This window comes from Diabrotica virgifera, chromosome 7, assembly GCF_917563875.1.
Source record: "Diabrotica virgifera virgifera chromosome 7, PGI_DIABVI_V3a".
In the NCBI taxonomy this organism is placed as follows: domain Eukaryota; kingdom Metazoa; phylum Arthropoda; class Insecta; order Coleoptera; family Chrysomelidae; genus Diabrotica; species Diabrotica virgifera.
This window is the reverse complement of record NC_065449.1, coordinates 75,059,961-75,132,049: the sequence shown is the minus strand read 5'-3', so window position 1 is coordinate 75,132,049 and position 72,089 is coordinate 75,059,961. Positions and strand designations below refer to the sequence as shown.

At 36.0% G+C, this 72,089-nt stretch overlaps 1 protein-coding gene across 1 annotated transcript; it reads left to right on the top strand.

Moving 5' to 3' along the window:
• Positions 1-24,022: 24,022 nt before the first annotated feature.
• LOC114338785 (uncharacterized) lies at positions 24,023-62,713 on the top strand. Its single transcript, XM_050656387.1, has 2 exons — positions 24,023-24,238; positions 62,387-62,713. Exons 1-2 carry the CDS (start codon positions 24,062-24,064, stop codon positions 62,597-62,599), a joined length of 390 nt encoding a protein of 129 aa, XP_050512344.1. The 5' UTR covers positions 24,023-24,061; the 3' UTR covers positions 62,600-62,713.
• The last annotated feature ends 9,376 nt before the right edge of the window (positions 62,714-72,089 follow it).

Genomic DNA, 72,089 nt, shown 5'->3' with positions numbered 1-72,089 from the left:
AAAATCGTTAAAAGTATAAAACTTTGAAAACCCATAATCTCTTTAAATAAAGTCGTACAACGTTATACAGTAGACCATTTTAAAGGTAATTGATTTCTATTCCTATTACGTGTACCATCGCATATACCTAAAGTTACGTAGAAAAAAGTTACAGAACAATATTTGCGAAATAACAAGGAAAATTGCCCAAAATTGCTGTGAGTGGCGAACTTTGAAAAATCATATTTCGAAAACTCTAAATCCTAATGACCTATACCAAACATCATTTTAAAGATAAAATATGTGAGTTTTTTTTCTGTGAAGCAATGTCTATACCTATATCTCCGTGGACAAAAGTTATGGGGCAAAAATCAAAATTTCTTTCTTTTGGGTTTCTTTGTGCTTTTTCTTTTGAATATATTTTTTAAAGAAAAAGTATCTTTGACTTTAAAAAGCTATATTTAGATAGGAAATTTAACCAGGAACAATTTTTATGTAGACGTATTTGTACCAAAAGTGCATAGAACTCACCCTAATGTAACCTGTGCCCAGGGACTAATTCACCTATTTCTAAAAAACGCACCCCTTTAAATGGTAGCACTCCACGGTTTTTTCATATATAGATGTCCATTGACCATATCAAATAATAAAACCCCGTTAACGTTGTAGTTCCTTTTAGCTATCTTATTTTGAATATAATCAATAGCCTATTAGACTTCGGTGGTAGATTCATTAGAACAACCATTTAAAAAATTTAGTAAACAATATTTTTTTGTTTTAAATAAGGCTTTGTATCAAAATATTAAAAGTCATAAAATATGAAATTATTATTGCCTCAAATAAAAAACTACAATAACTTCAAATCACAACAGGGGCCAAATTGGCCCTTCCGACTTTCTAGTGTTAATCCACCTCGTTCTAGGTCTATCTCTTTTTTGGGACCAATTAATGTTCTGGTCATTACTAGTTTAGGCATTCTGTTCACTGCCATTCTTTCCACATGTCCCAATCATCTGATTCTTTTGACATGACGAAGCTGGTGATGGTAGGTTCTTTGTACAAAGCCATTAATTCGTTGTTGATTCTTCTCTCCCAAGCGTCCTCTGTCCTTCATCCTCCGAATACGCGTCTCAATATTTTACTTTCCCATATTTTCAAAGTATCCTCTTCCTTCTTATTTATTGTCCATGTATCGCAGGCATATTTCTCAATATGCTTACCAAGAGTTTGTATACAGTATCTATTAAGGCTATACCTCTATAGTTGTTACACTTTAGTTTGTCTCCTTTTTTATATAGAGGGCATATGCGGGTCTCATACCAATCCGACGCAGTATATCATATTTTCATTATTAGTTGATATATCTTTCTTTGTAGTTGATCTCCACCAAATTTGATCATTTTTTAAAAATGAATAACCATTTTCAATTTCGTTGCAAAACGAAAATACAACTGCACCATATTCTAGTCCAATCAGTGAGTGCAGCAAGCACCTCTACCGGTTTCGAAACTTATTAGTCTCTCATCAGGAGGCACATATGCTGCTCTCTCTTATCCAACCAAAACAAACCCCGGCGTGCAGTTCCGGATTGCAACGAACGAAATATCATAGATGCCTTAGCGGCAACTGCTAGCAAAAACTAAGTTTTCACTTTATTGGCACATAAAACAACATAATGTTACTCTACATCCACCAGACTAAAAACAATGGGGACCTTCTCTGGTTACACCTCCGAGGCTTCTACAATTTGCAAGCAATACAGATGCTGAGACTAAGGAAGATGAGAGAATTTTACAATTTATAATTCACGTCCCATCTGCTCAGCGCGGTAAAGTTTTAACGAGAATGGTTCCCATCGTACTCCAATCAGAGTAAACATGTAAATCAAAAACGAAATTGAAAATGGTTATTCGTTTTTGATTTACATGTTTACTCTGATTGGAGTACGAAGGGAACCATTCCCGTTGGAACTTTACCGCGCTGAGCAGATGGGACGTGAATTATAAATTGTAAAATTCCCTCATCTTCCTTAGTCTCAACATCCGTTATAGCTTGCAAATTTTAGAAGCCTCGGAGTTGTAACCAGAGAAGGTTCCCATTGTTTTCAGTCCGGTGGGATGTAGAGTAGCATTATGCTGTTTTATGTGCCATTAGAGTGAAAACTTAGTCCTTTGATCATTTTTTTGCATATGTCATTTTTCCCTGGGCTTCTGTTATTTTTCATTTCCTGTATTTCTGTCACCACCTATTCCTCTGTAGGCTGCCTTTAGAGTAATTCATCTTCTTCAACCGCCTATTTGTCTACTGCTTCGTGCTACAGCTTACCATTTAATATTTTCTACCCGATCATTAATTCAATTTCCGTCTTTGCTCTTCATATAACTACAGTGGCTTTAGTAACCTTTTCTCATCTTCTAAACTTCTTGATAGAACGACCTCACCTTTTTGTTTTTGAATTTCTCTTATACCTCTTTTAATTTCAACTCAATTATGTTATCTCTTTTTCTCTACCACACAGCATTCAATTTTCCTTGAATTATTCTACATTCTTGTTTTTTGCACTCTCTATTATCTCCTAATATTTGTTGTCTGGTCTTCTTCTTTTCATTTGCTATCGCCTGTAGGATTTTTGTCATATTGCCCCAATCGAATTCCTGGTCAAGCTCCAAACTTTTCTCCCGCTTTTCCCCAAACTCAAACTAACTTCATTTTCTTAAGCTCGGGTCTAATTGGATCAAAGGAAATGCCATCAGTACCACAAATTCCAGCTTCCTTATCTCCAACTCTTCTTTCCCCGAACAGCTGCTTCCCCAGCCACTCTAACATCTTTTGAACAAAATGACTTAAACGTCGGTAATGAAGTTCCATCGTTTATACCTTCTTCTACTGATGATAATGAAGTTCCAGGTAGCTTATCACTAGCAGACGCTTAAGAAATGCCTCCAGTAATAAATATTTTAACTGTATGTAATAGTTATGTTCCTTTCTGGAACAAATAAAAGATATTAAAATATTTTTGATTTTGACTGTATAATAAATCTTTTAGTTTTTATTTATACGCACAACAGACTTAGGACATTTTTACAAAACATAAACATAAAATTAACTACCTACAATAATTATTTAAAAAAAAACTCAAACTTAAGTACAGTAGAACCTCGATATAACGGACTAATTTAGGGGACGGAATGTTTGTTAAAGCCGAAAGTGCGTTGTACAAAAATAAGTTTAAAATCAATCAAATTTTTTTTAAGTTATGTAGGTATTGTATTTAGATACAGTGTACAAATGTGTAAGTTAAAAAAGGAATAAAGTTTTGTTCGCTACTTTTTTACTTTTCTACTTCATCTAAAAGCTTACTGCAATATACTTACTTGGTTGACAAAATTATTCACTGATTCATGGGTTTCATAAGCGATGTATTTTTTGGCAAAACATAGAACAATTATTATAGAACTAAAGGTGCCATTTTCTGAATTTAGAATACTTTCAGGGAGATTATCAGGAGCTTTGTCTAAAATCAATAAATACTTCACCTTTTTTGGGCGGTATTAGGTATCAGTTCCTTTTATTATATACATAGTATACAGAGAGTCTGTAATTTGGAATAAATTCAATATCTCAAATACTAATTGTTTTTTTGAAAAATGCTCAGACCCGTCGATTAGTATTTCAAATTGTCCTTTTTAACATACAATAATAATGTATACAGGGTGTCCCAATTTAGAGATATGACGTCATCGGTGATTTTCTTAAATGGCAACACTGCCATTTTGATAGCTATTTTGATAGAGTGTGTAAAGTTATAGATAACTGCTAAATATAAAATTTTTATTTTCTACCATTTACAGAATAATAAAAAATAACAAAGTTATGTCTGTAATTTGGAATAAATTTAATAATTCAAATATTAGATGTTTTTTTGAAAAATGCTCAGACCCGTCGATTATTATTTCAAATTGTCATTTTTGACATAAAATAATAATGTATACAGGGTGTCCCAATTTAGAGATATGACGTCATCATTGATTTTCTTAAATGTCAACACTCCCTTTTTGATAGTTATTTTGATAGGATGTGTAAAGTTATACATATCTGCAAAATTTCAAATTTTTATTCCCTACCATTTACAAGATAATAAAAAATAACCAAGTTATGAAAAACAAGTAATCAAATAATAATTGAATTACTTAATTATTTCAATTAAGCAAATGCTCATAATGTTGCCCTTAATTATTGTCAAATAGTCAATGGGCAACATTATGTGCATTTGCTTAATTGAAATAAGAAATAATTAAATTCAATTATTATTCGATTACTTGTTTTTCATAACTTTGTTATTTTTTATTATCTTGTAAATGGTAGGGAATAAAAATTTGAAATTTTGCAGTTATGTATAACTTTACACACTCTATTAAAATAGCGATCAAAATGACAGTGTTGCCATTTAAGAAAATCAATGATGACGTCATATCTCTAAATTGGGACTCCCTGTATACATTATTATTGTATTTCAAAAATGACAAATTGAAATACTAATCGACGGGTCTGAGTATTTTTCAAAAATACAATTAGTATTTGAATTATTGAATTTATTCCAAATTACAGACATAACTTTGTTATTTTTTATTATCTTGTAAATGGTAGAGAAAAAAAATATGATATTTTGCAGTTATGTATAACTTTACACACCCTATCAAAATAGCTATCAAAATGACAGTGTTGCCATTTAAGAAAATCAACGATGACGTCATATCTCTAAATTGGGACACCCTGTATACATTATTATTGTATGCCAAAAAGGACAATTTGAAATACTAATCGATGGGTCTGAGCATTTTTCAAAAAAACAATTAGTATTTCAGATATTGAATTTATTCCAAATTACAGACTCTCTCTGTATATATTATTCCTGCTAAGAGTTTGTATACAGTATCTAGTAAGGCTATACCTCTATTATACCACACTTTAGTTCGTCTTGACTTTTATACAAGGGGTCTCTTATCAATCCGTCGGCATTATCTCATTTTCCCATACTTGCACGATTAGTGTTGATAATAGTTGATCTCCACCAAACTTGATCATTTCTATGCATGTAATTTTTCTCACTACTTCTGTTATTTGTCATTTCTTGTATTGCTGTCACCACCTCCTCCTCTGCAGGCTGCCTTTCAACTATGTCATCTTCTCCAACCACCCTGCTGTCTACTGATTCGTGCTCCACTTTACTATTTAATAATAATTCTTTGAAATGTTTTTTCTACTCAGTCATTATTTCTACTGGATTGATAATTAAATTTCCGTCTTTGCCTTTTATATAACTACAGTGACTTTGTTAACCTTTTTCCATCTATTTAACTTCTTGATAGGACGACTTCACCTCTATGTTTTTAAACTTCTCTTCTATCTCTTTTAATTTCAACTCATTATGGTATCTATTTTTCTTTCTATACAGAACTCTCAGTTTTAGTCGAATTATTCTATATTCTTGTTTTTTACACCATCTATTATCTGTTAATATTTATTGTCTGATCTTCTTCTTTTCCTTTGGTATCGCCTGTAGGATTTCCATCCTACTGTCCTCCATTATATTACCCAAATTGATTTCCTGGTCAACCTCCAAATTCCTCTCCCGCTTTTTCCCAAGCTACAACCAACTTCATTCCTCTTTCAAGCTCGGGTGGAATTAAACCAAACGAAAGGCTACCAGTACCACAAATCGCAGCTACCTTACCTACAACTCTTCTTCCCTCAACAGTGGCTCCTAAAGACACTCCAACATCTTTTGAACAAAATTACTTACATGCCGGTAATATCTGTAATGAAGTTCCAGCATTTATTCCAGACGCCTAAGAAATGCTTTCATTAATAAATAAACTGGAGAAGTTAAATTTTGTTTAATATGTTAGCAAAATATGTAAACAGGCGAAAAATTTCGGCTTCAGTGGTTTGTAATTGCATACATTTTTTCGAATACTGAGAAAACTAATAAATATTTTTGTAAATTTTAAAAACAGAGTGAAAGCATACATTATTACCGAAGGCAGAAAGGCCCTTAGAATAAACAAAATTTTTCTTTTGAATGAGATATTTGAAATTAAAAATCACACTAAATTTTCTCTTTTTTTTCACCCCTGTAACTTAACTAAATTAAACATTATGGAAGTTTTTAGCGATTTTCTGCCTTCGGTAATAATGCAACCTTTGACTCGGCGTTTAAATTTTTCAAAAATACTTATTAGTTTTCTCACGATTCGAAAAAAATGAATGCATTTAAAAGCATTGGTGCCGAAATTTTGCGCCTACCACCTTAAGTTTAAGGTCATTTTATGGAGTCGAGTGAACTATTTTCCAATAAAGTCGTCACAGGAACGCAATAATTTTGGCAATATCATTTTAAAGTCATCTAATTTAAAATGTATAATATCTCTCTGAATTGTCAATATGAATGAGTCAGATAAAATTAAATTAAATATTGGAAGAATTTTTTAACAAGCAACAAAAAAAAATGTTTAATTTATCGATGGTTTGTATTTTGATAACGATTTCCGACGTAGAAATCGAAATGTTTGAGAGAGCACGGAATGGATAAGACTTACCGACAGAATGGACTCAAACCGAGGGTCGTTTTTTTTTCAACCTGCTTTTGTCCATAAAAAATTCCCGTGAAGCGTTTCGCCATTCCGGTGCGCAGTAGGCGACAGCACATCTCCCCCGCTACACTCTACATTAATCCCGACTTCCAGGCATCAGTCTGTACTGTGCTACACACGAAACAACATGGCCGCGACAATTAGTTCTCCCGCCAAGTGTGAATTACGCGCTGTCATTCGCTTTTTGCAGGCAGAAGTCAATAGTGCAGCTGCAATTCATCGAAGGATGTGTCAAATGTACGGAGAAGGGTTTATGAGTGATGGACTTGTGCGTGAATGTTGCCGAAAATTCAAAGAAGGACGAAATGATGTGCATGACGAAGGGGGCCTAGGTCGCAATTCTGTCGTTACAGATGAGCTTGTTCAACGTGTTGATGAAGCGGTGAGAAACAACCGTCGCTTCAGTTTAACATCGTTGGCAATGGAATTTCCACAAGTTTCATTTGACACACACAATTGACACATCCTTGATGTGTTAAGTGAAAGCGAATGACAGCGCGTAATTCACACTTGGCGGGAGAACTAATTGTCGCGGCCATGTTGTTTCGTGTGTAGCACAGTACTGACTGATGCCTGGAAGTCGGGATTAATGTAAAGTGTAGCAAGGGAGATGCGCTGTCACCCACTGCGCACCGCAATGGCGAAACGCTTCACGGGAATTTTTTTATGGACAAACGGAGGTTGAAAAAAAAAACGACTATTGGCACTGGTTTTCACAACCAACTGGCCAGTCAATTTCATAATGTTTTTTTTATAACTTATCACTAACTCAGGGGAGTAATGTGTAGTGTGTGTGTTGAGTAAGTGTCTTCTTCTTTCTTCCTCTTTTAGCCCATTTCTCTCCAACTTTGAACATAGGCCTTCCCCAAATTTTTACATTTCCTTCTGTCCTTGGCTGCGTTTTTCCAGTTAGTTCCTGCAGCTTTTACAATATCGTCCTTTCATTGGGTCTGAGGTCTTCCTCTTATTCCTGTCCACGGTCTCCAGTTTTGTATTTCAGCATTCCATCTTTTATCTTCCTGTCTCGCATTGTGGCCCGCAAATCTCCATTTTAACCCTGTTATATGTTCAGTTACATTTTCTACTTTTGTTTTGTTTCTTATCCATTTGTTTGATTTTCTGTCTTGTAGTTTTATTCCCAACATGGATCTTTTCATTTTTCTCTGAGTTATTTCAATTTTGTTTATGTTGGCCTTTGTTAATGTCCATGTTTCTGAGCCATACGTCAGAAGAGGAAGGTTGCACTGGTCAAATACACGGGTTTTTACTTACACAGTAAGTGTCCTGTTACTTTGCAAAGTCGACGTCATTGTCTTTGCAAAGACACGCTAATTGTACACGAACGTCTGCGGTCCCTCCGGTGAGTACGGATCTGACTCAAGCATATACAGGGTGAGTCATGAGGAACTGTACATACTCCTACCTCGTATAGAGGCCCCTATGGGGAATAACAAATGACCATTAAAAAGTGTCTGCTCCCATTGTTTAATAATATACAGGGCGAGTTTCGCATTTTGACAGAAATTTATATTCGTCATAATTTTTGAACGGTCATATCGATGTGTCTCTTATTTTGGTCAATCGTTACACTATTACCACCTAATCAACTGATTTATTCAAGCTAGAAAAAAATCAGGTCCGGATTTAAAAAATTAGTTCGTTTTTGTCTTAGAAAAAATTTCACCCTGTGTATGCTTTTGAAAACTCTAATATTAATTTTACAAATTAGACAAATGGGCAATTAAAATGAAATATTTATTTTTTCCCCACACGATTACTTAATTTAAAAAAATCAAATTTGACTATGAATTAAAAATTTGGTAAAGTGAACCATAGATTTAAAAAAATTAACTTTTATCACAAAAATAAATTTTTTTAAACAAATATTTGATTTATGTTACCACCCAATCAACTGATTTATTCAAACTAGAAAAAAATCAGGTCCGGCTTTAAAAAATTAGTTCATTTGGGTCTTAGAAAAAATTTCACCCTGTATACGCTTTCTGAAAACTCTCATATGAATTTTACAAATTAGACAAATAGGCAATGAAAATGGTTTATTTATTTTCTTCCTCACACGATTATTTAATTTTTTATTAAAAAACCAAATTTGTCAAAATCGCAATTTTACCATAAAATAAAAAAAAAATAAACAACGTCTTTCTTAAAATTAAAAGTTTCACCATTTTTTTCTATAACACGTCTAGGTCTAAATAGATAAATTTTAAATTTTTTCACTTAATTTTTGCGATCTAACTTTGCAATTCATGAAGCTGCACCTTTTATTTTTAAAAATTCATAACTTTTACGAGAAGAAGACTGAAAGTCTACAACAATTGTCATACAGTGGTAAGAGATATGTGCTGTAAAAATTTCAGAATTTTGTTTTTAAATGGTACGTTGTAGCGAGTTAAACCGTGATTTCATCTTTTTTTTTTCATTTTTAGGTTAAAATTCCGATTTTGACAAATTTGATTTTTTAATAAAAAATTAAGTAATCGTGTGGGGAAAAAAATAAATATGCCATTTTAATTGCCTATTTGTCTAATTTGTAAAATTTATAATAGAGTTTTCAAAAAGCGTATACAGGGTGAAATTTTTTCTAAGACCCAAACGAACTAATTTTTTAAAGCCGGACATGATTTTTCTCTAGTTTGAATAAATCAGTTGATTGGGTGGTAACATAAATCAAATATTTGTTAAAAAAATTAATTTTTGTAATAAAAGTTAATTTTTTTAAATCTATGGTTTACTTTACCAAACTTTTAATTCATAGTAAAATTTGATTTTTTTATAAAAAATTAAGTAGTCGTGTGGGGAAAAATAAATATGCCATTTTAATTGCCTATTTGTCTAATCTGTAAAATTCATATTAGAGTTTTCAAAAAGCGTATACAGGGTGAAATTTTTTCTAAGACAAAAACGAACTAATTTTTTAAAGCCGGACCTGATTTTTTTTATGTTTGAATAAATCAGTTGATTAGGTGGTAATAGTGTAACGATTGACCAAAATAAGAGACATCTCGATCTGACCGTTCAAAAATTATGACGAATAAAAGTTTCTGTCAAAATGCGAAACTCGCCCTGTATATTATTAAACAAGGGGAGCAGACACTTTTTAATGGTCATTTGTTATTCCCCATAGGAGCTTCTATGCGAGGTAGGAGTATGTACAATGTACAGTTCCTCATGACTCACCCTGTATGACATCGATGGAGAGCGGAATATATGCAAAGCGCATATAGATGCATATATTGCATATTTTCAGACAACAAACACAACATTGCATATTTAAGCTAAACACGACTTATTTCGCATATTTTAAAAATAAATTATATAAAAGTTTAAAATTTTCCTCTCTTAGTTGGAATTTTATAACTTCGATATGAACGAGCTCGTTATTTATCTATCTATCGCTCACTATTATCTATCTGGACTTTCCCATTACTACCTGAATTTAACAATTATGGGTGTTCCCAGAAAAATATTATTTTATTAGCCTAGCAAGTCGTAGGTACCTACCTGCTTTTAAGGGTCTAATATTTATTTTGTCAGTTTCCGGCCAACATTTGTTTAAAGTAAACGTTGTATCGTATTTAGTGTTTTTGAAATGATTGCTATATATTAAATTTAAATATGTCTACCATTCAAAAAAGTGCTTGGATAAAGTGTTTTTCCGAGTTAAAGCTAAGTGGAGACAAAGTATTTTGCAAGGCCTGTTCCAAAATCGTAAGTTACATTCATTTTCGCATTTCATTTTTTAAATGAGGAACTGACAAACAAAAGCATCATGTCCCATAAAAGAAATTTTTCTGGAAAGAGTGTTTTTATTCGACAAATTCGCTTTTACTTCTATAAAGACGGACATAGAGAGAAGCATCAAAATACAAAAATCCATCAAATTGTAGACAATTCCGCTTTTGTTCTTCAGCTTCTCGTATGAAAATTGATTTCTTTTTGGTGCTTGAACACTTTTTTTCTTTTACAGATTTTCTGTGAGAAGAAGTTTCAAGTCGACCAACATTTAAAAACTGCTACTCATAAGTTGAAGCTAAAAAAAATGCATTAGGACCCGTTCAGCAGTCCATTCATACATCTCTTCAAAATGTTCAAGATCAAGATGAATCAAAAAAAGTAAAACGTTTGTTTAATCAAGACCTGTGTAAAGCTTTGTTGGCAGCAAACATTGCGTTAAAAAAATTACAAAATATACATTTTAGGCAATTTTTGCAAAAATATAGTAACTTCAATATTCCTAACGAGGCAACGCTAAGAAAGGGCAATGTGAATGCATTGTATGATGGAGTAATTGAGGAAATTAAAGTTTCTTTAAGAGATAACACCTTTTACGTAATTGTCGATGAAAGTACAGATGCATGTGGTCAATATATGGTGCATCTTATAATCGGCGCCTTAATAGAGGATGAACCAGGGAAACCTTATTTAATAGCTGCAAAACAACTGGAGAAAACCAATAATGTGACTGTAAGCCGTTTCATTCAGCAAACACTCTCTGCTTTCTTTTTGCCAACAGACGGCAACAGAAATAAAAAGTGAACATTTTTTAATATTATTATCAGATGCCGCTCCGTATATGGTAAAGGGAGGACAAAATTTAAAAATATTTTACCCAAATATAACTGTAAGTAACTGTGTGTAACTGAAAGTCAAGAACTTTTAAGTAACGTACAAATTGCTAAAGAACTTATGTTATAAAATTTAATTTTAGTTTTTTACCAGATCTAATAAAGTCATCAGAACAAAGGAATTTACAATTAAGTGATTCGGTTAATCTTGTTAACACTTTTTCTGCTCATTGTCAAAAAATTCCCGGAAATACAGGGATTACAATTAGAAATAAATTAAAAAATGTTTTAGAAAAAAATGAGGGCTTCGATTGTTTGAGGAAAGTTGTACGTATTTTTGAAGGCAACTTTTCTGAAGATCTTACGACTTGGCAAATTAGTTTACTGCCTAAATTAAAATATTGTCCTATAACATCAGTAGATGTAGAACGAACTTTTTCTGTGTCCAAACACGTTTTTAGTGATAGAAGGCAAAAGTTGCTAGTTGAAAATTTTGAAAAATATTTGATTATAAATTCATACTATAATTTAGATTCTTAATTTAATTATAATATCAGTTTTTGTGTGTCATTTCATTTGTTTTTATGTGAAAAATAAATATGTATTAAACATAAATGTAGGTTGAATTTTTTAAACATAAATGTGTATATTTAATATATTGTTTTATTTTTGAGTATTTTTAATATGCATCAGTGGCGTAGCTAGCCTCACGGGGGCCCCGTATCAAAGTTTGTCGCGGGGCCCTTTTCCCCCGCGACAAAAGAAGAAAAACGCTTGTATGGAATCGAATAGAAATATGCTTTATTGTCACTGAAAATTTTACAATTTTATGGACAAAGCTTACAAAAAGTCGGAAAAAAAACAAAAACAAATACAGTTTACCGAAATTACATAAATCGTCAATATTAGTACAAAGTAAAAGATAATGAAATAAAACAAAACACCCAAATATAGATAATAATAATTAACCTAATAAATTTTAATTAACCAAAGTCGAAAAATAGATTTGAATTGTCGAGACTCATTGTTTGAAAACAGATTCAGCTTTTTCAATCCAAGGATGAATGAGCATTGCAAATGAGCTTGAACAAAGAAGCTCTGTTGTTATGGTATAACGGCGAGCGACAATTTCCTGAACCTGTTGTATGATTTAAGTGATTTTTTAATATGTTTTAGCCTTATTCTTTAACAATGTCATTGTAATAATATTGTTGCTAGACAGATAAAATTGTCATTATATACCGGGTGTGCCAATCAAACTGTGATTTTTTCTCTAAAAGTTCGCGTTACCCTGTGGAATATTTTAGCATTTGTAAAATGCTGAAATTAAAACCCTACTAGATAATTATAGTCTAGTACTAGTAAAATAAAAATACACTACATGTAAATCAAAATGTAAATTCGTACAGGTTGGAACAAATTTTTTATCAAAGTTTAGGTGAGTACAAAAAATATTTTCAAGAAAGTATCCAAATCATATAAGGTGATCATTGTTTAAATAATTAAAAAGGGGTCATTTTTGCACCATATTTACTTTTTTAACTGCTGAGTTAATTCACGTTTTAATGAAGGTGTTTAGAATATTTTTCTTCTGCAAAGCTGAAGGGTACGTCTTTCACCTAAGACGTACTAAATTCAATTAGACTCCCTATTTATTTAAAGAATTGAATATAAAACTTTAAAAACAAATTTGCAAAAAATAGTATTTACGATTTAAATAAGCACTATAAAATATTTTGTTTTATAGGAGAAGTTGCGCTATTTTCCAGTATTAAGCAAAAAAATTGGTCGAAAATTATTTAATAATTTATGAGATATTGAATTTGTTTATTAAATGTCACTATATTTTCAATTGCAAAAACGCGGTTGTTGCCAAAAGAATTTAAACCTGCAAAAGATCTCATTATTTTTATTTTTATGTATGTTTTTAATAAATGTATTGATAAATTCAAATTTTAATTAAACTCTCCTCTAAAATGGCATTTAAAAATTGTTCTAATTTGTTTATTACTTCTTTTTTAAATAACGTCGCTGGGGTTAAAAAATTCAATATCTCATAAATTGTTAATATTTTTCGACCATTTTTTTTTTGCTTTATACTGGTAACATGAACTTCTCGTATAATAAATAAAATATTTTATTTGTTTTAAATTTTGAATATTAGTCCATTCTTTCACGGTTTTTGCTCTGAATTTTAAAGAACCGCTTGGATTGACATGAAATTTGGCACACATATAGCTTACATGTCAAAGAAAAAAAGTGATATTGTGCCGATGTGTGCTTTTGCCCTGGGGGTGACTTTCACCCCCTCTTGGGGGTGAAAAAATATATGTCCAAAATAAGTCCGGAAATGGGTAAACTGACTAATTTTAAGTAACTTTTGTTCTATAGAGCTTTTTCGCCAAGTCAACCCTTTTCGAGTTATTTGCGAGTGAATATGTTCATTTTTCAACAAAATAACCACATTTTTAGACGGTTTTTCGCAAATATCTCAAAAAGTAAGTATTTTGTAGAAAAACGTTCTCGAAAACGTTCTCAGCAAAAATACAGCCTATAAAAAAGTAAAAAAATGGTGTACGCGTTAGGTCTCTGGATCTCGCAGAACCAGAGTTATAGCCAATGAAAAATAGATTTATATTCACCAAATTTCAAATAGAATATTTCGACGTGAAATATCCAAAAAATTAAGCACTTTTTGGGGAAAACCCATTTTAACTTTTTTAAAGTGTTTAAAAAAAGCTTTATTTCTGTTTTTACAAAAAGATTCTAGCATTAACTTTAAGCAAGTTACGCTCAAAATAAAGTTGGTCCCTTTTGTTATTGCAAAAAAAATGAGGAAGACCACCCCCTAATTAGCAACTTAAATGAAATTAATCGTTACCGCTCCACAAATTATTTTACTTATGTTGTATTTATATGATCTGTAAGTTTCATCGATTCAAAGTGCTTATTTTTGAAAAAATTTGGTTTCAAAGTAAATTTTTTAAAAATTTAAATTTTGAAAAATATGCTTTTTTTCAAAATAACTTAAAAATTGTTAGAGATACCAAAAATCTCGAAAAACAAAAAAGTCAGATTTGCTTTTCTGAATATCACGTATTTTTTTTGTTTTTCTGTTAGACCAAAATTGATTAAGATTTGGTGTTTCTAAATTTGCATACATTCGTGATCAGTGACTCGTTCAACCCCTTTTAACTACAGCCCTTTCAATAATAAGGACTTTAAACGGATGAAACTTACAGATCATATAAACAATATATACACGAGTCAAGAAACTTGTGAAGTCGTAACGATTAAGTTCATTTAAGATACTAATTAGGGGTTGATTTTCTCGATTTTTTTACCAAAACCAAAAGGGACTAACTTTATTTTGAGCGTAACTTGTTTAATTTTGAGGCTAGAATTTTTTTTTATAAAACAAAAATGAAGCTTTTTTTAAACACTTTAAATAAGTTGTAATGAGTTTTCCCCGAAATGTGCTTCATTTTTGGTTATTTCACGTTAAAGTATTCCATTTGGAATTTGACGAATATGAACCTATTTTTCATTAGCTATAATTCTGCTTCTACTAGGTACAGAGACGTGATATATACACAATTTTTTTAAATTTTTTACAGGCTATATTTTTGCTAGGAATATTTTTTCGACAAAATACTTACTATTTGAGTTATTTGCGAAAAACCGTCTAAAAGCGTGGTTATTTTGTTGAAAAAATGAACATATTCCCTGCCAAATAACTCGAAAAGTATTGACTTAGCGAAAAAACTCTATAGACCAAAAGTTACTTAAAATTAGCTAGTTTATTCATTTCCTGACTTTCTTTGGACGAACATTTTTTCACCCGCAAGAGGGGGTGAAAACCGCCCCCAGGGCAAAAGCACATATCGGCACAATATCACTTTTTTTGTTTGACTTGTTGGCTATGTGTATGCCAAATTTTATGTCAATCCAAGCGGTTCTTTAAAATTTAGAGGTTTTGCAATATTTTACCGTTAAAGAACGGACTATATAGTTATTTAAATAAATAGGGGTCAAATTTAATTTAGTAAATCTTAAGTGAAAGCTTTATTCTTCAACTTTGTAGAAAAAAAAATCGTATAGACCTTCATAAAAGCGTGAATTACTGCAGAGAAGTGAACAAATTAATATTGTGCAAAAATGACCCCTTTTTAATTATTTAAACAGTGATCCCCTCGAAGAATACAAAAGATATTTTCAAGAAAGTATCCAAATCATATTATAATTTGGATACTTTCTTGAAAATATCTTTTGTATTCACCTAAACTTTGATAAAAGGCTGTCCACAATATGTCTGCAACGAATTCTGCAATTCTTTGGTCACGTGGTTCGCAGAGGTGACGACAGTTTGGAGAAATTAATTGTTTCTGGAAACGTTCCGGGAGAAGATCAAGAGAACGATCACCAACAAGATTGTCCGACCAAATAAAGAATTCAGCTGGAAACTTATTCTGCGAAGCTCTTAGAGCGGCTGAAGATAGAGACCAATGGAGAAACATTGTTAGGAATATTGGGGAAATCACGATCCCTCAGTAATGGGGAAACGACAAGATAGAGAGAGAGAGAGAGAGAGAGAGAAACTTTGATACAAATTTAGTTCCAACCTGTATTTAGTACGGAATTACATTTTGATTTTTTTATTTTATTAAGCTATTACAGCCAACATTCTGTTGTTTTATTCATTCGCTTTTGGTTCATTCATTCTTATGTTGGATAATAAAAAAGTTAGGTACTTTAACAACTAGCCTTGTTTTTCGTCAATATAGAGTGTTTTTAAATAAGTATGGCAAACTCTAAGGGGTAATTCTGCATGAAAAAATAATGACAGTTTGCGTTTGTTTTATAAACCTGCTAGTGTGCAAATGCTTCGTCTCCGAGATAGGGTTATTAAAATTTTTCTTACAATCTGACGATTTGTTTATTGTCCTAAAACCGGTTAAAATATGCAAGTAAAATTTGGTGTGTTTTAAGAGGTAGGTATTGTGCGTTTTTGATATATAGTTAGGAATTTAATATTCATCATTGGCGCGCATACGGTTAATATGACCCATGTGTGCGCCAATGGTAAACATGAAATTCTGTTAAAATCCACCAAATTTCATTTGCATATATCAACCGGTTTTAGAGTAATAAATAAATCGTTAGTTTGTAAGAAAAATGTCAACACCCCCTATCTCCGACATACGTTTATAAAGCAAACTGTCATTATTTTTTCATGCAGAATTAGCCATTAAAGTTTGCCATACTTATTTAAAAACACCCTGTATCGATGAAAAATAAGGCTAGTTGTTAAAGTATTACCTAACTTTTTTACTATCCAACATAAGCGAATGAATCGAAAAACAGAATGTTAAGAACACATGAGGTTATAGTTGGGTTTTAATTTCAGTACATATTTTATAAATGCAAGAATATTCCACAGGGTGTGGTGAACTTTGAGAAAAAATTACTGTTTGATTGGTACACCCGGTATACAATGACAATTTACCTGTCTAGCAACAATATTATTACAACGATATTATTCAAAAATACGACTATAACATTTAAAAAAAATCACTTAAATCGGAAAACAGGTTTAGGAAATATGAGACATAAAAAATGACCCATTTTTAAGGTGGTACGTTCATTTCTTGGAGAAATGTTGTAGGTATACATAAATACAATTATAGATAAAGAACAGATTATACGAACATACACATAATATACAATATACCCGAACAATATATACTGTTTCAAATATTCAAAGATAAAACGATTACAAAAATTGCAATTCGGCATTCTTCAATATACATTATACAATAACTCACACACAGCCAACGGAATTGACAATGAGAGTTACCTTGAAAACAATAAAGCTCTGTTCTTATGGGGCAGAGAATAGGTAATAGATAGATATGATTTATATAGGTATATAATATAAAGAATCCACTACACCAAAATGTTGATATCCAAACAACATACACTGTTTCAAAGCGTTTTAATAGTGAAATAATTGTAGAATATTTAGTTCAATCTTTGTAAATGGAATTTTTTTCGACATGCCGCGATGGGGCCCTTGAATGTCGGGGGCCCCGTATAATTGATACGGCTGATACGGAGGTAGCTACGCCCCTGATATGCATTTGCATATTTAGACAAATTTAGAAAAAATACCTGCATATTTGTAGTAAAAGTAATGCATATATGTATATGCGCATATTTTGGTAATGTTGTGTTGCATATATTCCGCTCTCTAGACATCAATATAAGAAAGGAAATAGAAAATACTGCGAAAATTATAGAATAATTAGCATTATATCATGTATAGGCAGACTGTATGGAAAGACCATAAAGGAAAAATTAGAAATATATATACAGGATGAAATCGGAGAAGACCAGGCAGGATTCACAGAGGGATAGCATGCTTAGATCACATATACACGGTCGAGCAACTCATAGAAAAAAGAATGGCCAAAAATAGATCCGTCCATCTGGCTTTCGTAGATATTATGAAGGCGTATGACTCGATACCTAGAACCAAACTATGGGATGCAATGGAAGGCATGGAAGTCCCACGAAGATTAATAAAGTAGCTATCAAAATGGGCAATAGAATATGCAGTCCATTTAAGACGACAAATAAACTACTACAGGGCTGCTCCATATCCCCTACCCTGTTCAAAATATTTCTGGCAAAAACCCTGAAACCATGGAAAAGAAAGTGCGAAGGAATGGGTATACCAGTTGAGGAACGAATACTTATATACCCTAAGTTTTGCTGACGATCAAATAGTGATCGCACAAGACACGGAATACCTAACGACGGAGAATACAGAAATAAATAAACTGGAAATAGACGAAGGTAAACAAATCAGAGGAACAGATAATTACAAGTATTTAGGTTTTATAATACTACAAACAAAGGAACAACTGAGGAAGATATATAAAAAATAGACTCGAATTCGATAATGTGGGATAAGAACATCAGCATAAAAACAAAAAGAAGAATATATAATACCATGACAAGAAGTATCCTCACTTATGGGTGTGAAAATTGGACAATAAATAAGAAAACCAAAAATACAATAAGAGCAACAGAGATGGAATTCCTAAGGAGAAGGTGCAGAGTAATAAGGAGAGATAGAATAAATAACATAAAGATTAAGAGAAGAATGGGAGTGAACTCAGACATAATAGATCATAGGCGTAACCAAAGGGGGTGGGTTTGGGGTTGTAACCCCCCCATTGGGATAAACTTTAAGCTCTATACGCTTAACACCATATCCCTGGAGAATTTTCAGTAGTTGTAACCCCCCCCCTTTAGGATCATCCTGGTAACGCCGTTGTAATAGACTACATCGAACAGAAGAGATTAACCTGGTACGGACATGTCAGAAGAGCAGCCCATAATTGTTGGATAAACCGAATAACAGAGAGAAGCTCGATAGGAAAAAGGAAGAGAGGCAGACCCCGAAGATCCTTCAGAGAAGAAATCTAAAGGAAGGGGACTGGCAAGAGAGAAAGAGCTGGAGAGAAAGGTTGAGGGAAGGAATACAGTAAAAACTGTGGAAATCCTTAGTATACAATATAAATCAAAACGTCAAATAAACCTAATTTTAAAGTTAGATTGTGAGTTATTCCCAACAAAAATAATAAACGATGCTACAAAAAAATAACTTAAGAATAATATTAAGAAATATTTATACATATGAAACTAGCTTACACTTATGGTAAGGCAGCGGCGGATCCAGCATCATTAAGAGGGGGGGCCGATTGGCTAAATTTCTATATACAGTAAAACCTGTGTTACCGGCCACCTGCCAAAATCGGCCACCTGTACTAACGGCCAGTTTAAATATTCCCCAAACGAATTATACGTAGACTACAAAAACTGGAAATACCGGCCACCTTTCTATATCGGCCAATGGTTCTTTCATTTTTAGTGGCGGTTACTGAGAGGTTTTACTGTAATAACAATATTAATAATATTAATTTGGCTTTAAGAATACGAAGACAATCGAGAATGCAAAATACCCTAATAATACCGATTATTATGTCTACTACTGGAGTCATTCCGAAGAACCTCCTCGAAAACATAAAAAAGCTGAGTCTCTAAATGGATATCTTTATAAGACCATGCAGAAAGCTGTACATATTACTCTCGACTGCCAAATGTGTATGAAAATTGTTGGGAGATACTCCAGCCAGCATACCACGTCACCTAGGTCTCGATAACACGGAAAAAGTCACACCAGAGTTCAATCTTTTTGTTACCGCAGGTATCGGGATGAGTAAATTTTCCTCTGAGGGAGTGTGAACAGTATGGCCAAATCTGGATAATAATAATAATAATAATAAAAATAAATATGTAGGCGTAAAAATGTAGATAATACAAAAGTATATTTAAATTTTTTTAATTTTTCATACAAAAATGAAATCATTTCATTTTATCTAAGTACTTAATTTGTAATAACATATTGATAATAAATAAAAAATTGAATGAAAAAATATGAAAATAAAAAATTTTAAGAAACGCTTTTCTTTAGTTACGAGTGACCAAAATTAAAAGTATTATAAAAAAATCAACTAAAAACCAAAAAATAAAAAAAATTGAAAAAATCTTACACATTCGTCAAAGAAAAGCATGGCGCGTCTTCATCGAATAAACGGTTTTCGCCACACGCTTTTCTTTAACGAATGTGTTAGATTTTTTCAATTTTTTTTATTTTTTGGTTTGTAGTTGATTTTTTTATAATACTTTTAATTTTGGCCCCTCGTAACTAAAGAAAAGCGTTTCTTAAAAAATAATTTTCATATTTTTTTGTTTTTTACTTTTTAGTCTTACACTTTTCAAACAATAAAATATATCGCCATGTTTATTAAAATATATGTATAAAACATATGATGTACAAACATGAAAAGTAGTCGGAATCGGCAAAAACTTTAAAACTTCATTGTTTATTTATGAAACATAACGTAAACAATTAACGTAAAAAGTGAAATTATGTATAGTTCATATAATTAGCTAAAATCTGTAAAAGTTTCAAGTTTCTTCATTGTAAAAAACAAGAGAATTTAAGCATTTTCCGTTAAAATCGTTTTTTTAACATTTAATAAACATAAAAGAAATATTGACTATTCGTGTATTGTTCCCGCAAATGCATATGTCTGCAAATTTTCAGTCATTTGCATTGAAGAAAAGGCAGTCAAAGTAACGTCTAAAGATTTTACCCAGACGATTGAACTAAAGAAAAGCGTTTAATTAATACGCCAAAACTAATTCTAATGTTAATAATAATTAACATTAGTATTTGTTTTTGTGAACAATTATTGTAGCACAAAACGTCTCTACCGGTGGTTTTTCTAAGACTACGATAAAAACACGAATTTTTTTAATTCGAGTTTTGGTTGATGTTTTGTTTCGTATCGTATTGAAATTTGACACGAATAAGCGTCGTCTTTTATATAAACAAATATATGAGCGTTCAAAATTTGAAACTTTATTGTTTATTTATGAAGCATAACGTAAACAATAAACGTAAAAAGTGAAATTATTTATAGTTCATATCATTAGCTACAATCCGTAAAAGTTTCATGTTTCTACATTGTAAAAAGCGTTTTCCATTAAAATCGTTTTTTTATTTAAACAATTAATAAACAAAAACAATTTTTTTTGTTCACTATTTGTGTATTCTTCCCACGAATACATATGTTCGCAAATTTTCATTCATTTGCATTGAAAAAAAGGCAGTCAAATTAACGTCTAAAAATTTGACGCAAACTATCGAACTAAATAAAAACGTTTAAAAAGCGTTTAAAAAAGTAACATTTAATTGGTAAGAACGTAAAAAGAATTAAAATACAAAATCTAAACGATGTGTTCTTGTATGCGCGTAACGATCGATGACTTTATCGATATCAATATGAATATCATGATGAATATTCATCAATGCCAAGCCAACTAGCCTCTCTTCAACCATAGTATACCGTAGCCAAGTTTTAAGTCTCCTCAAGGTAGAGAATGTTCTTTCAGCACTAAATGCACTCAAAGGTAATGTCGCAAATATTTTCAAGAAAGTATGAATTTTAGGATAAATATCAATATCACAAAATTCTAAAAGTTTTACACTATCTTAAGACAAGTCGTATTTTTCTCTTTTCCAATATGCTTCCCAATATTCTAACTCTGCTCTTAGAGTTTTATATAAGTACAGATGCTGAACTTTCATTGAAAAAAACACAATATTTATCAGCTAGAATATGAGCAGCATTTGCTATTGACTCTTCGTCAGATTTTTCTAACAACTCAGGAAATAAAATTGAGAAACTGTATAAATTTAACGTTTCTTCAGGAAAGCGAGATTTTAAATCTTTGATGACGTTATCAAGTATTGGAATGTATATAGACCGTCTAAAATAGTGTTGAGGGTTTTCACATGGATAATTTTCTCAATTTCGCTGTTTTTTCGCTAGACGAGGAAGTTTTATCTCTATACTGAGTTCATCCGCAATGCCACAAATTTCATCATAAAAACTTGAAAATATTTCATTACATTTTTCTCGCTTTCGATTTAAAATCTTCAAAACATCATTAAGCATATCACGTGCTGATTTTAAATCGATTTTTGGCCTTTGAAAAAACGACTTAATGGCAAAGTATGAGAAAGTACTTCTGAAAAGCAGATAGTCGTCACAAGAAATTCAGGTTCAGATGTTGCAGATATTAATATCTTTGCCTTTGCAGCAGTTTGTGGGTCACTCCACGAATATACAGCGTCAAGGCATTCGTGAATTTTTCGCAGAGATTCTCTAAATTGAAGAACTCCGTTGTGACGTTCAACCCCTCTCGTCTCATACAAACTACTAAGTTGATGTCCCATCATATTCTTAAGAGCTATATTTCGTTTTGCCGAAGTTTAAAAAAAAGAAATTACTTCTTTCATCGTTCCAATCGCATTTCTGACAGATTGAACTGATGAAGATTTACCAATTGAAAGATTTAAAATATGGTTAAAGCATGGTGAATAAACGGCAATAATAGCTTCATTTTTGAAGGTAACCACTGCACCAACAGTTTCAGAAACCATTACAGGGCAGCCATCTGTAGTCACGCCTACACAATACTTAACCTCTAAAGTTGCTTTTTTTAAAGTTTCTAATAAAACTTAAGCTAAGTTGTAACCTGTTTCTTTAATTTCATTCTCTGCTTCACAATCAGTTTTGTTTGAATTTTTTATCTCATTATAAAGTAAATTAATTAGGCAAGTTAATATAGTTTTGCTGGGCGCGCTATTTTCGAGAGATTTTCGAAGAATCCGTTATCTGCAACCGATTTTATAATTATACGAAAGTGGACATGCTTAGGTATGCGTTCACAGTATATACATTACATATTTGTTTAAATATGCTTATTGTAATCATTTTTAATTCTTAATGTATACCTAAGAATTATAAATTACTCATTTTTAAATACACTGGCGTCACTGGCCCGTTTTAGCCAAGTCCCATACTAATAAAATATATTTATATGTAATTCATATATTATTGTAATTTTAAAACATGTATAATTATCCATTTGAAAAATAAATGAATGTTTTTGTAATCTTTATATGTATTAAAATTAAAAAAATAAATCACTTGGGTTTAGAGGGGGGGCCGATCGCCCCCCCCTGGATCCCCCACTGTGGTAAGTGAGCCCAAGTGGGGATTTTTGCAGTTACTCGAGCGTAGCAGATTATTACATGGGGTTTAACCTTGTACCCTAAAAATGTACCTCTACCATAATATATTGGCTCTTAATGCAGAGGAGTTCGTTAAGGAGGGCCGAAAAAAAATTTATCCTTAGAAAAACTCGAAATCATCAGATTAAGATAAGGTAAGTTAAGTATATGCAAAACAGTGTATATTTCAAAAATCTGAAGATTTAAGCGGGGCGTAAGGAAATGGGTGAGTCCCAAAGTTTCACAAGAAAAAACGAATATTTCGCGAAATGAATGACAGATCGAAAAACTAAAAAATACGTGCTCAATATTTTTCAAAAATCTATCGAATGATACCAAACACGAATTCCCACGGAGAGGGGTGGGGGTAAATTTAAAATTTTAAATACCAATCCCGCGATATTTCCCGAAATAAACATCAGATCGAAAAACTGAAAAATACACTTATTCAATATTTTTAAAAAATCTATCGAATGGCACCAAAAACGACCCCCACGGAGGTGGGGTGGGGGTTACTTTAAAATCTTAAATGGGAGCCCTCATTTTTTATAGCAGATTTGGATTCCTCACCTAAAAATAAGTAAATTTTTTTCGAGACATTTTTTCGAATTATGGATAGATGGCACAAAAACCAAAAAAAGATTGTTGGAAATGGAAAATTAAATTAAAAATGGAAAGCTCTACTTAACTTTTTTTGGTTTTAGGACCTACTTTAGAACCACAACCCAATAGGTCCCCTTAATACTCGAGTGACTGCACATTTAGCACACTTTGCTACCCTTCCATTTGGAAACATCCATTGCCCTAAAAAGAGTTGTGATCGTATATAAATTTGGTTTTAAAAATTTTAAGCTAATAAAATGTACGACAAGATATTGGTAAATATCACAAATTTTCAGCTCAGTAAAATATTCCACAATATTGCTAAAAATGATAACAGTATTACATCATTTTCTAATTAATTGTTAATCTTAAAATTTTTATCTTGGTTAACCAGTTCAAGGAAGTAGTGTATCCTGTTTAAGATGCTGCATCATTGCATCCTAGAGCTATTATCAATAAATATAAAATAAAATAGTTAATTATATTGTTACTATTGATATCGATTGCTTCAAAATATTTAAGCAATGATGGTCCCGCTATTCATCTCAATGCTCTTACTTTTTTCTATTTTGGAGGTATCAGATGAAAAATCAATATCTATTCCTCACAAATTTAAAAGTGATGCTATTGAGACTCACTGGCCAGAAGAAAAACGGGCGGTTCCGGTCACATTACATGAAGAAGATGAACCAGGTTATTTGGTAAAATATTGTTTTTATATGTTTAATTCATAATGTAAAATTAACCACAATTATTTAACCGCATCAAAATATAATTTCCATAATGATTCAACAATTTCTTTTTATGTTGTGAGATTATTTGCAATGTTTAACATTTTTTAATCTTAACATCATTAAAAGAGTTTTTAATTTACAAATTTTTAAATCTTATTTTTCTTCTTCTTCCTCTTTATAAGCAATTCTGCTTGTTCATTGGCTGGTTGACACCTCTCTGGAAGGTTGTCCGTCTTAAGCGCGGTCGGCCGATATTTCTTCTACCGATTGGTGATTTATCTCTTGTTTTTTTGACCACATATGTCTGCCTGATTCTGGTTATTCATTGGCTGGTTGACACCTCTCTGGAAGGTTGTCCGTCTTAAGCGCGGTCGGCCGATATTTCTTCTACCGATTGGTGATTTATCTCTTGTCTTTTTGACCACATATGTCTGCCTGATTCTGGTTATTCATTGGCTGGTTGACACCTCTCTGGAAGGTTGTCCGTCTTAAGCGCGGTCGGCCGATATTTCTTCTACCGATTGGTGATTTATCTCTTGTTTTTTTGACCACATATGTCTGCCTGATTCTGGTTATTCATTGGCTGGTTGACACCTCTCTGGAAGGTTGTCCGTCTTAAGCGCGGTCGGCCGATATTTCTTCTACCGATTGGTGATTTATCTCTTGTTTTTTTGACCACATATGTCTGCCTGATTCTGGTTATTCATTGGCTGGTTGACACCTCTCTGGAAGGTTGTCCGTCTTAAGCGCGGTCGGCCGATATTTCTTCTACCGATTGGTGATTTATCTCTTGTTTTTTTGACCACATATGTCTGCCTGATTCTGGTTATTCATTGGCTGGTTGACACCTCTCTGGAAGGTTGTCCGTCTTAAGCGCGGTCGGCCGATATTTCTTCTACCGATTGGTGATTTATCTCTTGTTTTTTTGACCACATATGTCTGCCTGATTCTGGTTATTCATTGGCTGGTTGACACCTCTCTGGAAGGTTGTCCGTCTTAAGCGCGGTCGGCCGATATTTCTTCTACCGATTGGCGATTTATCTCTTGTTTTTTTGACCACATATGTCTGCCTGATTCTGGTTATTCATTGGCTGGTTGACACCTCTCTGGAAGGTTGTCCGTCTTAAGCGCGGTCGGCCGATATTTCTTCTACCGATTGGTGATTTATCTCTTGTTTTTTTGACCACATATGTCTGCCTGATTCTGGTTATTCATTGGCTGGTTGACACCTCTCTGGAAGGTTGTCCGTCTTAAGCGCGGTCGGCCGATATTTCTTCTACCGATTGGCGATTTATCTCTTGTTTTTTTGACCACATATGTCTGCCTGATTCTGGTTATTCATTGGCTGGTTGACACCTCTCTGGAAGGTTGTCCGTCTTAAGCGCGGTCGGCCGATATTTCTTCTACCGATTGGTGATTTATCTCTTGTCTTTTTGACCACATATGTCTGCCTGATTCTGGTTATTCATTGGCTGGTTGACACCTCTCTGGAAGGTTGTCCGTCTTAAGCGCGGTCGGCCGATATTTCTTCTACCGATTGGTGATTTATCTCTTGTTTTTTTGACCACATATGTCTGCCTGATTCTGGTTATTCATTGGCTGGTTGACACCTCTCTGGAAGGTTGTCCGTCTTAAGCGCGGTCGGCCGATATTTCTTCTACCGATTGGTGATTTATCTCTTGTTTTTTTGACCACATATGTCTGCCTGATTCTGGTTATTCATTGGCTGGTTGACACCTCTCTGGAAGGTTGTCCGTCTTAAGCGCGGTCGGCCGATATTTCTTCTACCGATTGGTGATTTATCTCTTGTTTTTTTGACCACATATGTCTGCCTGATTCTGGTTATTCATTGGCTGGTTGACACCTCTCTGGAAGGTTGTCCGTCTTAAGCGCGGTCGGCCGATATTTCTTCTACCGATTGGTGATTTATCTCATGTTTTTTTGACCACATATGTCTGCCTGATTCTGGTTATTCATTGGCTGGTTGACACCTCTCTGGAAGGTTGTCCGTCTTAAGCGCGGTCGGCCGATATTTCTTCTACCGATTGGTGATTTATCTCTTGTCTTTTTGACCACATATGTCTGCCTGATTCTGGTTATTCATTGGCTGGTTGACACCTCTCTGGAAGGTTGTCCGTCTTAAGCGCGGTCGGCCGATATTTCTTCTACCGATTGGTGATTTATCTCTTGTTTTTTTGACCACATATGTCTGCCTGATTCTGGTTATTCATTGGCTGGTTGACACCTCTCTGGAAGGTTGTCCGTCTTAAGCGCGGTCGGCCGATATTTCTTCTACCGATTGGTGATTTATCTCTTGTTTTTTTGACCACATATGTCTGCCTGATTCTGGTTATTCATTGGCTGGTTGACACCTCTCTGGAAGGTTGTCCGTCTTAAGCGCGGTCGGCCGATATTTCTTCTACCGATTGGTGATTTATCTCTTGTTTTTTTGACCACATATGTCTGCCTGATTCTGGTTATTCATTGGCTGGTTGACACCTCTCTGGAAGGTTGTCCGTCTTAAGCGCGGTCGGCCGATATTTTTTCTACCGATTGGTGATTTATCTCTTGTTTTTTTGACCACATATGTCTGCCTGATTCTGGTTATTCATTGGCTGGTTGACACCTCTCTGGAAGGTTGTCCGTCTTAAGCGCGGTCGGCCGATATTTCTTCTACCGATTGGTGATTTATCTCTTGTCTTTTTGACCACATATGTCGGCCTGATTCTGGTTATTCATTGGCTGGTTGACACATCTCTGGAAGGTTGTCCGTCTTAAGCGCGGTCGGCCGATATTTCTTCTACCGATTGGTGATTTATCTCTTGTCTTTTTGACCACATATGTCTGCCTGATTCTGGTTATTCATTGGCTGGTTGACACCTCTCTGGAAGGTTGTCCGTCTTAAGCGCGGTCGGCCGATATTTCTTCTACCGATTGGTGATTTATCTCTTGTTTTTTTGACCACATATGTCTGCCTGATTCTGGTTATTCATTGGCTGGTTGACACCTCTCTGGAAGGTTGTCCGTCTTAAGTGCGGTCGGCCGATATTTCTTCTACCGATTGGTGATTTATCTCTTGTTTTTTTGACCACATATGTCTGCCTGATTCTGGTTATTCATTGGCTGGTTGACACCTCTCTGGAAGGTTGTCCGTCTTAAGCGCGGTCGGCCGATATTTCTTCTACCGATTGGTGATTTATCTCTTGTTTTTTTGACCACATATGTGTGCCTGATTCTGGTTATTCATTGGCTGGTTGACACCTCTCTGGAAGGTTGTCCGTCTTAAGCGCGGTCGGCCGATATTTCTTCTACCGATTGGTGATTTATCTCTTGTTTTTTTGACCACATATGTCTGCCTGATTCTGGTTATTCATTGGCTGGTTGACACCTCTCTGGAAGGTTGTCCGTCTTAAGCGCGGTCGGCCGATATTTCTTCTACCGATTGGTGATTTATCTCTTGTTTTTTTGACCACATATGTCTGCCTGATTCTGGTTATTCATTGGCTGGTTGACACCTCTCTGGAAGATTGTCCGTCTTAAGCGCGGTCGGCCGATATTTTTTCTACCGATTGGTGATTTATCTCTTGTTTTTTTGACCACATATGTCTGCCTGATTCTGGTTATTCATTGGCTGGTTGACACCTCTCTGGAAGGTTGTCCGTCTTAAGCGCGGTCGGCCGATATTTCTTCTACCGATTGGTGATTTATCTCTTGTTTTTTTGACCACATATGTCTGCCTGATTCTGGTTATTCATTGGCTGGTTGACACCTCTCTGGAAGGTTGTCCGTCTTAAGCGCGGTCGGCCGATATTTCTTCTACCGATTGGTGATTTATCTCTTGTTTTTTTGACCACATATGTCTGCCTGATTCTGGTTATTCATTGGCTGGTTGACACCTCTCTGGAAGGTTGTCCGTCTTAAGCGCGGTCGGCCGATATTTCTTCTACCGATTGGTGATTTATCTCTTGTTTTTTTGACCACATATGTCTGCCTGATTCTGGTTATTCATTGGCTGGTTGACACCTCTCTGGAAGGTTGTCCGTCTTAAGCTCGGTCGGCCGATATTTCTTCTACCGATTGGTGATTTATCTCTTGTTTTTTTGACCACATATGTCTGCCTGATTCTGGTTATTCATTGGCTGGTTGACACCTCTCTGGAAGGTTGTCCGTCTTAAGCGCGGTCGGCCGATATTTCTTCTACCGATTGGTGATTTATCTCTTGTTTTTTTGACCACATATGTCTGCCTGATTCTGGTTATTCATTGGCTGGTTGACACCTCTCTGGAAGGTTGTCCGTCTTAAGCGCGGTCGGCCGATATTTCTTCTACCGATTGGTGATTTATCTCTTGTTTTTTGACCACATATGTCTGCCTGATTCTGGTTATTCATTGGCTGGTTGACACCTCTCTGGAAGGTTGTCCGTCTTAAGCGCGGTCGGCCGATATTTCTTCTACCGATTGGTGATTTATCTCTTATTTTTTTGACCACATATGTCTGCCTGATTCTGGTTATTCATTGGCTGGTTGACACCTCTCTGGAAGGTAGTCCGTCTTAAGCGCGGTCGGCCGATATTTCTTCTACCGATTGGTGATTTATCTCTTGCCTTTTTGACCACATATGTCTGCCTGATTCTTGTTATTCATTGGCTGGTTGACACCTCTCTGGAAGGTTGTCCGTCTTAAGCGCGGTCGGCCGATATTTCTTCTACCGATTGGTGATTTATCTCTTGTTTTTTTGACCACATATGTCTGCCTTATTCTGGTTATTCATTGGCTGGTTGACACCTCTCTGGAAGGTTGTCCGTCTTAAGCGCGGTCGGCCGATATTTCTTCTACCGATTGGTGATTTATCTCTTGTTTTTTTGACCACATATGTCTGCCTGATTCTGGTTATTCATTGGCTGGTTGACACCTCTCTGGAAGGTTGTCCGTCTTATGCGCGGTCGGCCGATATTTCTTCTACCGATTGGTGATTTATCTCTTGTTTTTTTGACCACATATGTCTGCCTGATTCTGGTTATTCATTGGCTGGTTGACACCTCTCTGGAAGGTTGTCCGTCTTAAGCGCGGTCGGCCGATATTTCTTCTACCGATTGGTGATTTATCTCTTATTCTTTTGACCACATATGTCTGCCTGATTCTGGTTATTCATTGGCTGGTTGACACCTCTCTGGAAGGTTGTCCGTCTTAAGCGCGGTCGGCCGATATTTCTTCTACCGATTGGTGATTTATCTCTTGTTTTTTTGACCACATATGTCTGCCTGATTCTGGTTATTCATTGGCTGGTTGACACCTCTCTGGAAGGTTGTCCGTCTTAAGCGCGGTCGGCCGATATTTCTTCTACCGATTGGTGATTTATCTCTTGTCTTTTTGACCACATATGTCTGCCTGATTCTGGTTATTCATTGGCTGGTTGACACCTCTCTGGAAGGTTGTCCGTCTTAAGCGCGGTCGGCCGATATTTCTTCTACCGATTGGTGATTTATCTCTTGTTTTTTTGACCACATATGTCTGCCTGATTCTGGTTATTCATTGGCTGGTTGACACCTCTCTGGAAGGTTGTCCGTCTTAAGCTCGGTCGGCCGATATTTCTTCTACCGATTGGTGATTTATCTCTTGTTTTTTTGACCACATATGTCTGCCTGATTCTGGTTATTCATTGGCTGGTTGACACCTCTCTGGAAGGTTGTCCGTCTTAAGCGCGGTCGGCCGATATTTCTTCTACCGATTGGTGATTTATCTCTTGTTTTTTTGACCACATATGTCTGCCTGATTCTGGTTATTCATTGGCTGGTTGACACCTCTCTGGAAGGTTGTCCGTCTTAAGCGCGGTCGGCCGATATTTCTTCTACCGATTGGTGATTTATCTCTTGTTTTTTTGACCACATATGTCTGCCTGATTCTGGTTATTCATTGGCTGGTTGACACCTCTTTGGAAGGTTGTCCGTCTTATGCGCGGTCGGCCGATATTTCTTCTACCGATTGGTGATTTATCTCTTGTTTTTTTGACCACATATGTCTGCCTGATTCTGTTTATTCATTGGCTGGTTGACACCTCTCTGGAAGGTTGTCCGTCTTAAGCGCGGTCGGCCGATATTTCTTCTACCGATTGGTGATTTATCTCTTGTTTTTTTGACCACATATGTCTGCCTGATTCTGGTTATTCATTGGCTGGTTGACACCTCTCTGGAAGGTTGTCCGTCTTAAGCGCGGTCGGCCGATATTTCTTCTACCGATTGGTGATTTATCTCTTGTTTTTTTGACCACATATGTCTGCCTGATTCTGGTTATTCATTGGCTGGTTGACACCTCTCTGGAAGGTTGTCCGTCTTAAGCGCGGTCGGCCGATATTTCTTCTACCGATTGGTGATTTATCTCTTGTCTTTTTGACCACATATGTCTGCCTGATTCTGGTTATTCATTGGCTGGTTGACACCTCTCTGGAAGGTTGTCCGTCTTAAGCGCGGTCGGCCGATATTTCTTCTACCGATTGGTGATTTATCTCTTGTTTTTTTGACCACATATGTCTGCCTGATTCTGGTTATTCATTGGCTGGTTGACACCTCTCTGGAAGGTTGTCCGTCTTAAGCGCGGTCGGCCGATATTTCTTCTACCGATTGGTGATTTATCTCTTGTTTTTTTGACCACATATGTCTGCCTGATTCTGGTTATTCATTGGCTGGTTGACACCTCTCTGGAAGGTTGTCCGTCTTAAGCGCGGTCGGCCGATATTTCTTCTACCGATTGGTGATTTATCTCTTGTTTTTTTGACCACATATGTCTGCCTGATTCTGTTTATTCATTGGCTGGTTGACACCTCTCTGGAAGGTTGTCCGTCTTAAGCGCGGTCGGCCGATATTTCTTCTACCGATTGGTGATTTATCTCTTGTTTTTTTGACCACATATGTCTGCCTGATTCTGGTTATTCATTGGCTGGTTGACACCTCTCTGGAAGGTTGTCCGTCTTAAGCGCGGTCGGCCGATATTTCTTCTACCGATTGGTGATTTATCTCTTGTCTTTTTGACCACATATGTCTGCCTGATTCTGGTTATTCATTGGCTGGTTGACACCTCTCTGGAAGGTTGTCCGTCTTAAGCGCGGTCGGCCGATATTTCTTCTACCGATTGGTGATTTATCTCTTGTTTTTTTGACCACATATGTCTGCCTGATTCTGGTTATTCATTGGCTGGTTGACACCTCTCTGGAAGGTTGTCCGTCTTAAGCGCGGTCGGCCGATATTTCTTCTACCGATTGGTGATTTATCTCTTGTCTTTTTGACCACATATGTCTGCCTGATTCTGGTTATTCATTGGCTGGTTGACACCTCTCTGGAAGGTTGTCCGTCTTAAGCGCGGTCGGCCGATATTTCTTCTACCGATTGGTGATTTATCTCTTGTTTTTTTGACCACATATGTCTGCCTGATTCTGGTTATTCATTGGCTGGTTGACACCTCTCTGGAAGGTTGTCCGTCTTAAGCGCGGTCGGCCGATATTTCTTCTACCGATTGGTGATTTATCTCTTGTTTTTTTGACCACATATGTCTGCCTGATTCTGGTTATTCATTGGCTGGTTGACACCTCTCTGGAAGGTTGTCCGTCTTAAGCGCGGTCGGCCGATATTTCTTCTACCGATTGGTGATTTATCTCTTGTTTTTTTGACCACATATGTCTGCCTGATTCTGGTTATTCATTGGCTGGTTGACACCTCTCTGGAAGGTTGTCCGTCTTAAGCGCGGTCGGCCGATATTTTTTCTACCGATTGGTGATTTATCTCTTGTTTTTTTGACCACATATGTCTGCCTGATTCTGGTTATTCATTGGCTGGTTGACACCTCTCTGGAAGGTTGTCCGTCTTAAGCGCGGTCGGCCGATATTTCTTCTACCGATTGGTGATTTATCTCTTGTTTTTTTGACCACATATGTCTGCCTGATTCTGGTTATTCATTGGCTGGTTGACACCTCTCTGGAAGGTTGTCCGTCTTAAGCGCGGTCGGCCGATATTTCTTCTACCGATTGGTGATTTATCTCTTGTCTTTTTGACCACATATGTCTGCCTGATTCTGGTTATTCATTGGCTGGTTGACACCTCTCTGGAAGGTTGTCCGTCTTAAGCGCGGTCGGCCGATATTTCTTCTACCGATTGGTGATTTATCTCTTGTTTTTTTGACCACATATGTCTGCCTGATTCTGGTTATTCATTGGCTGGTTGACACCTCTCTGGAAGGTTGTCCGTCTTAAGCGCGGTCGGCCGATATTTCTTCTACCGATTGGTGATTTATCTCTTGTTTTTTTGACCACATATGTCTGCCTGATTCTGGTTATTCATTGGCTGGTTGACACCTCTCTGGAAGGTTGTCCGTCTTAAGCGCGGTCGGCCGATATTTCTTCTACCGATTGGTGATTTATCTCTTGTTTTTTTGACCACATATGTCTGCCTGATTCTGGTTATTCATTGGCTGGTTGACACCTCTCTGGAAGGTTGTCCGTCTTAAGCGCGGTCGGCCGATATTTTTTCTACCGATTGGTGATTTATCTCTTGTTTTTTTGACCACATATGTCTGCCTGATTCTGGTTATTCATTGGCTGGTTGACACCTCTCTGGAAGGTTGTCCGTCTTAAGCGCGGTCGGCCGATATTTCTTCTACCGATTGGTGATTTATCTCTTGTCTTTTTGACCACATATGTCGGCCTGATTCTGGTTATTCATTGGCTGGTTGACACATCTCTGGAAGGTTGTCCGTCTTAAGCGCGGTCGGCCGATATTTCTTCTACCGATTGGTGATTTATCTCTTGTCTTTTTGACCACATATGTCTGCCTGATTCTGGTTATTCATTGGCTGGTTGACACCTCTCTGGAAGGTTGTCCGTCTTAAGCGCGGTCGGCCGATATTTCTTCTACCGATTGGTGATTTATCTCTTGTTTTTTTGACCACATATGTCTGCCTGATTCTGGTTATTCATTGGCTGGTTGACACCTCTCTGGAAGGTTGTCCGTCTTAAGTGCGGTCGGCCGATATTTCTTCTACCGATTGGTGATTTATCTCTTGTTTTTTTGACCACATATGTCTGCCTGATTCTGGTTATTCATTGGCTGGTTGACACCTCTCTGGAAGGTTGTCCGTCTTAAGCGCGGTCGGCCGATATTTCTTCTACCGATTGGTGATTTATCTCTTGTTTTTTTGACCACATATGTGTGCCTGATTCTGGTTATTCATTGGCTGGTTGACACCTCTCTGGAAGGTTGTCCGTCTTAAGCGCGGTCGGCCGATATTTCTTCTACCGATTGGTGATTTATCTCTTGTTTTTTTGACCACATATGTCTGCCTGATTCTGGTTATTCATTGGCTGGTTGACACCTCTCTGGAAGGTTGTCCGTCTTAAGCGCGGTCGGCCGATATTTCTTCTACCGATTGGTGATTTATCTCTTGTTTTTTTGACCACATATGTCTGCCTGATTCTGGTTATTCATTGGCTGGTTGACACCTCTCTGGAAGATTGTCCGTCTTAAGCGCGGTCGGCCGATATTTTTTCTACCGATTGGTGATTTATCTCTTGTTTTTTTGACCACATATGTCTGCCTGATTCTGGTTATTCATTGGCTGGTTGACACCTCTCTGGAAGGTTGTCCGTCTTAAGCGCGGTCGGCCGATATTTCTTCTACCGATTGGTGATTTATCTCTTGTTTTTTTGACCACATATGTCTGCCTGATTCTGGTTATTCATTGGCTGGTTGACACCTCTCTGGAAGGTTGTCCGTCTTAAGCGCGGTCGGCCGATATTTCTTCTACCGATTGGTGATTTATCTCTTGTTTTTTTGACCACATATGTCTGCCTGATTCTGGTTATTCATTGGCTGGTTGACACCTCTCTGGAAGGTTGTCCGTCTTAAGCGCGGTCGGCCGATATTTCTTCTACCGATTGGTGATTTATCTCTTGTTTTTTTGACCACATATGTCTGCCTGATTCTGGTTATTCATTGGCTGGTTGACACCTCTCTGGAAGGTTGTCCGTCTTAAGCTCGGTCGGCCGATATTTCTTCTACCGATTGGTGATTTATCTCTTGTTTTTTTGACCACATATGTCTGCCTGATTCTGGTTATTCATTGGCTGGTTGACACCTCTCTGGAAGGTTGTCCGTCTTAAGCGCGGTCGGCCGATATTTCTTCTACCGATTGGTGATTTATCTCTTGTTTTTTTGACCACATATGTCTGCCTGATTCTGGTTATTCATTGGCTGGTTGACACCTCTCTGGAAGGTTGTCCGTCTTAAGCGCGGTCGGCCGATATTTCTTCTACCGATTGGTGATTTATCTCTTGTTTTTTGACCACATATGTCTGCCTGATTCTGGTTATTCATTGGCTGGTTGACACCTCTCTGGAAGGTTGTCCGTCTTAAGCGCGGTCGGCCGATATTTCTTCTACCGATTGGTGATTTATCTCTTGTCTTTTTGACCACATATGTCTGCCTGATTCTGGTTATTCATTGGCTGGTTGACACCTCTCTGGAAGGTAGTCCGTCTTAAGCGCGGTCGGCCGATATTTCTTCTACCGATTGGTGATTTATCTCTTGTTTTTTTGACCACATATGTCTGCCTGATTCTGGTTATTCATTGGCTGGTTGACACCTCTCTGGAAGGTTGTCCGTCTTAAGCTCGGTCGGCCGATATTTCTTCTACCGATTGGTGATTTATCTCTTGTTTTTTTGACCACATATGTCTGCCTGATTCTGGTTATTCATTGGCTGGTTGACACCTCTCTGGAAGGTTGTCCGTCTTAAGCGCGGTCGGCCGATATTTCTTCTACCGATTGGTGATTTATCTCTTGTTTTTTTGACCACATATGTCTGCCTGATTCTGGTTATTCATTGGCTGGTTGACACCTCTCTGGAAGGTTGTCCGTCTTAAGCGCGGTCGGCCGATATTTCTTCTACCGATTGGTGATTTATCTCTTGTTTTTTTGACCACATATGTCTGCCTGATTCTGGTTATTCACTGGCTGGTTGACATCTCTCTGGAAGGTTGTCCGTCTTAAGCGCGGTCGGCCGATATTTCTTCTACCGATTGGTGATTTATCTCTTGTTTTTTTGACCACATATGTCTGCCTGATTCTGGTTATTCATTGGCTGGTTGACACCTCTCTGGAAGGTTGTCCGTCTTAAGCGCGGTCGGCCGATATTTCTTCTACCGATTGGTGATTTATCTCTTGCCTTTTTGACCACATATGTCTGCCTGATTCTTGTTATTCATTGGCTGGTTGACACCTCTCTGGAAGGTTGTCCGTCTTAAGCGCGGTCGGCCGATATTTCTTCTACCGATTGGTGATTTATCTCTTGTTTTTTTGACCACATATGTCTGCCTGATTCTGGTTATTCATTGGCTGGTTGACACCTTTCTGGAAGGTTGTCCGTCTTAAGCGCGGTCGGCCGATATTTCTTCTACCGATTGGTGATTTATCTCTTGTTTTTTTGACCACATATGTCTGCCTGATTCTGGTTATTCATTGGCTGGTTGACACCTCTCTGGAAGGTTGTCCGTCTTATGCGCGGTCGGCCGATATTTCTTCTACCGATTGGTGATTTATCTCTTGTTTTTTTGACCACATATGTCTGCCTGATTCTGGTTATTCATTGGCTGGTTGACACCTCTCTGGAAGGTTGTCCGTCTTAAGCGCGGTCGGCCGATATTTCTTCTACCGATTGGTGATTTATCTCTTGTTTTTTTGACCACATATGTCTGCCTGATTCTGGTTATTCATTGGCTGGTTGACACCTCTCTGGAAGGTTGTCCGTCTTAAGCGCGGTCGGCCGATATTTCTTCTACCGATTGGTGATTTATCTCTTGTTTTTTTGACCACATATGTCTGCCTGATTTTGGTTATTCATTGGCTGGTTGACACCTCTCTGGAAGGTTGTCCGTCTTAAGCGCGGTCGGCCGATATTTCTTCTACCGATTGGTGATTTATCTCTTGTCTTTTTGACCACATATGTCTGCCTGATTCTGGTTATTCATTGGCTGGTTGACACCTCTCTGGAAGGTTGTCCGTCTTAAGCGCGGTCGGCCGATATTTCTTCTACCGATTGGTGATTTATCTCTTGTTTTTTTGACCACATATGTCTGCCTGATTCTGGTTATTCATTGGCTGGTTGACACCTCTCTGGAAGGTTGTCCGTCTTAAGCGCGGTCGTCCGATATTTCTTCTACCGATTGGTGATTTATCTCTTGTTTTTTTGACCACATATGTCTGCCTGATTCTGGTTATTCATTGGCTGGTTGACACCTCTCTGGAAGGTTGTCCGTCTTAAGCGCGGTCGGCCGATATTTCTTCTACCGATTGGTGATTTATCTCTTGTTTTTTTGACCACATATGTCTGCCTGATTCTGTTTATTCATTGGCTGGTTGACACCTCTCTGGAAGGTTGTCCGTCTTAAGCGCGGTCGGCCGATATTTCTTCTACCGATTGGTGATTTATCTCTTGTTTTTTTGACCACATATGTCTGCCTGATTCTGGTTATTCATTGGCTGGTTGACACCTCTCTGGAAGGTTGTCCGTCTTAAGCGCGGTCGGCCGATATTTCTTCTACCGATTGGTGATTTATCTCTTGTCTTTTTGACCACATATGTCTGCCTGATTCTGGTTATTCATTGGCTGGTTGACACCTCTCTGGAAGGTTGTCCGTCTTAAGCGCGGTCGGCCGATATTTCTTCTACCGATTGGTGATTTATCTCTTGTTTTTTTGACCACATATGTCTGCCTGATTCTGGTTATTCATTGGCTGGTTGACACCTCTCTGGAAGGTTGTCCGTCTTAAGCGCGGTCGGCCGATATTTCTTCTACCGATTGGTGATTTATCTCTTGTTTTTTTGACCACATATGTCTGCCTGATTCTGGTTATTCATTGGCTGGTTGACACCTCTCTGGAAGGTTGTCCGTCTTAAGCGCGGTCGGCCGATATTTCTTCTACCGATTGGTGATTTATCTCTTGTTTTTTTGACCACATATGTCTGCCTGATTCTGGTTATTCATTGGCTGGTTGACACCTCTCTGGAAGGTTGTCCGTCTTAAGCGCTGTCGGCCGATATTTCTTCTACCGATTGGTGATTTATCTCTTGTTTTTTTGACCACCTATGTCTGCCTGATTCTGATTATTCATTGGCTGGTTGACACCTCTCTGGAAGGTTGTCCGTCTTAAGCGCGGTCGGCCGATATTTCTTCTACCGATTGGTGATTTATCTCTTGTTTTTTTGACCACATATGTCTGCCTGATTCTGGTTATTCATTGGCTGGTTGACACCTCTCTGGAAGGTTGTCCGTCTTAAGCGCGGTCGGCCGATATTTCTTCTACCGATTGGTGATTTATCTCTTGTCTTTTTGACCACATATGTCTGCCTGATTCTGGTTATTCATTGGCTGGTTGACACCTCTCTGGAAGGTTGTCCGTCTTAAGCGCGGTCGGCCGATATTTCTTCTACCGATTGGTGATTTATCTCTTGTTTTTTTGACCACATATGTCTGCCTGATTCTGGTTATTCATTGGCTGGTTGACACCTCTCTGGAAGGTTGTCCGTCTTAAGCGCGGTCGGCCGATATTTCTTCTACCGATTGGTGATTTATCTCTTGTTTTTTTGACCACATATGTCTGCCTGATTCTGGTTATTCATTGGCTGGTTGACACCTCTCTGGAAGGTTGTCCGTCTTAAGCGCGGTCGGCCGATATTTCTTCTACCGATTGGTGATTTATCTCTTGTTTTTTTGACCACATATGTCTGCCTGATTCTGGTTATTCACTGGCTGGTTGACACCTCTCTGGAAGGTTGTCCGTCTTAAGCGCGGTCGGCCGATATTTCTTCTACCGATTGGTGATTTATCTCTTGTTTTTTTGACCACATATGTCTGCCTGATTCTGGTTATTCATTGGCTGGTTGACACCTCTCTGGAAGGTTGTCCGTCTTAAGCGCGGTCGGCCGATATTCCTTCTACCGATTGGTGATTTATCTCTTGTTTTTTTGACCACATATGTCTGCCTGATTCTGGTTATTCATTGGCTGGTTGACACCTCTCTGGAAGGTTGTCCGTCTTAAGCGCGGTCGGCCGATATTTCTTCTACCGATTGGTGATTTATCTCTTGTTTTTTTGACCACATATGTCTGCCTGATTCTGGTTATTCATTGGCTGGTTGACACCTCTCTGGAAGGTTGTCCGTCTTAAGCGCGGTCGGCCGATATTTATTCTACCGATTGGTGATTTATCTCTTGTCTTTTTGACCACATATGTCTGCCTGATTCTGGTTATTCATTGGCTGGTTGACACCTCTCTGGAAGGTTGTCCGTCTTAAGCGCGGTCGGCCGATATTTCTTCTACCGATTGGTGATTTATCTCTTGTTTTTTTGACCACATATGTCTGCCTGATTCTGGTTATTCATTGGCTGGTTGACACCTCTCTGGAAGGTTGTCCGTCTTAAGCGCGGTCGGCCGATATTTCTTCTACCGATTGGTGATTTATCTCTTGTTTTTTTGACCACATATGTCTGCCTGATTCTGGTTATTCATTGGCTGGTTGACACCTCTCTGGAAGGTTGTCCGTCTTAAGCGCGGTCGGCCGATATTTCTTCTACCGATTGGTGATTTATCTCTTGTTTTTTTGACCACATATGTCTGCCTGATTCTGGTTATTCATTGGCTGGTTGACACCTCTCTGGAAGGTTGTCCGTCTTAAGCGCGGTCGGCCGATATTTCTTCTACCGATTGGTGATTTATCTCTTGTTTTTTTGACCACATATGTCTGCCTGATTCTGGTTATTCATTGGCTGGTTGACACCTCTCTGGAAGGTTGTCCGTCTTAAGCGCGGTCGGCCGATATTTCTTCTACCGATTGGTGATTTATCTCTTGTTTTTTTGACCACATATGTCTTCCTGATTCTGGTTATTCATTGGCTGGTTGACACCTCTCTGGAAGGTTGTCCGTCTTAAGCGCGGTCGGCCGATATTTCTTCTACCGATTGGTGATTTATCTCTTGTTTTTTTGACCGCATATGTCTGCCTGATTCTGGTTATTCATTGGCTGGTTGACACCTCTCTGGAAGGTTGTCCGTCTTAAGCGCGGTCGGCCGATATTTCTTCTACCGATTGGTGATTTATCTCTTGTTTTTTTGACCACATATGTCTGCCTGATTCTGGTTATTCATTGGCTGGTTGACACCTCTCTGGAAGGTTGTCCGTCTTAAGCGCGGTCGGCCGATATTTCTTCTACCGATTGGTGATTTATCTCTTGTTTTTTTGACCACATATGTCTGCCTGATTCTGGTTATTCATTGGCTGGTTGACACCTCTCTGGAAGGTTGTCCGTCTTAAGCGCGGTCGGCCGATATTTCTTCTACCGATTGGTGATTTATCTCTTGTTTTTTTGACCACATATGTCTGCCTGATTCTGGTTATTCATTGGCTGGTTGACACCTCTCTGGAAGGTTGTCCGTCTTAAGCGCGGTCGGCCGATATTTCTTCTACCGATTGGTGATTTATCTCTTGTTTTTTTGACCACATATGTCTGCCTGATTCTGGTTATTCATTGGCTGGTTGACACCTCTTTGGAAGGTTGTCCGTCTTAAGCGCGGTCGGCCGATATTTCTTCTACCGATTGGTGATTTATCTCCTGTTTTTTTGACCACATATGTCTGCCTGATTCTGGTTATTCATTGGCTGGTTGACACCTCTCTGGAAGGTTGTCCGTCTTAAGCGCGGTCGGCCGATATTTCTTCTACCGATTGGTGATTTATCTCTTGTTTTTTTGACCACATATGTCTGCCTGATTCTGGTTATTCATTGGCTGGTTGACACCTCTCTGGAAGGTTGTCCGTCTTAAGCGCGGTCGGCCGATATTTCTTCTACCGATTGGTGATTTATCTCTTGTTTTTTTGACCACATATGTCTGCCTGATTCTGGTTATTCATTGGCTGGTTGACACCTCTCTGGAAGGTTGTCCGTCTTAAGCGCGGTCGGCCGATATTTCTTCTACCGATTGGTGATTTATCTCTTGTTTTTTTGACCACATATGTCTGCCTGATTCTGGTTATTCATTGGCTGGTTGACACCTCTCTGGAAGGTTGTCCGTCTTAAGCGCGGTCGGCCGATATTTCTTCTACCGATTGGTGATTTATCTCTTGTTTTTTTGACCACATATGTCTGCCTGATTCTGGTTATTCATTGGCTGGTTGACACCTCTCTGGAAGGTTGTCCGTCTTAAGCGCGGTCGGCCGATATTTCTTCTACCGATTGGTGATTTATCTCTTGTTTTTTTGACCACATATGTCTGCCTGATTCTGGTTATTCATTGGCTGGTTGACACCTCTCTGGAAGGTTGTCCGTCTTAAGCGCGGTCGGCCGATATTTCTTCTACCGATTGGTGATTTATCTCTTGTTTTTTTGACCACATATGTCTGCCTGATTCTGGTTATTCATTGGTTGGTTGACACCTCTCTGGAAGGTTGTCCGTCTTAAGCGCGGTCGGCCGATATTTCTTCTACCGATTGGTGATTTATCTCTTGTCTTTTTGACCACATATGTCTGCCTGATTCTGGTTATTTATTGGCTGGTTGACACCTCTCTGGAAGGTTGTCCGTCTTAAGCGCGGTCGGCCGATATTTCTTCTACCGATTGGTGATTTATCTCTTGTTTTTTTGACCACATATGTCTGCCTGATTCTGGTTATTCATTGGCTGGTTGACACCTCTCTGGAAGGTTGTCCGTCTTAAGCGCGGTCGGCCGATATTTCTTCTACCGATTGGTGATTTATCTCTTGTTTTTTTGACCACATATGTCTGCCTGATTCTGGTTATTCATTGGCTGGTTGACACCTCTCTGGAAGGTTGTCCGTCTTAAGCGCGGTCGGCCGATATTTCTTCTACCGATTGGTGATTTATCTCTTGTCTTTTTGACCACATATGTCTGCCTGATTCTGGTTATTCATTGGCTGGTTGACACCTCTCTGGAAGGTTGTCCGTCTTAAGCGCGGTCGGCCGATATTTCTTCTACCGATTGGTGATTTATCTCTTGTTTTTTTGACCACATATGTCTGCCTGATTCTGGTTATTCATTGGCTGGTTGACACCTCTCTGGAAGGTTGTCCGTCTTAAGCGCGGTCGGCCGATATTTCTTCTACCGATTGGTGATTTATCTCTTGTTTTTTTGACCACATATGTCTGCCTGATTCTGGTTATGCATTGGCTGGTTGACACCTCTCTGGAAGGTTGTCCGTCTTAAGCGCGGTCGGCCGATATTTCTTCTACCGATTGGTGATTTATCTCTTGTTTTTTTGACCACATATGTCTGCCTGATTCTGGTTATTCATTGGCTGGTTGACACCTCTCTGGAAGGTTGTCCGTCTTAAGCGCGGTCGGCCGATATTTCTTCTACCGATTGGTGATTTATCTCTTGTTTTTTTGACCACATATGTCTGCCTGATTCTGGTTATTCATTGGCTGGTTGACACCTCTCTGGAAGGTTGTCCATCTTAAGCGCGGTCGGCCGATATTTCTTCTACCGATTGGTGATTTATCTCTTGTTTTTTTGACCACATATGTCTGCCTGATTCTGGTTATTCATTGGCTGGTTGACACCTCTCTGGAAGGTTGTCCGTCTTAAGCGCGGTCGGCCGATATTTCTTCTACCGATTGGTGATTTATCTCTTGTTTTTTTGACCACATATGTCTGCCTGATTCTGGTTATTCATTGGCTGGTTGACACCTCTCTGGAAGGTTGTCCGTCTTAAGCGCGGTCGGCCGATATTTCTTCTACCGATTGGTGATTTATCTCTTGTTTTTTTGACCACATATGTCTGCCTGATTCTGGTTATTCATTGGCTGGTTGACACCTCTCTGGAAGGTTGTCCGTCTTAAGCGCGGTCGGCCGATATTCCTTCTACCGATTGGTGATTTATCTCTTGTTTTTTTGACCACATATGTCTGCCTGATTCTGGTTATTCATTGGCTGGTTGACACCTCTCTGGAAGGTTGTCCGTCTTAAGCGCGGTCGGCCGATATTTCTTCTACCGATTGGTGATTTATCTCTTGTTTTTTTGACCACATATGTCTGCCTGATTCTGGTTATTCATTGGCTGGTTGACACCTCTCTGGAAGGTTGTCCGTCTTAAGCGCGGTCGGCCGCTATTTATTCTACCGATTGGTGATTTATCTCTTGTCTTTTTGACCACATATGTCTGCCTGATTCTGGTTATTCATTGGCTGGTTGACACCTCTCTGGAAGGTTGTCCGTCTTAAGCGCGGTCGGCCGATATTTCTTCTACCGATTGGTGATTTATCTCTTGTTTTTTTGACCACATATGTCTGCCTGATTCTGGTTATTCATTGGCTGGTTGACACCTCTCTGGAAGGTTGTCCGTCTTAAGCGCGGTCGGCCGATATTTCTTCTACCGATTGGTGATTTATCTCTTGTTTTTTTGACCACATATGTCTGCCTGATTCTGGTTATTCATTGGCTGGTTGACACCTCTCTGGAAGGTTGTCCGTCTTAAGCGCGGTCGGCCGATATTTCTTCTACCGATTGGTGATTTATCTCTTGTTTTTTTGACCACATATGTCTGCCTGATTCTGGTTATTCATTGGCTGGTTGACACCTCTCTGGAAGGTTGTCCGTCTTAAGCGCGGTCGGCCGATATTTCTTCTACCGATTGGTGATTTATCTCTTGTTTTTTTGACCACATATGTCTGCCTGATTCTGGTTATTCATTGGCTGGTTGACACCTCTCTGGAAGGTTGTCCGTCTTAAGCGCGGTCGGCCGATATTTCTTCTACCGATTGGTGATTTATCTCTTGTTTTTTTGACCACATATGTCTTCCTGATTCTGGTTATTCATTGGCTGGTTGACACCTCTCTGGAAGGTTGTCCGTCTTAAGCGCGGTCGGCCGATATTTCTTCTACCGATTGGTGATTTATCTCTTGTTTTTTTGACCGCATATGTCTGCCTGATTCTGGTTATTCATTGGCTGGTTGACACCTCTCTGGAAGGTTGTCCGTCTTAAGCGCGGTCGGCCGATATTTCTTCTACCGATTGGTGATTTATCTCTTGTTTTTTTGACCACATATGTCTGCCTGATTCTGGTTATTCATTGGCTGGTTGACACCTCTCTGGAAGGTTGTCCGTCTTAAGCGCGGTCGGCCGATATTTCTTCTACCGATTGGTGATTTATCTCTTGTTTTTTTGACCACATATGTCTGCCTGATTCTGGTTATTCATTGGCTGGTTGACACCTCTCTGGAAGGTTGTCCGTCTTAAGCGCGGTCGGCCGATATTTCTTCTACCGATTGGTGATTTATCTCTTGTTTTTTTGACCACATATGTCTGCCTGATTCTGGTTATTCATTGGCTGGTTGACACCTCTCTGGAAGGTTGTCCGTCTTAAGCGCGGTCGGCCGATATTTCTTCTACCGATTGGTGATTTATCTCTTGTTTTTTTGACCACATATGTCTGCCTGATTCTGGTTATTCATTGGCTGGTTGACACCTCTCTGGAAGGTTGTCCGTCTTAAGCGCGGTCGGCCGATATTTCTTCTACCGATTGGTGATTTATCTCTTGTTTTTTTGACCACATATGTCTGCCTGATTCTGGTTATTCATTGGCTGGTTGACACCTCTCTGGAAGGTTGTCCGTCTTAAGCGCGGTCGGCCGATATTTCTTCTACCGATTGGTGATTTATCTCTTGTTTTTTTGACCACATATGTCTGCCTGATTCTGGTTATTCATTGGCTGGTTGACACCTCTCTGGAAGGTTGTCCGTCTTAAGCGCGGTCGGCCGATATTTCTTCTACCGATTGGTGATTTATCTCTTGTTTTTTTGACCACATATGTCTTCCTGATTCTGGTTATTCATTGGCTGGTTGACACCTCTCTGGAAGGTTGTCCGTCTTAAGCGCGGTCGGCCGATATTTCTTCTACCGATTGGTGATTTATCTCTTGTTTTTTTGACCGCATATGTCTGCCTGATTCTGGTTATTCATTGGCTGGTCGACACCTCTCTGGAAGGTTGTCCGTCTTAAGCGCGGTCGGCCGATATTTCTTCTACCGATTGGTGATTTATCTCTTGTTTTTTTGACCACATATGTCTGCCTGATTCTGGTTATTCATTGGCTGGTTGACACCTCTCTGGAAGGTTGTCCGTCTTAAGCGCGGTCGGCCGATATTTCTTCTACCGATTGGTGATTTATCTCTTGTTTTTTTGACCACATATGTCTGCCTGATTCTGGTTATTCATTGGCTGGTTGACACCTCTCTGGAAGGTTGTCCGTCTTAAGCGCGGTCGGCCGATATTTCTTCTACCGATTGGTGATTTATCTCTTGTCTTTTTGACCACATATGTCTGCCTGATTCTGGTTATTCATTGGCTGGTTGACACCTCTCTGGAAGGTTGTCCGTCTTAAGCGCGGTCGGCCGATATTTCTTCTACCGATTGGTGATTTATCTCTTGTTTTTTTGACCACATATGTCTGCCTGATTCTGGTTATTCATTGGCTGGTTGACACCTCTTTGGAAGGTTGTCCGTCTTAAGCGCGGTCGGCCGATATTTCTTCTACCGATTGGTGATTTATCTCTTGTTTTTTTGACCACATATGTCTGCCTGATTCTGGTTATTCATTGGCTGGTTGACACCTCTCTGGAAGGTTGTCCGTCTTAAGCGCGGTCGGCCGATATTTCTTCTACCGATTGGTGATTTATCTCTTGTTTTTTTGACCACATATGTCTGCCTGATTCTGGTTATTCATTGGCTGGTTGACACCTCTCTGGAAGGTTGTCCGTCTTAAGCGCGGTCGGCCGATATTTCTTCTACCGATTGGTGATTTATCTCTTGTTTTTTTGACCACATATGTCTGCCTGATTCTGGTTATTCATTGGCTGGTTGACACCTCTCTGGAAGGTTGTCCGTCTTAAGCGCGGTCGGCCGATATTTCTTCTACCGATTGGTGATTTATCTCTTGTTTTTTTGACCACATATGTCTGCCTGATTCTGGTTATTCATTGGCTGGTTGACACCTCTCTGGAAGGTTGTCCGTCCTAAGCGCGGTCGGCCGATATTTCTTCTACCGATTGGTGATTTATCTCTTGTTTTTTTGACCACATATGTCTGCCTGATTCTGGTTATTCATTGGCTGGTTGACACCTCTCTGGAAGGTTGTCCGTCTTAAGCGCGGTCGGCCGATATTTCTTCTACCGATTGGTGATTTATCTCTTGTTTTTTTGACCACATATGTCTGCCTGGTTCTGGTTATTCATTGGTTGGTTGACACCTCTCTGGAAGGTTGTCCGTCTTAAGCGCGGTCGGCCGATATTTCTTCTACCGATTGGTGATTTATCTCTTGTCTTTTTGACCACATATGTCTGCCTGATTCTGGTTATTTATTGGCTGGTTGACACCTCTCTGGAAGGTTGTCCGTCTTAAGCGCGGTCGGCCGATATTTCTTCTACCGATTGGTGATTTATCTCTTGTTTTTTTGACCACATATGTCTGCCTGATTCTGGTTATTCATTGGCTGGTTGACACCTCTCTGGAAGGTTGTCCGTCTTAAGCGCGGTCGGCCGATATTTCTTCTACCGATTGGTGATTTATCTCTTGTTTTTTTGACCACATATGTCTGCCTGATTCTGGTTATTCATTGGCTGGTTGACACCTCTCTGGAAGGTTGTCCGTCTTAAGCGCGGTCGGCCGATATTTCTTCTACCGATTGGTGATTTATCTCTTGTCTTTTTGACCACATATGTCTGCCTGATTCTGGTTATTCATTGGCTGGTTGACACCTCTCTGGAAGGTTGTCCGTCTTAAGCGCGGTCGGCCGATATTTCTTCTACCGATTGGTGATTTATCTCTTGTTTTTTTGACCACATATGTCTGCCTGATTCTGGTTATTCATTGGCTGGTTGACACCTCTCTGGAAGGTTGTCCGTCTTAAGCGCGGTCGGCCGATATTTCTTCTACCGATTGGTGATTTATCTCTTGTTTTTTTGACCACATATGTCTGCCTGATTCTGGTTATGCATTGGCTGGTTGACACCTCTCTGGAAGGTTGTCCGTCTTAAGCGCGGTCGGCCGATATTTCTTCTACCGATTGGTGATTTATCTCTTGTTTTTTTGACCACATATGTCTGCCTGATTCTGGTTATTCATTGGCTGGTTGACACCTCTCTGGAAGGTTGTCCGTCTTAAGCGCGGTCGGCCGATATTTCTTCTACCGATTGGTGATTTATCTCTTGTTTTTTTGACCACATATGTCTGCCTGATTCTGGTTATTCATTGGCTGGTTGACACCTCTCTGGAAGGTTGTCCATCTTAAGCGCGGTCGGCCGATATTTCTTCTACCGATTGGTGATTTATCTCTTGTTTTTTTGACCACATATGTCTGCCTGATTCTGGTTATTCATTGGCTGGTTGACACCTCTCTGGAAGGTTGTCCGTCTTAAGCGCGGTCGGCCGATATTTCTTCTACCGATTGGTGATTTATCTCTTGTTTTTTTGACCACATATGTCTGCCTGATTCTGGTTATTCATTGGCTGGTTGACACCTCTCTGGAAGGTTGTCCGTCTTAAGCGCGGTCGGCCGATATTTCTTCTACCGATTGGTGATTTATCTCTTGTTTTTTTGACCACATATGTCTGCCTGATTCTGGTTATTCATTGGCTGGTTGACACCTCTCTGGAAGGTTGTCCGTCTTAAGCGCGGTCGGCCGATATTTCTTCTACCGATTGGTGATTTATCTCTTGTTTTTTTGACCACATATGTCTGCCTGATTCTGGTTATTCATTGGCTGGTTGACACCTCTCTGGAAGGTTGTCCGTCTTAAGCGCGGTCGGCCGATATTTCTTCTACCGATTGGTGATTTATCTCTTGTCTTTTTGACCACATATGTCTGCCTGATTCTGGTTATTCATTGGCTGGTTGACACCTCTCTGGAAGGTTGTCCGTCTTAAGCGCGGTCGGCCGATATTTCTTCTACCGATTGGTGATTTATCTCTTGTTTTTTTGACCACATATGTCTGCCTGATTCTGGTTATTCATTGGCTGGTTGACACCTCTCTGGAAGGTTGTCCGTCTTAAGCGCGGTCGGCCGATATTTCTTCTACCGATTGGTGATTTATCTCTTGTTTTTTTGACCACATATGTCTGCCTGATTCTGGTTATGCATTGGCTGGTTGACACCTCTCTGGAAGGTTGTCCGTCTTAAGCGCGGTCGGCCGATATTTCTTCTACCGATTGGTGATTTATCTCTTGTTTTTTTGACCACATATGTCTGCCTGATTCTTGTTATTCATTGGCTGGTTGACACCTCTCTGGAAGGTTGTCCGTCTTAAGCGCGGTCGGCCGATATTTCTTCTACCGATTGGTGATTTATCTCTTGTTTTTTTGACCACATATGTCTGCCTGATTCTGGTTATTCATTGGCTGGTTGACACCTCTCTGGAAGGTTGTCCGTCTTAAGCGCGGTCGGCCGATATTTCTTCTACCGATTGGTGATTTATCTCTTGTTTTTTTGACCACATATGTCTGCCTGATTCTGGTTATTCATTGGCTGGTTGACACCTCTCTGGAAGGTTGTCCGTCTTAAGCGCGGTCGGCCGATATTTCTTCTACCGATTGGTGATTTATCTCTTGTTTTTTTGACCACATATGTCTGCCTGATTCTGGTTATTCATTGGCTGGTTGACACCTCTCTGGAAGGTTGTCCGTCTTAAGCGCGGTCGGCCGATATTTCTTCTACCGATTGGTGATTTATCTCTTGTTTTTTTGACCACATATGTCTGCCTGATTCTGGTTATTCATTGGCTGGTTGACACCTCTCTGGAAGGTTGTCCGTCTTAAGCGCGGTCGGCCGATATTTCTTCTACCGATTGGTGATTTATCTCTTGTCTTTTTGACCACATATGTCTGCCTGATTCTGGTTATTCATTGGCTGGTTGACACCTCTCTGGAAGGTTGTCCGTCTTAAGCGCGGTCGGCCGATATTTCTTCTACCGATTGGTGATTTATCTCTTGTCTTTTTGACCACATATGTCTGCCTGATTCTGGTTATTCATTGGCTGGTTGACACCTCTCTGGAAGGTTGTCCGTCTTAAGCGCGGTCGGCCGATATTTCTTCTACCGATTGGTGATTTATCTCTTGTTTTTTTGACCACATATGTCTGCCTGATTCTGGTTATTCATTGGCTGGTTGACACCTCTCTGGAAGGTTGTCCGTCTTAAGCGCGGTCGGCCGATATTTCTTCTACCGATTGGTGATTTATCTCTTGTTTTTTTGACCACATATGTCTGCCTGATTCTGGTTATTCATTGGCTGGTTGACACCTCTCTGGAAGGTTGTCCGTCTTAAGCGCGGTCGGCCGATATTTCTTCTACCGATTGGTGATTTATCTCTTGTTTTTTTGACCACATATGTCTGCCTGATTCTGGTTATTCATTGGCTGGTTGACACCTCTCTGGAAGGTTGTCCGTCTTAAGCGCGGTCGGCCGATATTTCTTCTACCGATTGGTGATTTATCTCTTGTCTTTTTGACCACATATGTCTGCCTGATTCTGGTTATGTATTCCATTCTTTTTTCTATTTAGTGTCCATTCGTTTATACAATGTACATTGTCTTCTAATGTCTTCATTCCTCTTTCGGTCTCTCGGCGTATTTACTGTAATTCTTCTCAGTATTTTCATCATTAGTCCATTCTTTCACGGTTTTTGCTCTAAATTTTAAAGAACCGCTTGGATTGACATGAAATTTGGCATAAGTATAGCTTACATGTCAAAGAAAAAAAGTGATATTGTGCCGATGTGTGCTTTTCTCTGGGGGTGACTTTCACCCCCTGTTGGGGGTGAAAAAATATATAAAATTGGAAAGAAATCCTTTGTAAAAGGTATAAAATTTTTTTATTAAAAATCCCTTAAAAGGGCTACATCACAACAAAACGTTTTCGATTTTTATAAAAAATCATCATCAGTGTTCGATAAACTGGATGCTAGCTGAGCCACAAAAGAAAAATATCTGGGTAAAAACCCTTTACATAAAATATAGATGCCTTAAAAGTGCATACTTCAAGAAAAAGGTCTGTGATGGTCACATGGCAAACAGGATAATGCCCTAAGGTAAGGTATACAGGTTTCCCAACACGTGGGATCCAAATTGAGTTGATCACATTTCAAATTGAAATGTATTTAGCAAAAACGTTTTTAGCAAAAACGTTTTTAGCAAAAATATAGCATATAAAAAAGTAAAAAAAATGGTGTACGCGGTAGGTCTCTGGATCTAGTAGAACCAGAGTTATAGCCAATGAAACATAGATTCATATTCACCAAATTTCAAATAGAATATTTCGACATGAAATATCCAGAAAATTAATCACTTTTTGGGGAAAACCCATTATAACTTTTTTAAAGTGTTTAAAGAAAGCTTTATTTCTGTTTTTACAAAAAGTTTCTGGCATTAAATTTAAGAAAGTTACGCTCAAAATAATGTTGGTCCCTTTTGTTTTTGCAAAAAAAATCGGGAAGACCAACCCCTAATTAGCAACTTAAATGAAATTAAGCGTTACCGCTCCACAAATTATTTTACTTACGTTGTGTTTATATGATCTGTAAGTTTCATGGATTCAAAGTGCTTATTTTTTGAAAAAAATTGGTTTCAAAGTAAAATTTTTAAAAATTAAAATTTTGAAAAATATGCTTTTTTTCAAAATAACTTAAAAATTATTAGAGATACCAAAAATCTAAAAATCTCGAAAAACAAAAAAAAGTCAGATTTGCTTTTCTGAATATCATGTATTATTTTGTTTTTCTGTTAGACAAAAATTGATTAAGATTTGGTGTTTCTAAATTTACAAACATCCGTGATCAGTGACTCGTTCAACCCCTTTTAACTACAGCCATTTCAATAATAAGGACTTTGAACCGATGAAACTTACAGATCATATAAATAATATATACACGAGTCAAGAAACTTTTGAAGTCGTAACGATTAAGTTTATTTAAGATGCTAATTAGGGGGTGATTTTCTCGATTTTTTACCAAAACCAAAAGGGACTAACTTTATTTTGAGCGTAACTTGTTTAATTTTGATGCTAGAATTTTTTTTATAAAACAAAAATGAAGCTTTTTTTAAACACTTTAAATAAGTTATAATGAGTTTTTCCCGAAATGTGCTTCATTTTTGATTATTTAACGTTAAAATATTCCATTTGGAATTTGACGAATATGAACCTATTTTTCATTAGCTATATATCTGCTTCTTCTAGGTGTAGAGACGTGACGTGTAGACCATTTTTTTAAGTTTTTTACCGGCTATATTTTTGCTCAGAATGTTTTTTCAACAAAATACTTACTATTTGAGTTATTTGCGAAAAACCGTCTAAAAGCGTGGTTATTTTGTTGAAAGAATGAACATATTCACTGCCAAATAACTCAAAAAGTATTGACTTCACTGATAGTGAAAAAACTCTATAGAACAAAAGTTAGTTAAAATTAGCTAGTTTATCCATTTCCTGACTTTCTCTGGACGAATATTTTTTCACCCCCCAAGAGGGGGTGAAAACCACCCCAGGGCAAAAGCACATATCGGCACAATATCACTTTTTTTCTTTGACTTGTTAGCTATGTGTAGCCAAATTTCATGTCAATCCAAGCGGTTCTTGAAAATTTAGAGGTATACAATATTTTACCGTTAAAGAACGGACTACATATGGGTTTCGCCATATAGTGTTATTAAGGCATCCTGCCAATCTATTTGCTTTTTGTACTTGATTTTTCACTTCTTTGTCCAAGTCTCCGTAACTTGACATTGTAATTCCAAGCTATTTTACTTCCATTACTTGTTCAATACTGATACCATCAAATTATATTTTACATCTGATTGGTTCTTTACTGAATACTATTGTTTTAGTTTTCTGAGATGAAATTGTCATATTGAATTCTTTTGCTCGTATGTTAAATCTGTTAACCATTATTTGCAGTCTATCTTCTTCTTGGGCTATCAATATTGCGTCGTCTGCGTAGCAGCGTAGTTTTATTTTTTTGATTCTCATTCTATATCCTCTTCCTTTGTTGACCTTTTTGATGATTTAATACATGATTAAATTGAAGATCATAGGACTCAATGAGTCTCCCTGTCTTGTCCTGCTACCTATATCTATGAGTTCTGTATATTGTCCATCTATTCTGACTTCCACATTGTTCTTTGGTAGATGTTTTTAATAGTTTTATGATATATAGGGGGACTTCTATATTATACAGAAGGTCGATTTGATCTTTGAGTCTGTCAAATGCTTTCTTTAAGTCAATCAGACATAGAAATGCTAGTCTATTACACTCTAGTACTCTAGTGATTTCTCAGTAATTGGATTTATGACGAATATTGCATCTGTACACGATCTTCCAGTAGGAAAACCCTGTTGTTCATTTGCTAAACTTATCCTCTGATTCATTAGGTCTTGTAAAATTTTCGTTGTAAGTTTTAGGGTAGTATTTGCTGAGACTTCTGTAGTTTTCTGGCTGCTTTTTTTCTCCTCTTTTGAATAGTAGAATTAGTTCACTCGATCTCCATTCTTTCGGTATTTTATTGTGTCTTATGATTTTGTTAATTAATGTTGTTAATTGTTCTGTTATTGCTGCTCCAAAATATTTCAATAATTTATTTGGTATTCCATCCTTACCTGCAGCTTTTCTTTTCTTCATCTTTTCAAGTGTTTTTCGAACTTCCTGTGTACTTATATTAACATTTTCATTTTGGTGGGGAGCAAAGTATGCTAAATTTGCAGTCACTCCAGCGTTATGGGGACCTATTGGGTTGTGATTATTAGGTCCTAAAACCAAATAAAGTTAAGTAAAATTTTCCATTTTAGTGGGGACTTGCCATTTTTTAATTTAATTTTCCATTTCCAACAATCGTGTTTTCCGATTATAGCGCCATCTATGCACAATTCGAAAAAATGTCTCCAATAAAAGTGGCTTAATTTTATGTAAAGAATCCAAATCTGCAATAAAAATTCTTATGGTCTTATTGTCTAAATTCTTATTGTCTTATACTTATCGTATGCCTCTTGTGTCTTAGTTAACATGTATTTTGGGTAAGCTTTTTTCGTCTCTTTACATTTTTTTACTTCAGTTCTGTACAAAACCATGGATTTTTAATGAAATTTTTTAATGTATTATTCAAACATAAATGTTTCCATTCAGTTCTTTTTGGCTTCTCGGATATTATTTTACAAACCTCTTCTATTGGTTTTTATTTCGTTTTTTTTTCTATTGGCTTTGATCTATTGGCTATTTGGCCACAGGTAAGGCAAGTGAACTAGTTTTGTTTTATTTTAGAGACATTATAAATCTATTACTGATATATTCTATGTTCTAGATGGTATGTTGGTATTTTTCTTTTCTCTTTGGCTTTTCCACTATAAATCAGAACATTGTATATTTTTTGACATAGAAATGCCGCAAGAAAGAAAAACCTTTCAGAACCTCTATGAATTAGGGTGTGTTCCTGATATTTAAATTTTACATGAGCTAATCTTTTCGTTTCCGAAATTGCACAACTGTCTCCATTTAAGGTTTTTGTATCCCTGTTACCTTTTTGTTTCCTATCATTACATGGAGTAATGGAATTGGTTGTTCATGTTCATGAAAGGGTGTAGATTTAAAATACCATTAACTAATTACCTGTCACTAATTCGTTTAAATTTCTTTCAAAGAATCCGTTTCAAAAACTATAACAATATTTCAATGTCAAAGTTTATTAATAGTCCAAGTAATGAAGCTTAAAATAGGACAAAACCTCGCAATTTTTAAAGAATGGATCGATTTGCTTGAAAATTTGAGAATAAGTAGTGGATAGTCCAAGAATTAAAATCTATATGATGCCAAAAGGCGCTTTTACCATGGGGGTGGTTGCCACCCCATGTCGGGGGTGAAAATTTTTTATTATATTTTGACCGCAAAAGTTGGTAAAAACATTCATTCTAAGCAAAAAATGTTCTATACATTCTTTTGATAAAATTAATAGTTTTCTATTTATTCGCTATCGAAAATGTTAGTTTTATATTAAAAAAATTAATGTTTTTAATCAGTTTTCTGCAAATAACTCAAAAAGTTTTTGTTTTATCAAAACAACTTTGCTTAACAAAAATGTACCTTTTGAAAAAATCAACAAAACCGTTTTTTTTAAATTTTCTTTAAGACCAATAGTAATAGAGCTATACTCTATTATAATATGTTAGGTCTTCTTCGGCAAATGCTAAATATTGTAGTTTCAAAGTCAAAAGACGGGAAAACTATGCATTTTTCGAGGATCACTTGTTTAAACTAATTTGAAGTATTTAAAAATATCTATCTTCAGAAATAAAAAAAAAGTCTTTAGCTCAAAAGTTAGGTGGCTTATAATGAAAAGAATGTCCGACCCTATATTTTTCAGCGAAAAAGTGATCGAAAGCAAACCCCTAATCACCACCCTGATTAAAATTAGTCATTGACCTTATTTCGCCTTCTTTGCTTATGTATTTTTAATAGGTTCTAGAAGTTTAACTGGTTTAGAATGATTAGTTTTTAAAAAAATGGAGTCAAAAGCAAATATTGAATTTTTGAAGTTTGGTAAAATCCCTTTTCTTCAGAATAGAAAGATTATCATCAGAGATACAAAAAAATATTTAAATATAAAATTGTAGCTTATTTAATTCCCAAGAAAATGGTTTTTAAAAATTTTCGCTACGGTAAAAATTCAGTGAGCTATTGACAATTGAAACTTGTAATAACATGCAAAAATCACCTTTACCAACCCTTTCAAAGTCACCACTTTTTGCGACTGAGGATTTTAAAAGGATCTGGTATTAATAGTCTTATAGATCTTATAAAAACCTACAAAATTATTTTTTAACAAACTTTCTAAGATAAAAATTAAAAAGGTTACGGTAAAAAATCAATATATTTTTTTCAAAAAAAAAAAAAGAAATCTAATTGGAAGCATAATAATGTAAGTTATCTTTGATTTTAGTCATTGGCCTTATTAATTCTTCTTTATTTATGTATTATTAATAGATTTTAGAAGCTTGACTGGCTTAGAATGATTAGTTTTTAAAAAACTAGAGTTAAAAGAGAATAACGACTTTTTGTAGTTTGGTAAAAAATGCCATTTTCTTCAAAATAGAAAGATTAGCATCAGATATACGAAAAAATGTTTTTATATGAAATTGTAGGTTATTTAATTCCCAAGAACTTGGTTTGAAAAAATTTTTTCTACGGCAAAAATTTAGTGAATGGTAAATGAGTATATTATCGAAAAACATTGATTTTTTCTATATAATACTAACACTTTCGATAGCGAATAAATCGAAAAGTATTAATTTTATCAAAAAAATGTATAGAACATTTTTTGGTTAGAATGAATGTTTTTATCAAGTTTTGCAGTCAAAATATAATAAAAAATTTCCACCCCTAAGATGGGGTGGCAACCGACCCCATGGTAAAAGCGCCTTTCGGCATCATATAGATTTTGATCCTTGAACTATCCACTACTTATTCTCAAATTTTCAAGCAAATCGATCCATTCTGTAAAAATTGCGAGGTGAAATGCTTCGGTTCCTGGACTATAAGTTATCTATAATCAACTATTTTTAATGGGAAAGTAAGTTATCTATAATATACAGGGTGTAACAAAATTGGTGTAACAGTTATATATCGAGATATTTTGAACATTTTAAAATCCACGACACACTTATTTGTAAATGGTTAAGGGAGTAGGCTCAAAATCTTGGTCCAATGATATTTAAATGCATTCATTTTTTCGAATCCTGAGAAACTTAGATAATAATTATTTTTGAAAAATTTAAACGCAGAATGAAAGATTACATTATGACCAAGGCCCGAAAGTCCCTTAGAATAAACAAAAAGTTTATTTTGAATGAAATATTTGAAATTAAAAATTACACTATTTTTTTCACCCATGTAACTTATTAAAATAAAAATAAAAGTTTTCAGGGACTTTCGCTCTCGGTAATAATGTAATCTTTCATTCTTCATTTAAATTTAAAAAAAAAATAGTTTTCTCAGGATTTGAAAAAAAAATAATGCATTTAAATGGCATTGGATCAATATTTTGCACCTACCCCCTCAAGTAAGATTATAGAGAATTGGTAATAATATTTATTATTTATAAAACGTGTCTTTCTAAAATTCTTCTGAAAAAGAGACTTCTTCTAAAATTGCCTATCCGTTCCAGATGTTGGTGATCATCATGGCTATCTTGACTTTGTTTAGTAGTCGTGTTATACCATTTTCGAAAATTTTGAAGTCAGAAAATGCGTCTTCTTCCCGGTCCGCTTTTACCATTTACCTTCCCTTAGAGAATCAGTTGGAGAAGGCCGTAACGTTCTTGATTTCTCATTACATGTCCTAGATATTCTAATTTTTGATGGTCATGAGAATTTCACACTCTTTCTCTATTTTACGCAGGACTTCCACATTAGTAATTCGGTCAACCCAGGATATACGTTAGATGCGCCTATAACTTCACATTTCGAAAGCTTCGAGCCCATTCATAGCTGAAACAGTTAGTAAAAAAATACTGGATCCTTTGTAAAAGGTATATATTACCCTAATAAGGGTCACATTGCTAATAAACAAAACGTTTTCGAATTAACAGATAATCGATCATCAGTGTCAAAAGCCCTAAAATAATAAGGATAACCTAATTAATAAAGTAAATGTTGTAAAAAGTTGACTAGGGTTAAGAATTGCCAAAGGTCATACTTACAATAGCATGCATGCGTGAGCCACCAAAATTTTATGGGTAAAAACCCTTTAAATGTTACAAAATCTTAAATGGTACTGCATATTCTTAATAATAATAATGTATGTTACAAATATTCCTGGATATTACCCCGGACAACACAGGACTCTAACTCACGTGGATGTAATATGAAAGGGATGAACCTCACATACTTATGGATATGATGAACATTTCCTTTCACATTACACCCACGTGGGCTAGACTCCTGTGTTGCCCTGAGTAGTATCCAGGAATATTTTCAACATCCATTATTATTGTTAACAATATGTAGTACAATTTAAGATTTTGTAACGTTTAAATGGTTTTTACCCATAACATTTTGGTATCTCACGTATGCATGCTATTGTAAGTATGACCTCTGACAATTCTTAACCTTAGTAAACTTTTTACACATTTTCCTTTATTAATTAGGTTATACTTATTATTTTAGGGCTTTTAACACTGATGATGAATTTATTATTTGTTAATCCGAAAACGTTTTGTTAATGTGATGTAACCCTTATTAGGGTCTTTTAAATATACCTTTTACAAAGGATCCAGTATTTTTTGTGATTTACGGTATACAACCAGCTACAGGAATTTTATTTTCCTCGTGGATTTTTGAAACACTTAGTGTCCACGCTTCTATTGCGTAGAACAAAACTGTGAATATGTAGTATTTCAACAGACGGTAGGACATGAGAGGAGACGCATCTCGATAAAAACTGGCTTACCGAAGACGTACTAAGAGGCAAAGACGTTTTAAAAACATTGTGTTTAACTGATGGTACCACAATAATAATTTAATTTTAACGTACATAAACATTTAGGGGGATTTAAGGAAAGAAAATAAAATGCCCTGATCGGCCCCTGGGCGAGAAGAGTTTAATCCTTATTTTAAATCCTTGTACTCTCTTTTACAAAATTTGTATCTGGCTGTGTGGGTTTTACCTTAAAGCCAAAAAAAGGAAAGAAAACCACCATGAAATTTTAATGAGCTATACAAATTCTACTTAAATGTTCTTACCATCAGAGTGGCACATGTCCTTTTCGATATAAAATGTTGAACAGTTTTCGATATATGTGTAAAGAGAAATCCCGACATACAATATCTGCTGTCGAGATTCTCTTTAATTTAAGTTTGAAGCAAGTAGATGAGACACTAGCCAAGTAGCAAGATAAAGTGAAGTGACAGTGACAAAATGTCATGAATAAACTTTCTTAAAATTACTTAATGTCATAAATGATTAAGAATTTTTTACGTAGAATAATTAGCTTAAATTGTTGTTTCTTTGTATTTACAGGAAGTATAATTTTAAGTTTGTAAATATTGTAAAATTAATAAACTTTGTATTTTCAGAGCAACATCAATTTAGTTTAAAAAAAGTCAAAAGTCCCAAGTCCCAGTCTATAGTGGTGTAAAAAGTAACATATTACAAAACAACAATTTTGCTTAAGTACACTCAAAAATGGAAAAATTAAGGTTTGACTTTAAAATGGTAGGAGCACAAGATGGAAAAACAAATATGATGTGTACAACTTCAATTGGCACACCAGATGGAACAACCTTTTTATTACCAGATGAGTTTCAGCCAGCGAATTTGCACAAAGAAGTGTGCAAAACACAGGTATATGCAAGAATAAAAAACTCTATAAAGAAAAGAAATAAATCTAGAAAAGTGTGGATAACCTTAACAGAAGAATTATCAAAAATCTATCTAGATGAAGATGAAAATTTATATTTTGAGAATCAATATTTAGAAGAACTGACAGAGAGTGATAGTGAACCCACATCAGATGTTCAAGTTGACACAATACAAAAACTATTGGAAAAACTGATGGAAAATAAAGAACAAACATCTGAAATTCAGAATTTAAGCAAGATAGCAAAAGATTTTATGATTGAAAAATTTTATGGAAAAAATATAAACGCAAACCAATGGCTATCTGAATTTGAAAGAGAATGCGAACGTTGTTTAATTCTAGAAGAAAAGAAAAAGATTGAAATTTTAAAATTTTTCCTTGAAAAGGCAAGTATAGACTGGTACAGCTGTATGATACTAAAATTTACAGTAGAATCAGATTGGGAAGACTGGAAAAATAATTTTTGTGAAACTTTTGGAAGTAAAGGGTGGTCTCAAATCCGATATGCTCACACATTTAAATACCAGACTGGTTCCTTATTAGAATATGCAATAAAAAAGGAAAAGCTACTACTGCAGGTGAGTAAATCCATTGACACAAGCACATTAATAGATTTAATAGCCATTGGCCTACCAAATAATGTTGCAGATAAAATTGATAGAGAAATATTACAAGGTACCCAAGATTTGTACAATGAGATAGGTAAACTTGAACACCTTGCAACTAGAAGTCTAATGAAAAAGAAAAAATATGCAGAAAATAAATTCAAACAATCAGAGGAAAAAACTCCTTGTAAAATATGTGAAAATGCAAATAGAGGAAAACGGTTCCATTCTGAGGAGAATTGCTGGTTTAAAGAAAAAAAAAGATAAAGCTGGTCAAGTGAGGACAATAAATAACAATGCAATGTTAGAAGTGGAATTGAGCAACGAGAATCCAAAAAACTTACAATAATACCATTAATTGTGTTCAACGTAAAAATAAACAACATACTGAATGTGAATGCACTGTATGATCCAGGATCCAATGTGTCACTGATAAATTCAAAAATATTGAAAATAAAACAGAAGGAATGGAATAATAAACATTCAGTTAATCTAAACACAATTAATGGTAGTTCAAAAACAAAAGGTATGGTTACATTAAAATTAAAAATTTTAGACGTTGAAAATGAAATGAATGTTTTTGTTATAGAAAATGAAGAATTTAAGTATGATTTTTTAGCTGGTTTGGACTGTTGTTTAAAATTTAATATAAGTCACCATGAGAGACTAGAGATTATACATAACAATGATAGAAATATAGAATCACCAGAAAAAGGTAAATATGTCAAAATTCCTGATGTACTAGGTGACATAAACAAAAAAGAATATAAAATTAATTTCAATGAAAATTTAAATATTGATCAATTTGAAATAGAAAAAAATCATCTAGATTTAGATAAACAAGTTAAAATTGAAGAAATAATTGATAAATATGCAACGGTATTTGCCAAGGATAAATATGATGTTGGTACAGTTAAAGATTATGAAGCCCACATTGATCTAATGGTAGAAAAATACTGTTACAAACGCCCCTACAGATGCACAATGGAGGACAGAAAAGAGATAGAAAATCAAGTAGCAAAATTATTGGAAAAGGGTTTAATTGAAGAATCATATAGTCCTTTTGCTGCTCCTGTTACATTGGCATATAAAAAAGAAGAGGGGAAAAAATCAAGACTGTGTATAGACTTTAGAGAACTTAACAAAATAGCCACACCTCAATCACAGCCTTTTCCATTGATAGAAGATTTAATAATAAAAACAGTAAACTGTAATTACTTTACAACATTAGATATTAACTCTGCGTTCTGGTCAATTCCATTGAAAATTGAAGATAAACATAAAACAGCATTTGTAACACAAGAGGGACACTTCCAATGGACCTGTCTACCATTTGGATTGAAGACATCACCAGCCATTTTTCAAAGAATACTGAGTAACATAATAAGAAAATATAAAATGTCAGATTTTGCAATAAACTTTATTGATGATATTATAATATTCTCTAAGACATTCACAGATCACATTTCACATATATCTACATTATTGGAAACAATTATGAAAGAAGGGTTTAAACTAAAATTCTCAAAATGCTCATTTGCGAAAAATAGCGCAAAATATTTTGGTCATATAATCGAAAAGAATTCGGTGAGACCATTAAAAGATTACCTGACCGCTGTAAAAGATTTTCCAGTTCCGGAAAAGAAAAAAAATATCCGTCAATTTTTGGGAAAATTAAATTTTCATCAAAAATTTATACCACACAGAGCAGTTATACTTGAACCGCTATATAACCTATTAAGGAAAGATGTTAAGTTCATCTGGACAAAATAATGTCAAGAAGCCTTCGATAAGATAAAAAATTGGTTGTGTTCACAACCAATTCTGAAGATATTTGACCCAAACGTCCCAATTAAAATCTACACAGATGCATGCATGATTGGTGTGGGAGCTGTGCTAAAACAGGACGATGAAAATGGTAATAGTAGACCAGTGGCATATTTTTCTAAAAAATTAACAGAAGCACAAAAGAAGAAAAAAGCAATATATCTAGAATGCTTAGCCATAAAAGAAGCTGTAAAATATTGGCAACATTGGCTAATGGGCAAAGAATTTAAGGTATATTCTGACCATAAACCCTTAGAAAATCTGAATTTTAAAGCTAGAACTGATGAAGAATTAGGTGATTTGGCTTACTACTTATCACAGTACAACTTTAGGGTTAAATATAATCCAGGGGCAACAAACCAAGAAGCGGATTGTCTGAGCAGAAATCCAGTATTAGAACCAGAGGAAAATTTGGACGATTTTCTTCAGTTTGTAAACCACTATTATAGTGATTTACAAATGAGTGAATCCATTAGAAAAATTAACTTAATAGATATCGCAGAGATACAACAAGATCAAAGAGATTTACACAATAGTAATTTGACATTTAAGAATGGAATCTATTATAGAAAAATAAGAAAAAGAGACAAAATTTTAATATCAGAAAATTTTAGTATAGATCTAATAAAAAAGGACACATTACACCTACTGCCATTTAGGACAAACACAGATGATAAACAAGATAACTCCATTTTATACAGCAAAAAACTTGTTAAAAAATATAAGAAAAATATGCAATAACTGTGAAATTTGTTTGAAAAACAAATCAAGAAGAAAACCCAAATATGGATGGATGTCACATTTAGGTCCAGCAAAACGACCATTTGAAATAGTTTCTATAGACACTGTTGGAGGATTTGGTGGATGTCGGTCAACAAAGAAGTACCTCCATATATTAATTGACCATTTTACAAGGTACGTTTATATTTTAACATCACAGAATCAAAGTGCAACGGACTTTATAAAATTGACAAAAATGGTAACAGACAATTACCAAGTCGACATAGTGTTAGCAGATCAATACCCTGGAATAAACTCGAAAGAATACAAACAATTTCTTAAGAATAATAATACAAAACTAGTATTCACTGCTGTTGATGCACCATTTTCCAATGGGCTGAATGAAAGAGTAAACCAAACGCTCGTAAATAAAATAAGATGTAAAATAAATGAAACAAAGAACAAAGTTGCATGGTCAACAGTTGCACAAAAATGTGTAGCAGCCTACAATAAAACAGAGCATACGATAACAAGGTTTACTCCAAAATATCTAGTAGAAGGTGAAAACACAAACATACTACCTGATGAAATAAGACCTACAGTCACACAAGAAAAATTAAGTAAAGATAGAAAATTAGCATTGAAATATACATTAAAATCACATGAATGCAACAAAAGAAGATTTGATGCACATCGAAAAGACCTACAACTAAATGTTGGAGACCAAGTATACGTGGAAAATGGTAATAAATTAAACAGAGCAAAGCTAAACGAATTGCGAACTGGACCGTACACAATTAAGAAGAAATGGTCGAATTCTATCTACGAATTGGACACTGGACACAGTAAAGAAGAGTCAAACCTGTTCCACATTACAAAACTAACACCGTTGTTTGAATCCAAAAATGACCACACAAATACCTGTCTTTTTCTCACCTGAAGGGGGGGGGGGGGATGTAAAGAGAAATCCCGACATACAATATCTGCTGTCGAGATTCTCTTTAATTTAAGTTTGAAGCAAGTAGCTGAGACACTAGCCAAGTAGCAAGATAAAGTGAAGTGACAGTGACAAAATGTCATGAATAAACTTTCTTAAAATTACTTAATGTCATAAATGATTAAGAATTTTTTACGTAGAATAATTAGCTTAAATTGTTGTTTCTTTGTATTTACAGGTAGTATAATTTTAAGTTTGTAAATATTGTAAAATTAATAAACTTTGTATTTTCAGAGCAACATCAATTTAGTTTAAAAAAAGTCAAAAGTCCCAAGTCCCAGTCTATAGTGGTGTAAAAAGTAACATATTACATATGTATACTGAAAAAATCGATTTCCATTTTGTAAATTAAAAGAACTGTAACTTTTTTTATGTGTACATTATTTTTTGTACTAAGATAAGTTAGGTTCAATCCAACTATTTTTGATCCCAGAATAGGTGAGTTAATTTATAACCCACCTTTTTGTTACACCCTGTATATTAATGCTTTTATACATAAAAACTATTAACAATATTTTTTATTTCATTTTCAGAGAAAGCAACTATTAAAATTTGGAGAAATGGCTAGCAAGATCGGCAATTCAGTTGGAAGTCATGCATCCTCCATAACAAGGGCAATCGACAAAGTTTGTGAAGTTGTAAAAACAATAATTCCGGTGATAGCGGCTGTTTGTCACGTAGGACAGTTTAAATTCTGTATGGCTGAAGGTGATATTCCAAAAGACATTAGTATTGATTTGGATTAAAACTAAATTTTGCGTACAAAATATGGTTTTAAGTTGTTTTTCATTATATTATAATCATCACACAATAACTACATAATGTTTGTGTTTTAGCAGATATAAATTTTATAGTATGTATATGGTTGTTTGTATTTTCCTATTTACATAGGCCAATACAGGGTGATTGATTAGTAGGGTAAAGCTCAATAGCTCCGCTATAAATAGTCATTGATAGTAATAAAAGATAATAACAAAAATTTTAGCCACCTTTGAGCTTCATATTACAAAATCAGTTAGAACGTTACAGGGTGTTCAATAACACAGTGGCAGACCTAACTTATGTTTTTTTTTAAATGGAACACTCTATATTTTATTTTTTTTTCGAAATCCTGTTAACTTTTTCATCACAAAAATATAAAGGTTTGTTATGTTATACAGGGTATTTACAAAGTTATAACCAATTTTTTATGAAAATCGTAACAAGTTCAACTCCCTGTATAAATAAAAATAAGCACAACAGCAATGGTTTATCAATGCCACATTTTTTTAAAAATGAATAACCATTTTCAATTAACCAGAGAAGGTTCCCATTGTTTTCATTCTGGTGGGATGTAGAATAGCATATGTTGTTTTATATGCCATTAGAGTGAAAACTTAGTCTTTTTCTATATTTTTTATTTATTGTCAAAATTTTTAAGAATTATTGATATTGCTAATTTTCTTTATATCAAATACAGGGTCAAAACGCAAGTACATTATTTTCTCAATAATGCTAAATGGAACACCCTGTATTTTATATCAATATTGAAAAGTAACATTAACGTACTTTAATTTTTATAGCATATAGTTCGGCTGTGAAGATGCTACAGTAATATGGAAGACGGTAGGTAGCTATAACTTCGTTGGTGGTAGTCACAGACGAACCAACTTGATCTTCGAGTTTAGAAGCATGTGTGTAGATGATTGAGTCATACTGTTTGGTGTGGATGAGTTCAAGGGAGGATGACTTTAGGGCGGAACTAGGGGTTTCTTTTTTGTTATAATGTGTTGATAGACTGGTGTTTATAGTGGGCAATGTTATTGTCCATGGTGGAATGTTAGAATATGAGATTGGAGTAGTAATTCGTAAGTCTATATTACCTACTAGTTTTTTAAGAATTTGAGAAGCTGGTATTACTGTTCTGGGTTTGTTTACTATCGTTGGTTTGGTAGAGTTGATTAACCCATTGACTGGATTATTTGGATTAGCTGATGCTTTGACAAAGTATGACAAAAGAAGTCGCTGACGGCGAATATGAGTAGGTGGTTCGTTAGCTTCGATTTGAATACTTTCAATGGGACTAGATCTAAACGCACCAAGGCATATTCGAAGGGCGGTGTTCTGGATGATATTGAGGCAATTTAGTTGTGAATTGGGAGCTGACATGTATAATATACTTCCATAGTCCATTTTTGAACGAATTAAAGATCGGTAAATTCTCAGCAACATACCTTCATCTGTTCCCCACTGATGATGCGCTAGTGATTTTAAGATATTTATCCTTTTAGGACAGGTTATCCTCAAGGAAATCAAGAAGCATTCGTGGAAAAAATACGTTAGCTCTATTAACTCTAACACAAACCCTTTTCAAGTGTGGAATAAAATCAGACAAATGAAAGGACACAACACATAATATAAAATTCCTGCACTCATTCAAGAAAATAAAGTTATTACTGATGACCAGGAAATTTCAGAAATAATTTCTGAATATTTTAGCAACAAAACGAAAGGTAAAAATTTATCCTTAGAACAACAAACATCCACAAGAACTTACGCAAAAAATTCCAGTCAGATAGAGTGTATAAATCTTCCTTTTTCTTTGCCAGAACTTGAATTTGCCATTTCCACTTTAAAAAATTCGGCAGCAGGACCCGACATGATCCCCTCAATTTTCCTTAAAAATCTACATCCAAGTACACGATCGAAACTACTTGAGCTATATAATATTATATGGACAAGCCAAGAATTTCCTTCTCTTTGTCAACAATCGCTTGTTATTTCAATCAAGAAATCTGACTTAATGTATAACACAGTAAACTCTTTCAGACCAATCTCTTTGACATGCACACTGTGCAAACTCTTAGAAAAGATGCCAAATTTTCGACTTATCTGGTATTTTGAAAAGCAATGTTTTTTGACAAAGGCCAATCAGGATTTAGGAAAAATCGCTGTACACTAGACAACCTAATTATCTTACAAAATGAAATTGCACATGCCTTCGCCAGCAACAGAAATTTAATTGCTGTATATCTCGATATAGAGAGCGCATTTGATACAGTTCAGAAATAGGTAGTTCTAGAAACACTTCAAAAAATGAAATTATATAGTAATGTATATTACTTTCTCGAGAACTTTTTGTCTAATAGAACCTTTCAGAGTCTCTGCCAACGGAAAATTCTCGGCAATACATCTTACTGAAAATGGTATACCACAAGGATCGGTTCTAAGTACTACTCTATTCTTGATGAGTATAAAAAATATTGGCACACTGATTCGACCCCCAGTCAAATATACAATATACGCAGATGATCTAGTAATTTTCTCTCATGGCAAAACCACATAATCCACTTGCGCCTTAATTCAAACTGCTTTAAATTATATCCACAGTTGGTCAAAAGGAACAGGATTTAAATTTCCATCAAAAAAATCTAAAATAGTTCTTTTTAGTAAAAAACATAATCCCAACTTAATTAATTTAACATTAAATGGCACCCCACTACAAGTAGTTCATCAACAACAATTTTTAGGTGTTATCTTTGATAAAAAGTTATCTTGGAGATATCATATTCAAGAATTAAAAGGTACCTGTCCTAAAAGGATAAATATCTTAAAATCACTAGCGCATCATCAGTGGGGAACAGATGAAGGTATGTTGCTGAGAATTTACCGATCTTTAATTCGTTCAAAAATGGACTATGGAAGTATATTATACATGTCAGCTCCCAATTCACAACTAAATTGCCTCAATATCATCCAGAACACCGCCCTTCGAATATGCCTTGGTGCGTTTAGATCTAGTCCCATTGAAAGTATTCAAATCGAAGCTAACGAACCACCTACTCATATTCGCCGTCAGCGACTTCTTTTGTCATACTTTGTCAAAGCATCAGCTAATCCAAATAATCCAGTCAATGGGTTAATCAACTCTACCAAACCAACGATAGTAAACAAACCCAGAACAGTAATACCAGCTTCTCAAATTCTTAAAAAACTAGTAGGTAATATAGACTTACGAACTACTACTCGAATCTCATATTCTAACATTCCACCATGGACAATAACATTGCCCACTATAAACACCAGTCTATCAACACATTATAACAAAAAAGAAACCCCTAGTTCCGCCCTAAAGTCATCCTCCCTTGAACTCATCCACACCAAACAGTATGACTCAATCATCTACACACATGCTTCTAAACTCGAAGATCAAGTTGGTTCGTCTGTGACTACCACCAACGAAGTTATAGCTACCTACCGTCTTCCATATTACTGTAGCATCTTCACAGCCGAACTATATGCTGTCATGAAAGCACTTAGTTGTCCAACCAACAAAAGCAAAAACCTTGCAATCTGCACTGATTCGCTATCTTCCATACTACCCATCAAGGACTTTTACTCCCAAACCCCACTAATTCAAAATATCCACAATACATGCCACCTATTATTAGATAAGAACGTATCTAGATAAGAACGATAAGCATTGTTTGGACTCCATCGCACGTGGGTATTACAGGAAACGAAACCGCCGATCAAGCGGCCAAAGAGGCATCCCGTTCTGACATTCCAATGGAGAGTATACAACTTGGTGTAGATTTACAACATACAGTAAACCAAATGTGCTTGAGAGTTTGGCAAAACCTCTGGAATAGAACAAACTCAACACTCCATAGTATTCAACCCAGAATACCTGCCTTAAAAATACCAGCACTTTGTAGAAGGACAAAGTTGTCATGAGAAGACTAAGAATTGGACATTGCCGTCTTACACATGGTTACCTGATGAGCCAGGGAAATCCCCCTTGGTGTCATACCTGCAACACTCGTGTCACCGTCAAACACATACTAGTTGAGTGCCAGCTATACACGAACACCCGAAGAGAACATAAACTGGATGAAGACCAAACCGCCACTCTTAGTGATAATATTAACTTTAATAATGTGATAATGTTTCTCAAAGACTCTGGGTTATACTACGCTAAATTCTTTATTTTCTTAATTCATGTAATATAAACACACTGTAAACCTTACTTTTGTAACCGTGTCAATGACCTGCGTTGCTGAGCCACGTTAATTTAAATAAATAAAAAAAATATTGTACAAAATTTACGTTATTATTAATTAAATTTATATCAGAAAGTGAAATTCTGCAGTATTTTGCAATTATATTTATAAAACATAAATCGAAACTTTACAGATTTAGTAATTAGTTACTTATTCAATATTCAGTACTTGAACAACTATCGATTAAACATCAAAATCGGCCATCATGCAAAAGCATTCTGTCATCGTCATTACTGTCATACGAATTTTTATTTCGTTTAAAATTAATAAAAGCCTTAAATCTTTTAAGTTTTGTATTAATGCAAATATATTAAGAAATGGTGTTTTTTTAATTCGATTATATATAGGACGGTGACAGATATTCATGATAATTTGTTAGCAAATATATTTATTTAGATTTTCTAATATTCATCAAGGGAAAAGCAACTGCGCTGCGGAAGGCTACACTTCATAAACAATAACGTAATTATTAACGGTATTTTCAATTTTTGATATTTTATTTTAAGTGCTTAAATTGGTTTAATATTTAAATAAAAATACGATTAAACTGTTTAAAATATATTTATTTCCATTATTTCGTTGAAATTATAATAATAGAAGTATAACGTCTTACGTGCGTACCAAGTACACACATTCTTTTTTCATTAGGATGTAATTAATAGAGACCGGATTATATGTTCGTGTTTTGACTGAAATATGTGCATATATATGTCTGAAATATGAGTAAAATATGTTGAAAATATTCCCTAAAATTTTAAAATATGTTCCAAATATGTGGAATATGTGAAAAACATTTTAAAGTAACAAGAAAATATGTAGTAAAAAATATATAAAAGTTTTATTAAATAACGATAAGTACATATTGACAAAATTAACATACATAGTATACCAATGTACACCTATCTAGTACCTATTACTATTACTTACGTTTCTACATTTTATTCCTTCTTGTAAAAACAATTCACAATCAAATGTTTTTCAATATTTTCAATAGAAAAAATATGTCGCCTATCCGTTAGTAGTAATTTGTATGTTGAAAAGCTTCGTTCAACATCAACTGATGTGATTATTGGTGCAAATTTTAAAACATTAAGGGCCGGTTGTTCGAACGCTAATCAACAATGATTATTATCAAATATTTAATTACTGTCACCAACTGTCAATGTCAACTTTGTTTGGGTTGCTGAAAACATAATTGATTACAATTATGAGACTAGTTAATCAATTAACATAACAATTATTAACATAATCGATTAATAAATCTCATAATTATTGTAATTAATTATGTTTTCAGCAACCCAAACAAAGTTGACATTGACAGTTGGTGACAGTAATTAAATATTTGATAATGATCATTGTTGATTAGCGTTCGAACAACCGGCCCTTAATCTCCGCATTTAAATTGGTATTAACATCAAAATCGCCACAAAGAATTGGTTTGCTTTCTGTAATAGTTTTAGATCACTATTTTTCTGTAAAGTTTCAATACATTTTTTATTTATTGATTGTCCAATTTTTCCAGAAACTTTCTCAACGTTTTCCTTAAATTTCTGAATTAAATTAAGAGACTCTTGTAGTGGAAGCGATTCAGTTTCAAGATTGAGGATGGTTTTATAAATAAATTCATAATTCGACTTAATAAAACAAAGCTCATTGTGCAGTGACTTGTTTTCTAAAATTGATTTGCATTTTGAAATCGCACCAATATTAATTTGTTTCTTCAAAACTTAAAATTAGTTATAAAAATGTATACCATTTTTATTCAGCTGCAATGCGAAGCCAAAACTGTCTTAATTTTTATTTATTTTAGAGAGCGCAACCAGCACTCTTATCGACGATTTCACCTCTTGTTAGAGGCTCTTCAGAGAATGCATAGGCTTCTATCTCTACTCCAGGTAAAAATTTTCGACATTTATTAGTCCCCCCATTCCAACTGGCGTGAATACATTTTTATTTTATATTCACTACTATAAAATATATATAATTGTTATTTATAGTTTGCCTAATTTCTTTAATTATGTCCACATAAACATCAGTAACATAATTTTTTCTTAAAGTACTTTCGTCAGGTATAGTATGTTTTCAATATGTTAAAGCTTTGGCTAAATCGGAATTGAATACTTATTGTTCACCCTGACTTTTTGTAGATGAAGATGTTGCCATTAGTGCCTGACCTAAAGACATTTGCACCAAATTTGACTGTTTCATTTTTTGTCATCTTCCTTTATGAAGTCAGTTGAAAGATATTAATTGGGATTTTTAATAAAATTGTAAAATTATCATTATCAACTTACTATTTTAGCACATGCTTTGCAGAACGTTCTTTCTTCGTTCAAAACTAATTCTGGAACTGTTTTAATCCAAGAAGCCACCAAATAGTTTTCACTTTAGGCATTTTTAAGAATCATTCGATAATACAACTAGCACCTCATTTTTGTTATATGTTTCTGAATAATGACAATTTTTGAATGGGAAATATTTCTTGAAGCTTGAATAACTGGCATAACATAAATTATGATAAATCATAGTCGTAAAATAAATGTAACTATAATACGCATTGCTTGCGTCTGCGACGACTCTTGTGACATCAACAAAAATTTCGCTAAAATTTGTTAAAAATATGCCAAAATATGCCAAAATATGTCAAACGGTCGAAAATATGTTCAAACCATCCAAATATGTTAAAAAAACCAAAATATTCTAAATATGTAAAATTAAATTCATGTCAAACGCCTTTAAGGTGCCGTGGCAGTTAGTAGTCATTCGCATCGGGCAAAAATTTTTGGAAAATATGAAAACATACATTGTTTTAAGCTATTTTCCCGAAAAAAAATTGCGGATTACTCATTCATTGAAATAAAAATCAACTTTGAAAATTGGTTTTTTCCATACATAACCTTACTAATTTCAGACATATTTTCACCAAATAGAAGTGTATATTTTATATTTGTAGGTACTGACCTTTTATTTATATGGGCCATTCCACGAACATACGCCTGTTTTGGATTACTTCGACAACGAATATTTTACTGTACAACATAAGAAGTACGAAAATAAATAGCGCTAATAATTATTCCAATAAACAACAATGTAATTTGCAATTTACTTTCGTTCTTCTTATTTTGCACAGTAAAATATTCGTTGTCGAAGTAATCCAAAACAGGCGTATGTTCGTGGAATAGGGTATATCTTATTAATGCATAGTAGTGCGGTATAATTCATTATTTTTATTAGAATACTGGATTATATTGAAGATATTATAATCCAACAAAATTTTAAATTCTCTGTCAACATTTTTGCAATCAAGTAATCAAGTTCACAACACAAAATCACAAAATGTTTATGACATTTAGATCGACATTCGACAACGACTGTGCTAGGTTGCCAATTTTTTTCGTATGGTTTTCTGATGTAATTTAAATAAATCAAAATATCTTTGGAATTTGAAAATTTGTCAAAACAAGGTTAGTTGTCATTCACGTTTAGTATCGAAAAATGGATGTAACTTCTTATTTTGATATTAATAATATCACACAAAAAAGCGATTTAGAATTAATCCAACATTTGCAAAGTGTTTGATTAATTAAAAAACAGTTTGTGCAAAGAAAGACAGTGTCGCCGTTTATGTACGGTGAGGCCAATGGAGAGATACAAATTAAACTATGTTTTGTTTATTAGGGTGGGTTGTGATTGCGCGCAGCGGTCAAATACCTCCTGCGGTTCTCTCACTCTATTACCCGTAAGTTAGGTTTGGACCAAAGGGTTAGGTCTTCCTCCTTTCTGACCGCTGCGCGCAATTACAGTCTGCCCGTTTATTAATTGTAAACTGCCATTTATTATGTAAACTGCCATTACCATTTGTCAGCTGCCAATGTCAACAAAAAAAGAAGAAAATGTCATTGTCAGCTGTCAATGTCAACAAAAAACTGTCATTGTCAGCTGTCAGTGTCAACAAAAAAAGAAGAAAATGTCATTGTCAGCTGTCAATATCAACAAAAAAGACTCATTGTCAGCTGTTAATGTCAACAAAAAAAGAAGAAAATGTCACTGTCAGCTATCAAAGTCAACAAAAAAAGAAGAAACTGTCATTACCATTTGTCAGCTGTCAATGTCAACAAAAAACGAAGAAACTGCCATTACCATTTGTCAGCTGTCAATGTGTACAAAAAAGAAGAAAATGTCATTGTCAGCTGTCAATGTCAACAAAAAAAACTCATTGTCAGCTGTCAGTGTCAACAAAAAAAAGAAGAAAATGTCACTGTCAGCTGTCAATGTCAACAAAAAAAGAAGAAAAATGTCATTGTCAGCTGTCAATGTTAACAAAAAAATAAGAAAATGCCATTGTAAGCTGTCAATTTGTAACACAACATTAAATGCCAACAAAGTTGAAGAAAACCGTATTGTTAAATTTGAATTGTTTAATTACTGCATAGTAGGTGGCAAAAGCAATAAATATAAAAATTAGGTATGTCACACTTTAAAAATCCCTAGATTTCAAAGATAAATCGAGAAAAATCCCTCCTGTACCGATGCCCGTACGGTCCAGGTTTGGTTAGGTTAGGTCCATTTCCCCACAAAAATGCGTCTATATTTGTTACTTGTAAAACTAAACATTTTTATAGATTTGGCAACATCCAGCAACGTCACATGTAATTATCAATATGGCGGTCTAAAAAGGTGTATAAAATCCAATTTTCAAAGTCTTTTATTATTTAAACTAATGGATAATCCGCAAATTTTTTTTTGAGAATAACTTAAAATAATGTATATTTTCGTATTTTCCAAAAAATTTCTCTCATAGCGGATGACTACTAACGGCCACGGCACCTTTTGTATGCACCACGTCAGTAAAAACTCTTCATCGAACTCGTCTGTTAATATCAGACTCGTTCGATAAAGAGTAACTTTACTGACATGGTACATAAATAACTATTATCAATAATTTTATTGCTTTCTTTTCATCAAAGGTAGTTTTCCGTATCTTTCATAAAATTTGGCCCAAAATTGACAATTTCTGTAAATTGAAAGAAATACAAATGGGGCGGTTAATTGTGCCGGAGAGTATAGTAAATGTTAAACCAGGTATTTAAGAATTCAAAAAAATGGTGAATTAATTTTTTATATCTTTTATGGCCTAAAATTTACTTAATAAAAATTGTTCCCAGTTCCCTTCTACAAATCATATTAATTAACC

What these genes read in the sequence shown, in the direction of transcription:
- LOC114338785 (XM_050656387.1), top strand. Translation starts at nt 24,062, where the DNA reads ATGATGGTCCCGCTATTCATCTCAATGCTCTTACTTTTTTCTATTTTG. An exon ending in AAGATGAACCAGGTTATTTG is followed by an intron (nt 24,239 to 62,386) that starts GTAAAATATTGT and finishes TTTCATTTTCAG; the next exon opens with AGAAAGCAACTATTAAAATT.